General features: G+C 42.3%; 1 protein-coding gene across 5 annotated transcripts; it reads right to left on the bottom strand.

Moving 5' to 3' along the window:
• Window positions 1-22,250: 22,250 nt before the first annotated feature.
• Window positions 22,251-70,905, bottom strand: MKX (mohawk homeobox). Of its 5 annotated transcripts, XM_079299641.1 has the most exons (7): window positions 70,761-70,905; window positions 70,282-70,528; window positions 68,116-68,275; window positions 59,867-60,020; window positions 58,303-58,638; window positions 24,963-24,996; window positions 22,251-24,853 (listed from the first exon to the last, which is right to left on the bottom strand). In XM_079299641.1, the coding sequence occupies exons 2-7, from the start codon at window positions 70,461-70,463 to the stop codon at window positions 24,667-24,669; spliced, it is 1,053 nt and encodes a 350-aa protein (XP_079155767.1). In that variant the 5' UTR covers window positions 70,464-70,528; window positions 70,761-70,905; the 3' UTR covers window positions 22,251-24,666. The 5 variants fall into 5 exon arrangements, with proteins under 5 accessions (XP_079155767.1, XP_079155771.1, XP_079155768.1 ...); XM_079299645.1 differs by lacking the exon at window positions 70,761-70,905 and having other exon boundaries at window positions 70,282-70,635; XM_079299642.1 differs by lacking the exon at window positions 70,761-70,905 and having other exon boundaries at window positions 24,714-24,848; window positions 70,282-70,606.
• Between the last annotated feature and the right edge of the window lie 1,184 nt (window positions 70,906-72,089).

Here is a 72,089-nt window from a genome sequence, read left to right as displayed (position 1 = left end):
GGTTTTTGGATAAGCTGTTTAACTCACAACAAGAATCATGCCCTAAACCAAGTCAAAGCCCCTAGGTTTAGCTTGATTCTCCCCATAAACTGATCCCACAGTCACACATCTTCCAGCCTGGGTAGCAGCACAGTTTTCTGGGTTTCCTGCTGCAGCTGGAGCCCAACAGCAGTGCCAGAGGGAGCTGGGGCAGGCAGACCTGCTGCATTCACACAGCAGCTGATTTATGATCTGCTGGGCACACACGGATGAATTCCACTGCAAATAGACACTGCTGGCACAATGAGGGAAAATAGGCTCCCAAAACCACTGCTGACATTTGCTTACCCACTGATCACTGTACCCCATGCACCTCTCTAGGTCTCCATCATACTCTGCTTAAGCACTTTGCAGTCATTATGAGCTTGATTCTCCACTGCCTCTCACATTGTGCAGTCATTTTCACCTGTGTAAAGTGAGTGCAAAGTGAGTTTACATCTCCTTTGCACAGGTGTAAAGGATTACACATCCCTGGAAGGTACAACTCTGTATTGAAGCTGCTATGGCCAGAAGTGGCATCTCTGTTAACCATAAAAAATCTGTAGGGGGCAGGTGATACACTTAGCAGGGAGAATAATCCCTACTGGCCTAACCATGTAACCATGGGATTATAACCATGGGATATGCCATATAGGGAGAGTCCTTTTGTTTTAGCATGAGCTTGCCACATTCTATAGCACACAGCCATCGTTCTCAGAGGCACAAAGATAAATTGGATTTTTTAAAAGCAACTCTGACACTTGGTGTTTTACTACAGGGGCAGGGAGGTGAAGCTGGAAGAATTATTGAAAGAATTTCAGTTGCTTGAAAGAGTTTCTAGATAACACAATTACTGTTAGCACACAGATGCACTCCACCTCATTTTGGAGAACAACAGGTTCCTGCCTTGCCTCTGTTAATGCTATAGAAAACAGGGCTTGACTGTTTTTTTAAATGGGGAGAAAAAGTGAGTGGTAGTTCTATCAGCAACCAGTTAATTTTATAACAGAGATTGATTGATTGGTTTGAGGGAGTTTGAGTAATGTAGCTGCAGAAGATTTTAAAGACAATGTTGTAAATAAGTCTGCTGAATACTTGCATGCAAACTTCGTATGTGAACTTTAATGACACTAAGAATGTTTAAGAAAAATAATATTATTCCTTTTCAACCTGAATGGTTGCAACTTAGAGCCTTGAAGGTGGGATCCCACCTGCAGGTGGGATTTTCTGTTAGGAAGAGAAATTGCTCACTAAATAATATGGTATTTATGTTAGCCTCTTTATTCAGTGATCACTCAAAGTTTTTTCTCCTCAAAAGAGGAGAAATTAAACAGCAAGTGGTCAGCATTCTGCTCATTATCCCTTTTCCTTTTTGCGGGACACTTGGCCAAAGAATCTTTTTTTTTTTTGAGCTTTACACTTAGTTTCTTGGGTCAAGATATTTCTTTTCTTGTTCCTCTGCTACATGCTGTCCTGACTAACACCCAAGTTTTGCAAAATAAGACCAAGAGAAATTTGTCTTTCCACAGATGCCTGTGAAGTATTTTCCCTGGTTCATAGGGAGGCTGTTGAGGTTGAGTTAAAAAAAAAAAAACTTCTGAAAGAGAGTAGCTACATTTAATCCATTAAAAGCACCTTTGAATCATTCCCACCAGTGTCATGAGTCTATAATGGTGGTAGTCTAAAGAGTATGTTCTAGACAAACAGAAATACATTATCTATCACAATCATATTTGAAGCAGTTAAATAACACTTATTACATAACTATGCAATGCCTTCTTGTCAGAGTATTTTCATTGTTATTCCATAGTTATTTCATTTCCATTCAATCAGTCTTGAAAATATACAAATAAGTCTTTTATTATTTCAGTAATACAAAAAATTGACTCGGAGGCCTGAAACTTTTGCTGCAATGAGGACACTTTCAAATCCTTTATGTTACTGTAGTAGTATTGCCTCTAAACTAGAAGTTCAGTATCTCTTAATATCTGTTTCATATGTGAAAGGCATTTTAAATTCAACAAAACCAACTGTGAATGGTGACAAGAGCCTTAGTAACTCCACAAATACTAAATTATGTTCTGGTGATTATTGCAATTAATTTCTGCCACAAACTCACACAAACTAGCTGATGTGCAATATCCTCAAGCTTAGAACTAAACTTCTTGTTAGGAACCAAAGTTCTCCTTGATCCTGCACATCCAGGAGGAGTGGCTATGTCAGGACCTTTCCACTGTCATTCTGTCAGCAGAAACTTCTCCTTCACTCCTCATCTGCCCAAAGCAAACTGCTCTTTCAAAGGAAATGCTTCCTTTCTTTGGAGTTTTATTGCAGCCTGATGGCTTTAAGCTTGTCTCAGACATCTCTACAGCCCCTAGGTAGAGACCATGGGTTTTGATGTGTGCAGCTGAACCTCCCTGCTGAGGAGCCAGGGGAGGCAAATCCCCAGGGCACCCCACCACAGGATGGGTGTGCCAGTGCCATGTGGAGGTGCTTAAAAGAAGTTTGGTTGTGTTTCTGCAGGGGGAAGAAGCCACATCCAGTGGCCACTGAGAGAGTTGTTCTGCTGCTGTATAACAGATTTTTCTGCTGAGGTCCACAGCTATTTGTGAGATCCAGAGTAGAAAACAGGGCTGCAGTGGTCCAGACTGAACAGGATGTGGGGCTACCTTCCTCTGAACAACCAGTGATACCCAAGGTGATGTCAGACCTCAGCCTCACCTTTCAGAAATTCCCAGCTGCCCGGAATATCTCCTGTAGTTGGCTTTAGCTGAGCAGTGAAGCTCTGTGGCCACATTACAGTATTACAGTCCTGTGCTGCTTTGGCAACAAGAAGGAGGACAACTCCAGAAGTCTCAGCAGCAGAGGCTTGTAGGCATCCTCAGCACTGAACACCAAGATCCCAGCATTTGTCTTTCCCTGCTAGTTTTCTTCTTCATATTTGCTACATCTGTTTACTTTATTGTGCTTTCTGGCACTTATTCTCTTTTTTCCTCTTTTATTTGCTCATCATCAGAAATGTCTAGCACACAAGGAGGAACATATTTCTGCTTTCCATATACCAACATCTGAGCAGCTAAAATCCCTTTGAGGTGTTAGTATCAAAACCAGTTTCAGCCTCTGGAAAGTGATTTATTTGCCAGAAAAGCCCCCATGGCATGTCACTTATAAAGGTGCCATTCTCTGTGCAAAACAGTTGTCTACATGTAATTTTACTTGCCTGTGATCTGTATTTTAGAAGAATTTTTGCAAGGAGGCTTTGTAAGACATGGTTCCCTGGCACTTACACAGGTATGAGGCATAATGAAATCCAAACTGTTTATTAGCTCATCCACTATCTTGATTATCCAGAAATAAAGCTCAAATTCCAGATGTCTAATTTTCAAACCCAGTTTTCCCAACTGTTGGACAAGTGCACGTTTCTCTGTCACTGTCTCCATTCGAGACCAATTAGTTGGCTCACTTTTGGGCAGTCTACCCCTTGCTGTTTTTAGCATGTGTGCTCTATTAATGGTTATCCTTGAGGCAATGTCCACTTTTTCCATGCATTTCACAGATACCAGCAGATGATTTGTAACCAGCCTCCTCCGTCTGTTCTTCAACAGTGAGGATCTAAACAAAAACCTGGGATCTCATTTGTGTACCTCTGGATTCAGCAACATAATGTGGTGTCCTTGCAATCCTCAGACTAAGAAAGAGGATTTTTACTAGGCTCTTGTGATGTTTTGTTCTGGCCCAGACTCCTATTATAACAAGCTAATGTTTTATAGCAAACTTTTTTACTGTACCAGCACTTAACTGCTTTTTGCATTATTGCCAATTTCTCTTGTTTTACAAACCAAATCTATCACTATTTTTAATTGTTCCAAAATGCCACAGACCAGACTAGAGTCACCTTTTCCATTTGACATATCTGTGCTTATGGGGTTCGTGACAATTAATGTCCATTTCGCTAGCAGCTCCTTCCTTTGCTGATTGGCTGCTGCAAAGAAAAACTCAAATGATGGGGCAAATTTCCCGAGCCCTTGAGGTATCTGATTTCCTTTCACTGATCTGGACCTGCAAGCTGAAGTCCAGCTAAATATAAATTGTAGAAATTGTTCCACTGCCCATTTATCCTGGGAGTCCTTGTTTGCACCAGATTATGCCAAGAACAGGTCTTGTCTGGTCCTCAGCCAGGCTGGAGGATTCAGCTTTCCCCTTGCTGCTAATTTTCTGATCTGGCTCTTTTTTCCTTGTGGCTGCCTGTGCACCACATCTCAGCAACTCCTGCAAACTTGGAGGCTCCTGCCTGCCGTGGGCTGGCGTGCACAGGCTGCCTGCTGGAACCTCTCCTGTTCCTCCTCCTGGCCACGCGCTGGGGCGAGATGCTCAGCAGAGCCAAGCAGCCTGTCAAGGAGCTTTCTCTCAAAGAAATCCAGTTTTGCATTATTTGAACTGGACAATCTCTCCCTGATTGGCCTCTGAGGGTTACAAATGAAGTAGAAAATAGTTTTACTGAGGCCATTTGGCTAACCCGCTTGTGGAGCCAGGTGGCTGAGTGAGGTCTGCTCTGACCTCTGCCCCTTTCATTGCTTTCTCAACACATTTTTTGAGATCTGTCATTCCTTGCTGCTGCTCATGTCTGTTAGCAGATTTTGTGTTGTCAGGACACCTTTGAGTCTCCTGGCTTTATGGAAATTCTCCTTGTTCACAGCAGACAGGTCTCTGCTTCCAGCTATGGGGCTTCCCAGTCTGGCTAGACACTGTGTGCAGCATGTGCAGATGTTGCCTCAGAAGCAGTTCCATCTCCACTGCAAATTATCTCTTCACTGTTATCAAGAGACTTCTTGAGGATTCTTCCTTCTTTAATTGATGATTTCTGCTTTAACCATGCCTCATACTGCTGGCTCTAGGGAGGCCTTTTTCCTGGGAGAGTTGAACGAGTTCAAATGTGCTGAGGCTTGTCCTAGTCTCCTTTTCCAGCACCACTCTGGAAGTACAGGTAACATTGACAGACACATTGGCAGCAGAGATGGAGGTGATGATAGACTCAGACTTCTTTTATTATGCTCCTCTGTTTACAAGGAGTGTGCAGTGACCTCAGACACAAAAGGAATTAGGAGCTGTTTTTTTTCAGGTTACAATTTACTTTTAATCAGCTTAGACAAATTTTCTCTCCTCCCCCACTCTGGCTCTGTTCTTGGAGCCATAATCCTGATGTTTGTTTAGGCCAAGTCCTTGCCTTCTCTGATCTGCTCTGTCTTCTTTCCATAAACACACAAACCCAATAGCTAGTGAGATATGAGACACCAGTAACTAGAGGTAATTTCTCTAAATAATTTTTGCAGGAATGTATGTGTCTCTGTGGAGGCCAATTAGCTTTTTCTGGTTACACAAAACATCTTGAAGGCTTTTGTCTCTTGTATTTATCCCAAAGTCATGGTGGCTGTTACAGGCCTCCTTGACTCCCTTGAGGACAATCTCAGTGCTCACTCATCTGACTGCACAACTGGCATCTCACTTTGAAGAAAAGGCATAGTTGTGTTTCTGTAGGTTACAGCCATTCAGGTCACTGCTGCTAATTTGCTTTAACACTAATTAAAATTGCATGAGATTAGTACACAGTCAGGTACCTTCATGCTGGCCTTAGTCTAGGGTGGTGAGTTTGATGTCTGCAGACAAATTGCTCTTCTGGCTGATGCTGTCTTGGGACCATTAACAGAAAGTCACAGTGACATGTGGGTCTTGGAGAAGGAGTATCCTCCTCCACCTGTCTGAGATGGATTAGCACATCACCATCCAAAAGGCATCTCAGAGGCTTCTTGTACCTGCTGTGGCCACCAAATGAAGCATTCAGCCTCAAGAGCAATCTATCAAGGTACTTCTGCCAATTGTATTTTCAACCATTAGGTAAAATTTACTCATTGGAGACCTGTTCAAGTGTGATGCAAAGAAGCATGGGTGGGAAAGAGAGGTAGGGAATCAAAGAGTGGCTGGATCAAAGCTCTGGCTTTGTAATTCAAATGGAATGAGCTCAAGTCCTTTGAAAGTTGTCCATTTAAAAACATTTCTGCTAACTTTTTTTCCTCACATCAATTTGCTTATAGATTAATTTTCATAAGCTTTCCATAGGGGGAAAATTGATAATGTGACCCAAAATATTTCTTTTCCAAAAATGTCCAAGTTACAGTGGAAAAAACCAGTTCAGCCACATAAAGATGTGATAGCTATAAAAGCAATGTGAGGGACTTGCACGGCTCTCCACCTGCAGCAGCTAATTAAGAAGCAGAGGCTGAAGCCAGGACTCTCCCCTTGCTCAGAAAGAACTGCTTCCTGTCCTCCAGCACGGCAAGAATTGGGATGTGCTTCTGTGATTATCCACTGCCTCCAGCAGACAGTCAGCATGGGGGAGCCCTAAAACTCCTTTCACAACAATGACTATGCTCTCCTGGAGACAGCAAATAGTAGCAGAATTAAGTTCTTATTCTGTTTTTCCTAGATGGTTGGAGCTAAGTGAGTGATTAAAACAGCAGAGTCTTAGGAAAGGGTTAGATATTTATACAGTCAAACAAACTGCATAAGGAATCCACACCAGTTCTTCCATGTTAGCTCTTCTATGTGGAGGGACAAAGACAGAGGAACTTGTCCTTGCCTCTCTTGTGGTTCAGTTCTTCCATCACAGCTGCTCTGTCCAGGGTATCACAGAACCGTAGAATAGTTTGGGTTGGAAAGGACCTTAAAGTTCATCCATCTCCAAACCCATTGCCATAGGCAGGGAACCTTCCACTAGACCAGATTACTCAGAGCTCCATCTAATCTGGAATTTAGAACACTTTCAGGGATGGGGTATCCACATCTTCACTGGGGCAACCCGTTCAGTGTCTCACCACCCTCACAGAAAAGAATTTCTTCTTATCATGTAATCTAAACTTACCCTCCCATGTTGCCCTCTTTAACTTTCCACTAACTGCACCTCTGTAGGCACATGCTGGTCCCTCACATTTGTTTCACAAATCTTTAAGATCAACGCTGAAACAGGTCTGCACATCTTTCCCCTTTCCCTCTGTGCAACATACCTCAAGCTCTAAACTAAACAAAGTCTCCTGGTACAACCACTGAATATGGAGAATGGTATGGCCCAGCTCATTTTTCACCCAGGTTGACCTGAAATAGGATAACTTTACAGCTCTGAACACTAAAATTTTGGAAGGTTTTCTAGTTCCAGGAGGAAGGTTGTCTGCTTCTTCTTGCCTTGCCCTGGGTGTTGATATCCCATGTTTCTGCAGCCAGCAGTGATCAGAGGGCTCTTTTCTTTGTTGGATAGAGCTGGGTGGTTTTGGTGGTGATTTTCTGCCATTCAGAGGATGGACATGTCCCACCCAAGGGACAGCACAGATCACAGAGGTGCTGGAATGGCCTGCTGCTGCTGTGCAGTCCCTGCTATGCAATCTCTAAGAGCAGGGTTCCCCTGGTGCCTGACACCTAACTGGGGGTTCCTCATGGTAGATGCCCACAGGTGTCTGAGCCACAGGGCAGGTGTAGGCAGTTTAGCAAGAGAGCTGTGCTTTAGAGGGACAGAATCTCTCTTCATCCTTCCATGGTAATTTTGGTGAGATTTCCATCATGTTGATGGAGTTTAGCTGCCTGGTTCACATTGAGAGCTACATCTTGACTTAAAGATTTGAAGTGTGCAACTGAATCACATCTTTGGGGTTTGTCAGGATCTGCTCTCAGAAGGAGATTCTCATCCATCTTTGAGCTGCCTCATGGAGCCAGAAGCCATTCCCAGGAGTGCTGTGAAGGCCAGATTGTTATCTGCAGTTTGCAGACAGCCTGCCTTCCTGCCTTTATAGCTTGGGTTAGGGATATTTGTAGTGCTAGCTTCTTCTGGGCATGTTCCTAGGAAAATCCTGATGGAGCATGCTTGGTTGGTGATCCAAGCACTCAGTAAATGCCCTGTAAAACATTTGTGTGTTCCTGTGAGTAAGCAACATGGGAAGGCATCAGATCTGGGCTGACTGTTCTATGCAGGTTGCTCTACATGGCAGACTAGTGCAGCCAACCCAAAATCTGAGTTCATTTTGCCTGAATCAAGACATTCATTTGAACCTTTTACCTCCCAATTATCCCCTGCAGGCCTTAAACATTAGCATTCATTACATATGTCCTCATCCCAATGACATTCAGTTGTCTTCAGACAGAGTCTCAAGAGAAAGATGCTACATGGTTGGTTGAAATATTAGGCTGAACCTAAGTTATGTCCCATGGAGACAGCTTCAGCTGCTGGTCCTGGGGTAGTGTCAGGTCTGTGTCCAACATCTACCTGGCAGCAGGAGAAAGCACTGTGAGCTTCCTCATTCCCTCCTTGAGGCTGAGCCTGAAGTTCACCCACCACATGCCCCTGAACTTAGAGAACATATTTCTTGAAAGCTCCAACTGAGCTGCTATGGCTGTGCATGGAAGAGTTGTCCTTGCTGATTCCTGTGGTCCCAGTGTGCAGCACCAGTGTGGGTTTGTTCTTTGCTGTCTACAGGCACTGTCCCTGTGCCTCCTGGTGCCTTGCACAAAACCAGGCATGACCTCTGCCCAAAGGAATTCCACCAGGCAGTGAGATGTCTAGCTGCTAGAAAATCACCTGCAATTATTCACACCCTCAAAATTGCAGGAGCAAAATGAGAGCCTGCTTTTCAAAATCAGGTCCATTATGTGTCTGCAAAGTATATAATCTCCACATAATTCATCAACACCATTAATCTAAACTCCTAGGTACTGAGCTCAATAGAGCATGTGTTTTCCATGTGTGTGTAATATCAAACAAACCTGTGTTTAACTTGTCAGAATATAATCAACTTCCATTAATTACTTCAGTATGAAGTCTCCAGTACCAATGGTCCTTCATACAATCACTCAAAAAGCTTTTATTGGGGAGCTAAACAGCTCAATAACACTAATTAATTGTGTTTCTTGGACAACTGAGATTGTATAAGTGGAAAGGTGGTTTTGGTACATTTCCCACTACATTGATTTTCACATTTCTGGAACGCATTTCCCCATAATACTCATTAGAGCACAGAGAGAAGAGTTGGAAAGGTGTGGTAGAAGCACGGCATTCCTGAAATATGATTTGAGATTTGTACTGGATCTGCACTGTTTGCCAGAAATTCAAACTCTGGCAAATAACTTAGCCTTTCTAGGCTGTTTGCCCAATAGGCTGAGTGAAAAAAGCAGCAAACCTAAAAATCTGCCAATATTTATGTACCAGCATGTGATTCAATTGTTTTATTGCAGAGTAAAAGTGACACAAGAAAAAGAGGAGGACAGAAACTCTGCAAGTCCAGGGGAAAAATATGAAGTACTTGAATGCTAGTGTTAAAGAATTTTAAGACTTTAATTAAACCACCCCAAAATTCACAAGTTCAACAAAACCAAAAAAATAAAAATGAAAGGAAAGAGAAAAAGCACAATTGCTCTCCTGGGGTTTTCAGGGCTTTACTCCTACACATATTTTTCTAATTCCACGTAGGGGAACAAAGAATGTGTTTTTCCCACCTGAGAAGTGTTGTTTGGTGATTCATGAAGCTTTCTCCCTGTCTGAAGCCGAGGTTTCTCAGTTTCGTACCCCAGGGCTGCGCTGCTGCAGCGGAAGGGAACTGGCTGGGAGGGGGATTGCCAGTGGGGAGGGTGTGAGGCCAGGGGAGCATTTCACATCAGCAGGATATTACTTGGTGTCGTGTGTGTGTGTGTGTGTTCATATATAAGGAGTAAATGAATTGTTGCTCTCCATGGCATGGAAAGGTAAATAAAAAGCCTCTCTCAGCAGGATTGTGAATGCTGGCTGTGGCCTTGGATTCATGTTTCAAGGCTCCATTCACAACTGGGTTTTATGTTTTCAGGCCCTCTCTGCAGCTCCAGTGTTACCTCAAAAGCACCATCTTTTTGTCTTCACAAATAGCAGCACTCAAAATGCAAATCTACTTATTCAGCAGTTACAGTATCCAGTTCATAGCTTTTTGCCTTAAAAAAGTGTTGGCTCCCCCCAGCATGACAAAATACAGATTCCACTCAATGGAAATGGATGTCACAGCCAGTGCCTTCATAAATCAAAATCAAAATATGCTTAACCCTACAAGACCATTCTTATTCAAGACTATTCTTATTCAGTAACTGCTTCTTCTTTAGTAGTAAACATTGTCAAAAAGAAGCCATAACTTAGTCCTGTGCCCTATTCAGCTAAGTCCTGTAAGGTCAACTCATCCCTGAAAATCTTCACCTCCTAGGTGGTAAGGATGCACTGGGAAGTGGAAGGAGGGAGAAAATTTGCAGCCAAAGCTATTGTGATGCTTTAGGACTTCACATTTTCCCTTAATCTAAAGGGCAGAGTTAATTCCAACCTGAAGAAATGAGGAATGAAGTTTGCATTTTAATTCAGTTCAAAGAAAAGAATTAAACTATTAATAATAGTTATAGTTTGGAACTGGAACATTTACTGATGTGTTGGTTATGCTGGCAATTTGAAAAATACCCGGTCTGGCAATTCTAAGAAATAGAGAAAAATTACTGTCTTTACATACAATCAGATTGTAATTTCTGAAAAGACATGTTCTAATTCTTAACGTTTCACACCCTTATTCAGACTATGGAGCTAATACTATATTCTCCATGCAGACTTCTCAAAAGCCATTTGATAAAAAGTTGGTGTCAAGAGACAGACAACAGTATCAGTATTATGCATTGCTCCTGCAAGGATCTCATGAGACATTTCTGTCATTTCCTTAAGTAAGTATGTTTTCACAAGCCACTTTTTGCAACTCTTGTTAAAGGAGCAGAATCATATAAGAAAATAGATGTTGGTCTAAAAAAAGAACCAGACTTACAGTCTTACTGAAATACTGGCAAGTGACAATCACAGTCTCTTTAATCCCTGGCACCAGGTGAGGTAAAGGGAGGAATTCATGTTCTGTCACTAACAGTTAATTTATTATGTTGGTCAGGTCTTTCAGATTTAGGATATTTGACTGGTTTCCATCCTCCAGTGATCAGTAGTTCAGTTTAATAATCAGTTCCCATTAACGGTATCTCTGATATTCTTTCCTACCTTGAGAGCCAAAGCCTGTTTCTATTATGCTGTACTTGGATCTGTTTCAGGTTTCATCATCCTCCTGAACATTTCTGTCCATATATGTGAGTTCTTTGCATCCAGGATAGCTTATTCGGCACAGACAGCAGGACTGTCAGTCTTTTTAGTGAACACCTTGTGAATCATATAGCTGGCAGAGAAAGGGGATTGAATTTTCTGTATTCACTGGATTTGATACAATGGTAATAAAATTCTTGTCTCTCTTGTATTAAAAGTGACTGTGTATCTCTTTGGCTAATGGAATTTCTGGTGCTTGCAAAAACGCCCCCATATCATAATGAATGTATGCAAGACTTCTAACTTCTGATTTACTTTTCCCTTTTTACTTCTGGCTCATTCTCCATCTTTACATATAGCTTGACTATTCTGTCTCCTACTCCTGTCACCCTATCCCCCCCTTCCTTTTCCCTGCCCCTAGTTTCCTTCTGAAGAGAGCTGCTAATACCCAGGAACCATCCAGTGTCCCCCCTTGAGTCAATAAACAGGATCTTTACATTCCAACTAGTCTTCCTTCCGAATGATCCATCTTGTCACCTAAGGAACATTCCTGATGTTTTCTCACACATCCTGCCACCCTACGTGCACTCACTGAGCAGCTCTGAGGATTCTCCAGCAGCAATTTCCTTGGCTTTGTGCTGCAGAGTGTGAATCCTTGCTCGGACTACAGGCATTTGTTTTCCTGTTCGTTAGCAGCAGTGACCACAAACCAGCCTGTCCAAAAGTGTGTTGGTTAACATGTTCAGCAACTCCTTTTGAAGCTTGAAGCAAACTGTGAAATAATTTCTTCCCCTGTTGGCATCTTTTGTGAAACTAGAATTTCTCAGCATTCACCAGATGCTCTGGAGCAAGTGTTATTTGAAGCGGCTTATAGGATCTGTTCCTGTGTTTTTCTTTGTGGTCTGTCTGCCTGTGTCAGGCTCCAGAAAACAGTGAAAACATTCAGTCTCCCATGACATTGAGTGGAGAGAATATGGGCTAATCCTGCAGCACAGCCTTCAGAGAGCTCTGTGCAGGAACTCCAGATTCTGCTCAAAACAAACATACCTTCTGGAGGGTTTCTGCCCAAGTATTTTCAATGGAGGCCAAAAGCACTTACAGATCCTTCAGGAGCTGTTCCATTGCACCTAGTTGGAAATTTCCTTGCTTCCTTCTTCTGGCAATTTGAACTTACATGTTAAATGTACATCCCTCTCTGTCAACTTTCATGTTTTTCAAGTCTGCTGTCTTCCATCTGGGAGCCACCTCTGTCCTCTGAAAGGCTGTGAAAGCTAAACAGCCTCCGATGGATGGCTGCCCAGTCTCCTCTGCTGCCTGGCTGGTGGGATCAGGACTTGCTGTCCTTCCCCTCCACTCTTACGCCTGGAATGTAAACACACCTCACAAAAACAGAGGGATAAACCAGCTGCTATTCACTCTTTTAACCATCTATTGAGCAACAGACCATGCCATGTTTATAAGGCAGATTGCTGAAATGGAAAGTAAGGGTGGAGACGTGACCTCAGAGGCCATCCTGTCTCCAAGTACCATCAATGATACCTATTTAATTCCTGATTAATATGTCTCTAACTTGTTCTTTTAAAATGCTTAGTCGATGGAAAGTCTGCTACCCACATAGAATATGTATTCCAGTGCTTCCCTATCTGATCCCCTTTCAGTTGACATGTCCTACTCAGGAACTCACCTACCATCTCCTTTGCTGCGATTAAAACCCAAAATTACTCAAGTGTACTGCTGTACAAAGAAGGGATTATTCTCATGTCTCTGCTGACCACATAACACCATATCAATTAGATTTCCCTTTCAGAACTGGTTCACTCCTAGTATGGTTAATTGGGTGCCTCCAGTTGGTACTTTTCTAAGTGCAGCCCCAACAGAGCAGAAGACATTGAATTACACATTATATAGTCCAACACCTACATACACAACTTGGTGTGGTATTTGTTCTTTCACAAGAGAGTAGTTTGGATCATCTTCACCTTGTGATCAGCCTTCATTTTCTACAGAACTCTTGTCATGGTTTTAAGGAAACCAGGACACTACCTCACCATGCTCTATGCAGTTCATCACTTTTGTTCATACGTCCTTGCAATACAATTGATGAATTCTGTTATTTTTCAAGCCATTTCTGCAATGTATTGAGGTAATTCAGAATTCTAACCTTGGCCTCTGATATACTTGCAAGGAATACCAAACTGACAACAAAAAAAGTGTATCAGGATTCTGCATTGCAAGAGTTCCACTTTTTTTCTGCTCCAGACCACCGTGAAGAGCAGTGGAGGCAGTGGGAGCACGCCCCAGCAGCAGCAGCCAGGCGTCTTTTCTGGGCTATATGTCCCCTAGGAACAGGTTGTATAAAGCTAATAGCACATATTGTACAGCTGGGGAACCTTTCCTTTATTTCTTTAGGCAAGCTATTGATGAAAATACTGAACACAAACTGCCAAGGACAGACCCCAGTGGAAGTCCTTGATGGATACTTTCACTTTGACAATGAGTCCCTAATAACTTCCTTGAGTTTTCCATTTGTTTCATACACTCTGGATGGTAATTTAAGCTCCATATTTCCTCTGCTTATTTGTAAGACTGTTATATGGGAGGTTGCCAGAAGTCCAACTAGGATCCCAATGTCTGTCTGATCTATTGTGTATCCTCCATACATGCAGTTTGCTCTACTGTCATGGGAGGAAGTCAAATTGGTTTATGTGATATGTTTATAAGAAGCTCATGCTGACTATTACTTTCAGTACCTTCCTGCCTTGTGCACAGCTTGACTGGCTGCTCCTGCAGATCCCTGAGATGTCAGCCAACTGTCTAGAATTCCACAATCTGTCCCTTACATGGCTGAGCAGCACATGCTTTGGTGGATCAGTTGACACCCTTGTACAGTGCAAATAGCCAGAAATGGAGCTGCTTATGCTGCCCTATGGGATCATGTGCCTCTTACTGCCCCACTATTGTGAAGAATGTGTGGCCAGGATCAGGGCACAGGTGAGCCTCAAGTGTTTGTTTTGGTGGTTTTCTGGTTGATCTACAGGCCCTGGAGAAGAGGGTAGATTACACATGAAGGTAACTTGATTGCCTCTTAGAACACTGCCCTTTTTTCTGGGTTGGTGCAGCAGTGCCTCAGGCTAGAGCAGTGCTGAATCACCAGCACAGAGCTGTGGTGTCTCTGGGCTATGGTTTCTCTGAAATTTACTTCCCACTTGAGCAATAGGAGCCATCAGAACAAACTACTGAAGTAAGACATGGGAGTACATTGCCAGGATTCTCAGTAAAAGGTGAAAAAGGAGTCTCTGGGATTTTTCAATATCAAGTGGAAACCAGTATCAAAGATCCATTGGTTTTGATGAAAGCAGAGTTCAGCCCAGGGTCTGTGACATTTAAGATTTCACAGATGAAAAAGTAATGACTCCTCCCAATACATGGGACAGGTTTTCTTTTCATTCTCACAGAACAAGCTAAAAATCACACTTGGCCTTTGATTTCCATGCTACTATTTTGTTGCTGTTGAGGGAATGCAGCAAGAAGAAGCTTAGTATTAGTTTACATAATAATGTTTCCACATGCCTGTATTTAATTTCAAGTTGTAAATCCAGGTACCACCAAATCCTACTCTCATGCTGGTACAGGTCCTTGTGAAACAGATATGGGGAATATTTCATTTTATAAATTGTGTATATATTCCCACCACAGCTACCCACAAGGAAATCTCAGAAAGATTGCAACCTTCTTGTATTTTTGTTCCTGAAGGGAAATCTGATTGATGCTCCTTGGATGTTTGATATTGACTGGATTATACAGCAATGCCTATATTGTTTTCACAATAAACACTTGTTGCAGGTAGCCTTGTTTGAGATAGCAGTAAGGGACATGTGGTTTTCCAGGAACTCAGTTCATAAAGGAAAGGCTTTTAAATAAAAAGGTAAAAGAGGGTGGATAAATATAACTTGTAACTATATAACACTTCACATACTTTAAAGTGACAAAAGCACCAGACTTTCCAGCCGAGTCTCTTCCAATTTGGCACTGGGCATGGCCTGATGGGGTTACACCAGTCTGGGCAGGCTGCTCTGGAGAAGACCTTTCTGCTGCCCACCTACAGACATCCTGCTTAGCAGACATCAGCCTCAGGACTGCAGTCAAGGGTTTAAAAGACTGGAAATTACTAAGATTTCTTTGTTCTACGTCTTGAAGCATGGTGAGACGCTCTTGGCTGTTTGCTGGGCTTTTTCCTCACTTTTTTTTGCATGTGGTTTCACTGCCAGTAAAAGGTTGGTGCAAAACTTGGAGCACTCTCAGTTTTCTGGTTGCCATTACACTGCTCACTGAGAAATATATTTATTATTGGTGTTGCAGTCTCTTTAAGTGATGGAGATGCCTTCTTCAATCTGATGATCTCCTTGCTTTGTTTAGCTTCCTCTATTATTTGTAATCAACATACATGAATGAACACCACACAGATTCTTCCATTACTGTAGTCAGTGTCTGCTCTCCCAAGGATGAGAAGTACTAGCAAATGCTATGCACACTATCTTCATTTTCTATCTGAAGGCAAATTCCTTTTAATATCCCAGACAGCAGAAAAAGCCTCAGAGTTTTTTTTAAACTTAAACCCTGTTTTTTTTTGAAGGTAACAGGACACTGATACAAAGGTGACCTACAGCAAAAGCAGCATTGTACTGGCTGAAATGGTTAATCATAAAAAACCAGTACTCTCAAAGTACAGAAATAAAGACTTTTATATCCACAGCTCCCCATGCAAAAGTGCTCTTGTTTTCAAGACAATGAACATTAAAAGTTCTTCAGTGCAACTATGGAGAATGTATTTTCCCTGCCTGTAGATACTTCCGAGATGGAAAAACTTTTATTTTTCTGTATTATAAAATGGGTTAGAAACTGTAAATATATAAACAAATGAAGACAAATAGCCCAAAGAACATTTTTTAAAAATCAGTAAACATAATTTGGAAACCTCAATATTTTTGTAAGTTTCAATTATTTCTATTTTGGCATTGATTTAAATCCTTTTTACTATAACGATCTTACATTTCAAGACAGCTAAAGTAAATCTAAAAAACTAGACTTATTAATTTAAAAAATATAAATTGGGGACTGATCATCTCCAAGCTTTCTTAAAAGAAATCCAAAGAAATTAAACACAGTTGTCCTGTTCCACAAAAGGTTTCCGATTTGCTGACCTGGCATTTAATTCACAAAGATTTAGCTGAAATACTGCTGACCATTTTTCATGACTACACTGGCTGCCACTGAGTACTTGGAACATTTTAAAATCCGGCCACATATTTTGTGGCCATTTCACAAGATTCCCAAAGTTAAGATTAACATTTTAAGTGCTGCCCAAAGCATTTAGCCATGTACTTCAGTTATAAACTCTCTCACTTCCCTGTGAATAGAGTTTTTTCTCTGTATGTGAAGGCAACAAACATGAATAGAGAATTTACTATTGAAAAGAAACCTATTTGTGCAGTGCAGTGACAGCACTGAAGACCCCAGTGTGGTGTCTATGGGTCTGCTGTCCTTTCCCAAAAATGACAGCAGGGTTATCCTGTGCTGTCTGGCTTCTGGATTTCTTCTGATTCTTATGGGCACATTCTCCAGTTCTCAGACCCAGGAGGAAAATTCTTTAAAGGGTGCAAAAACAGAGCTTTAAACCCTTTAGAGTGAGGATTCTCCTCCCTGCACCAGTTGATATGAGGAAAATCAGACTGCTCTGTTGAACATTCCCAAGTCACAGGGACTGTCCTAAATAAAACATCTTATCTTACACCTGAACTTGTACATCCACAAGTTCCTAGGCAGCAAGAAGTCTTTCTTACAGACAGGTTTCACACTTCCTAGGATGAGGTTATTCACATGTTTCAGTGTGCTCCTCAGCTGATACTGCAAAGGGAGTTGTGGCCTGGGCACAATAGGAGTCTTCATGGTGTGGGTCCCAATGGTTTCTTGAGAGTGTGGTTTGTCTTCCCCAGTCTTAGCTGTATCAGATTTGGGCATCTGTAGCTCAGTCTCATGCTGCAGTCAGTGAAGAGATGGAAGTGCTGCAGAAGGTAATGCCTGCACTGGGACATGCGACTGAGATGAAATTTTAAATTACACTTAACATCAGAAACCCACAGTTCCTTAAATGCATGGAACCGAGTGTTCCACTCAAGAAACAGCACTGCTGTCTCCTACCACTGCTGTGAAGGACATCTCAAGACATTCCCTGCTGTTTAGAGCATCCCCAGGGAAGAGTCAGCTTGTCTGCAATGGGCCAAATTCAAGATAAGCCTTACCTGGACTCACATAGGAAGCCTGTGGCAAAAAAGGGTCTGCACTCCAGTTCTTTATCATCAAACTATCCTTCTTATGCTCAAGATAATGTGCCTTTACTGTAAAGAAAGAAATGTCCCTAATTTGTGGTTATTTACAGCACTGTAAATCAGGCACATGCCACGAAGTACCAATAAAAATTGTTTAAAATCAGCCTTAAATAGCTAAACTCTCAAAAGCAGCTCATAAAATGAGACTTGGCAGTTCTTAGGTAGTTATGGTTAAATTGACAGTCCTTTTGGGAATTAAGATAGCCAAAAGCAGTAGTAGTTAGGAGTGAAGTGATAGATGGTGAGCTGGTTGGTTGAAGAGCCTCTATTGGACACTCCTGAGGCTTCATATGTTCATTGGCCCCAGACTGAGAGAAGGGAGATACCAAATTTTTTCATTGAACACCAGCTTGTTGAATCATACATCGTTTGCCTACATGGCCTGGAAACTGCAAAGCCAGAAGAATGAGCTTTGGCAAGAAGGATCCCATTGCTGTCAGTATGAAACAGGAGAGTTTTAAGGCAGAAGGAAAGATAGAATGACAATTAAGTCCAAAGCAGCCTGAAAGGAAAGTTAAGGAAATCTGGAGAAAGGACCAATATCATGAACAAAAAAAAACCCCTTCTATAAAGAAACCAGATCTCTGCTCCTTTTAAAAAGTCAGGTGCACAAGTTATATTAGCCTTGAGCCAGGTCTAACTTCCGCTGCCAATAACCACTTCCACTGCCAATAACCCAAGCTGACATAACAGCAACATTAAGGAGTTTTGGGCCTTTTTTTTTCTGTTGCATTAGGCATTCATGTCTCTTTTCCATGTCTTTTTTTTTCTTCTCTTAATTTTTTCCCCCCTCAAGGTTCTTGTGTTTTAGCCAGCCACCTCCCTTCTTGTTAAACAAGAGGAGTTTCAAGATGGGGCCCAAACCTAAACACTGGCTCCATAACCCAGCACTGTGAAAGCTGTGGGTTTGGGTCTCAATTCTGCTGCTAATGAGAATCAAGCACACCCAGGCACTTGCAAATCAGCTCGTAAAACATGAACTGGCATCAAGGCTGGATTCCTGTTGCCTCCCTTGCAGTGTGTCAGTGCAGTGCTCTCAGGCAATTCAGCCCTTTGCATCATGCTTCACCTTTCTTTCCTGCCCTACATAACTAGGCTGGGCAGGGATGCCACCAGAGCAGCTTCCAGCTACCAACATCCTCCTACAAACATCAGCTCAGCCACACAAAGGAGTATTATTGTCTTCTTTGGAATACTGCACCAAAGCATGGAGAAACTTGTGAATAAGACAGAGAACAGTCAACGACCGAAAGCTGCACAGACAAATTCACACCATTCCAAGCCCAGTTCGTGCTCTTTGGTGGACCTTGGTAAAGCAGCTCAGGCTTGTTGCCAAACTTGGTTACCCAAGCTTCTGTCCAACTGGCTCAAAGTAGGCATGCAAACGCCTGCTCTTGGCCATGGAAACATGACTTGGCCCTCAGACCTTCAGAAATGTTTTGATTTGTTAGGTTAGGAGCCTGAAACCTTTGAGGTTCTTCCTAATTCTCCAAGAGTCTCAAGGATCATTCATAGTAGCACAGGAATGAGAATAAGGGGCTGTCATGCTTGAAGCTGCCACTGTGACCACTGAATTTATGCCAACTGGACTTCAGAGCTGGTAGTGGAACACTGGAGGATCTGGTATTCTCCGTCTGTGCTAAGTCCAGACTCTATTTTACTGCAAGTACCAGGCTGAGGTTTAAGAAAGTGTGGTCACACCAAAGACTGAATGGAAATACACTTGCATGGAAGGTTTCATAGCAGAACATGGAGTCTCATAGTAAAAAAAGTTTGTTTGTGTGAGAAAATAATTGAAATTTGCCAGAAATGCAGGGGGTGCTAAAACGTTCTTTTACAAATATATTAATGGTAATAGGCAGCACAAAACCAACTTTGGCCCATTGTAGGATGAAGATGTTCACCTCACAAACAGGAAGGGACATGGACACAATAGAGGTGTTTAATGCATTCTTTGCCTCTATCTTCAACATGGGTGATGAACCTTCAGCTCAGTGCTTTGAGCTGAAGGACTCTAAATGGTCAGTTTGAATGAATTGCAAGAATTATCAGTTTCCATTCAACTCTGAAATTATGCAGGATTTGCTTCCCCAGCTGTATCCTTACAAATCTATGATATGTGATGGGAATCATTCAAGAATCCTCAAAGAGATGGCTGGTGTCATTGCAAAACATCTTTTTATGATTTTCGAGCAGTCCTGAGAATCTATAGAATTATCCCAGTTTTCAAGAAGAGAAAGAAGGAGGACCCCAGAAACTACAGGCCTATCAGCCTCACTTTAGTGCCTGATAAAGTTATTTAGATTATTCTGGAGATTATTCTGGGAGGTATTGCAAAACACTTGAAAGACAACACAGATGTGGTCAGAGCATGAAGTCTTACAGAGTTCCAGAAGTGTTTGGACAATGCTTTTGGGCACATGGTGTGGTTCTTGAGAATGGTGTTGTGCAGGGATGGGATCTGGACTCAGCCCTTGTGGGTCCCTTCCCTTAGCTTATTCCATGGTCCTTAGATTCTGTGAAAGTCAAACATGATAGAAGCAGCTGCACCCTTCCCTTTGCCACACAGCAATAGGACATCTGAAGCAATGCCAGGAGCAGTGGCAACCTTTACTGTTCTGTTTTTCTCTCCTGGCAGTACCGGGATCATAGCTCTGCCAGGGCTGCTCTGAGGTCCTCAGTGTTCTTCTGAATGCAGAAATTATGAATAACAATTGTATAGCCCTGGTGGAGCTCAGTTTATAGAAGTTTTTCTGCAGCTTTGGAAAGCTGGATGATGAAACACTCATCATTTACTCATCTTCAACCCCACACAAGGGATTCACTAGCAGATAAAGCCATATTCTCCAGTCCCTAGAATCCATATGAGGAATATGGCCCAGGATTTCCACAAGACTGAAAGATACAGAGGCATGATGGATGGAGCCTGAAAGCCTCTGGAAAGATTCCTGAAGGAGGATCCAAGCTTGGTGGCTGCAGTCCCACTACTTGGCAGTGCCTTAGCAGGCAGGGTGAATTGTGCCCCAATGGCACGCTCCCTGACTGGCCTGAGTGATTTCACATGCCAGTGATTCCTCATTCACCATTCACTGTGAGAAGGCACTTCCCTGGCATTTCAGAACATCCCCCAGGGCAGCCACCAAGGCCTTTCCCTGGTGCAGGTCCCCTTTTCACTAATGCAGAACAATTCCTACACTGTCTCCTGTTGCTGGGGATGACACACAGGGTAACAAGAAGGACTTTCTGAGCAGTAAAAGTACAGCAAATTCCAGAAGCTCATGATTATTTTTATAATCAAAGCTGCCTCCTGTAATAGCATCTCACATTTGGTGTTGCTCATCTTCACTGATGGATAATTTAGGTAGATAAAAAACATAATTCATCAAAGCCAGGGAACATAATGAAAACCTATCTGAGTAAGGAAATCATGAAGAAATGGGTTTAAGCCTGCACAGCCTTTCCCATACCAAAGCTAAATCCATTCTTCTTTTCACAGAACAGACATGTTACCAATGTCCTTCTCTCCCATTTTCTCTTTCTAGCTCATAGTACAGTGGCTATTTCACACACTTGTGTGTGGGTATCCAAGTCTAGCTGCCATCCTGTGCCAAACCCCAAGTTAAAACTTAAGCTACCAGGTTATTAAATGTCTTCAAAATAGCCTATGTGTTGTCCTGGGACTTGCCCTCAGTCTCCCTGATGCAATGCCTCACCTGGCATGCATATTTGTGCATTAGTGGAGGATATAAGGCTACAAAGTGAGAACTATAGCTCAGTGGTTGCAGCAGTTGTGTGGTGCCAGGAGAGGAGTCTGCAATCCTGAACCCAATATATATTCTAACTACTGAATTGAAAATTGGAGCTCCTCTTACTCAGTGGTTTATAAGAGTTTGGAGTGCTCAGCTCTGGCAAATGATGTGACAGAGTAGGTGGGAGCAGATTGAGTTGGTGTCTTCATGTCAGACTCAGGTACAAAGTAGGTGCCAAGTAGCTCAGGATCATTAAGATGTGGGTGTTTTTACACATTCCCAGCAGCAAAAGTCAGGCTGTACACACTCCCTCAGCTGAATATCCACATCTCCACTGACATGTTGGAAACCCAGAGGTGCTGCAGCAGTACTTGTTTATCACAGATCAAATATATAATCCAGGTTTTATATTATGATATAAAACCTGGAAGTGCTGATTGCCCACCAAATCCTAGCTATCACCCCTCCATGCAAGTGGAGCAGCTTTGCTGAGGCACAAAAGTTGAGATCACTTGCACTGGGCTCTCTACTATGAGCACTGAGTTTCTGGATGGGCTGACTGCATCTCCTTCTCCACCAAGGCTCCACAGCCAAACATCCACACAGTGTAACATAGGCAAATGTAGCCTGTGCTCCCAAAAAACCCTAAACCACCAAAGTCTTTCCCAGCTGATGGACCTTCTCCAGTGACTCAGGTCAGTGAGTCTATGGCTTCCTCCTGGTTTCCTCTAATGTGGAGGATTTATTAGCATCATGCCACGTTGCCATTACTCAAACCTTGCTGCAGTCATTCTCATCAGGGATGAGCTAAACTACTTCCCACAGCTACACAGCACAAGGTGTATTGACCAGACTGACTCTTCTGTTTCTTGCCTATCACATGCTTGTGTCCCAGTACAGGGAAACCCTGGCTATTACAGGAAACCAGAAAAGCAAATGCCTAAGGACAGATAAATGAATATTTAATTCAAACCAGCAAGATGTTGTTTGCAGTTATTTATTTTACTAAAATGGTTACATATGTTGAAACAAAGAAGAGCAATAGTAATAATGTTTGTTTTTCCAATATCATAAATAATTACTGAGTTTTCATTAGCTGTTGGCTCAGCACTGATCATGACTTTCGTTATTTAAAAAAGACACACACATAATTCATCAGAATTCGTGTTTTCAGAAAACTCTAAAGCAGCAGTAGAAAAAAAATAAATTAAAGGAAACAGTAACAAGAAATTAGGCCAAGTATTTCTTAAATTTAAAACCCACTTGATGTGTTTTACAGATTATTCTTGTGCTTTGATCATTGGAAAAGAGAACCATTAACAAGTTGTTTATACAATGGCTTGCCTTCTCCAGTTTTACTTCAGAGGAGTCCCCAAAAGTACCCTTTTTACATGAAAAATTTTGTTGTTTATACAGACAAAAACACTGAATATTCCTAACAGAAGAGTTTGTCAAAACCATGAATTTATTGTCACAAAATATTTAATACCAGAATAACTTATAATAGTATGAACAAAAGTGAAGTATTAACTCTCTGCTATTAGTTATAAACTCACATAATTATGCCAAAATCCAGTAAAGTATTAAAAATTAATGTCATGGAATCTTAGACACATAATGATGCAAGTCAGTAAAACATACTTCAACTGTTCATACAGTCACAACATACATTTCTTGCTTGGCACTTTAAGTCAATGCAAATCAGCAATTTAGAAAACAAAGTAAAAATATATATGTACAAAATATTTTCATATCAAATAATTTTCATTGTACACTAAATAAAACCAACAACGTTATGTTACATCAAGAAGTTTCCTAAGAAGTCACACCAAGGCTGATATTTGCAATGTGTCTTGACTATTTTAGTGCAACTGAAACAGCCTCTATTTGCAAGTTAGTTACATCATTAGCATAGTCCTGCTTCCATTGATGTGGGAGTTCTGCCATTAAACTCAGCAGGAGCAGAACTAAAGTCTTGTCTTGTTCATAGATGGCTCACCAGAAAGAGAAGCAAGGAAAGGGATAAGTAGGAAAAAACCTGACAGAATACCCACAGGAAAAAAATCCAAATCCTAGCAACAATCAGCTCTTTTCCAGTTTTCTGTAATGGATTATGTATAAATTGGTTTTGGCTTTGCCACTGTTTATTCAAGCACTGTAAACCTCATTAGACTATTGTTATATGACTTAAGAATAACTTGTACACCTCCAGATACAATTTAAAAATAACCCTGGTTTTATGATAGTTATTACACTCAATAGCATAGTCAATTTTAGAGACATGAAATTTAATTCATGATTGAGTATTTTTGTAAAACCCTCCTGCCTTAAATGCTGAGATTTTTCAATGTTTCAGTTCCTTTTGTGATTCTTGTTTGGGCTTTGATAGTTTATGTTATGGGCTTTTCTTACTGAAATGTGAAATGTCAATCAAATGCCCTCCTTTATGCAGTACATACAAAATAAAAGTGTTTAAATCACAATAAAGTAATAAGTTCCACCATGGAAACATTTCTGAATGGCACAATAGTTTTAATTTTGTACAAGAAGAAACCAATTTTACTTCTATCAAAACTTCAGTAAGTCACTAGTAAAGCTTTAAAATTATAGAAATTCAACTTGAATTTACAACTAGTCTGACTAAAACCTTTTCAACTAGAAATCTTTAATGAGCAACACAGCTGAGAGCATATGTATAAGTTCAAAATAATCTGAACAATTAACTTATTTCCTAAATTTGTGTGTTCTAGAGTATTGCACTTTTCAAAGGAATGATTTTGGTATTTTAATATACTGCATATACAGGTAAGAAACATGCATAACAACCTTATTGTCACTTTGACAAAACATACTGTACAATTTTTATAACACTGTTGATTAAAAAAAAAAGAGAGTGAGAATGATGTAACAATTTCATTAAGACTCGTCAATTTGTACAAGTCAAATAAGCACAACTCTCCAGGGCCTTCAGCAGTAATGTGTTTAGCCCTCGGCTGCTTAAGCCCACTTGGAATAATATACAAAGTTTAAGCATTATGGCATTGTCATTTTGAGGCATAACACTGTTGTACTATGCCCACGTTATAGCTTATTTTTTCAAAGCAAGGCACTTACTGTAATAGCAATGCAAACATCTTATGCGCACTTTGATTAACATAAAATAAGTTAATGCTTTGATAAAAACAGGGGTTTTATAATTTACATGCCTTTTATAGAAGCAGTTGAACACTTCATTTAATACAATGAAAACATCTGAGTCAGAAGGGACCTTAATTTTTTTAGCTGACCATTCTGTAAATGGGGACTTATTTTCCACATTTTCCTCCTGTCTGTGAATCTGATTTTACTAAAAACCAATCCAGTGAGGAAAATGTCTGTTTGATGTGAAAGAGAACCCTTAAAACTGCTGAACTAATGGCACTTTAACAGTCTTTACTTCTGATATATGTGATGATTTCTGAATGATGCAGCTGGTAGTTCCCTGCAGTTTATCCTTCCCCTGGGCAAGGTTCGTTAGGGCCATAGCTGCGTTGATCTCCTTCCAGTACGTCTCATCTTTGCTGGCTCCTTTTCTGTTAGCTGCACTAGATTCAAGCAATAACAAATATTTACACACACATCTCACACAGCTACATGCTATCAGGAAAACTGCAATTACAACGGTTTTGTAAAACTGTGAAGTCCCTTACTCACCTTTCACACTTATTTGGTCCACTCTCCAGATTTTCTGAAAACAGGAAAAAGAGAAGTCTATTTTATTTTAATAGTTTTAAAAACAAACATGTTCAGGGAATAGGCATACTGAAAAATAACCCAAGATTTATACCAAAATTGATATTCATTTAAAATAAAATCTTTGCTTTGACACACATAAAGGACCAGCTTCATGCAGGCATCTTCCTGGAGAAAGCTATACTGAAGGTGTAGCTGTTCTTGAAGGTTCACTACATTTTGAAGGGTAATAGAGAAGTTCTTCAAAATATATTTATGTTTTGAATACCAAGGCCATAAGGAATTGCAAAACCTAAAAATAAAAATCAGCTTCACTGCCTTTCAGTGAATGCCTTCTAGTATGCACTAAAAATAGGACTCTCATCCATGCACACAAAATGTGAGTGGGTTTTAATGTGCCCCTTGCCCAGGCAGTGCCTCAGTCACAGAGGAGGCTGAGGGGGACACAGGTAACAAGCACCCTGGGTTAACAGTCCTCAGAGATGAAATTGCATCACAGGCATAAACTACACTTCCTCATCAAGAGTCATATTTGTTCATTCACTAAGTCCTCACATCCCAGAGAAGCCAGAAATATTTACCAGGCAGAAATGTAAAAGCTTCATTCAGTGAGTTTGCTGTCCTGACACAGAAATACATTATAGAGAAACAAGAATCCAATGCCCAACTGCAGCACCTATGGAGAACAGTTCAAACCAAAGAAACAGCAAATGGCATGGGCAGGAAAGGCTACAAGACCCAAAAACCTCTAAACACAACATAAATCTCATAAAGTACTGTTCGCCTTTGCGAGGCCAGATTCCCAAATACAAATCAACCTTACTGCTAGATTTCCATCAGATTATTAATTAAAAGTTAATCTTGTCTTTAAACACAGATTCCAGTGGAATAACCCTTGGTAGCCCTCTCCTTAGGAGTAACCTCAGCCAGCAGCCCATTATCTCCTACAGCCAATAATTCAGCTTGGCTGCACAGCCCAGTACTTGGAGGTGACTGGAGACCACAGTCCTACTAAAGAACCACAGGGAGACCAGCTGCAGTTTCAGAGATCAGCTGTTTGCCAAACTGTTCCATCTAGCAGACCTCCATCCTTTTGCAAAACAGCTTTATAAATAAATGTTCACAGGTGACCAAGATTTATGTTTTGTTCCAAAAGTGCACTGCTTAAATCAGTATCTCTTAAGATCTCCAAGAACAACGCTTGAATGGGATTCAAGAGGGGAAAGACCAGCTTATGCAGTGGGCAAGGAACCAAGGAAAAAAAGAAACATTTGATCCAGAAAGAGGCACTGGGTGGCAATGACTTCTTCATGCTGTACTTGGCTATGAAGAATTCTTCAGTCCTGCTTCATTGTTTATTTTTTAATTAGAGACAAATTTCAAGACGAGGTTTAGAATGAATAGGTCAGTAGGTATAGAAATGGAAATGACAAGTAATAGAGAACATCACTGCCAGAGCAAACCTGGATATAAATACAGCTCTCTTAAGCATCTGTCACTTTCTTTTGCTGTTGGAAAATATTTCCTATGAACAAAAAAATTGCTTGTACAAACCTCTGAGGGAAGTAGGTGTGAATGGTGACACACATTCCAGTTCCAGCGTTTATTTGGAGGAGTATTTGCAAATATTTTTTACTGGTGTTAAGCCAGTTCTAAAAGCATCTTGCCCATGGTATATAAAAGCAGTAGCAAAACTAAAAAATAAAATCCATTAGAAAAATAGATGCCCATTCTTTCACTTTAGTGAAGATTTTTCCTATATCACACATATTTTATTATTCTGTTGGGATTTCATACTTTTTTCAAATCATTTATGTCAAAGAAACTCAAAACTGGGTTAAAATAAAATCATCACTGCTAATTTGCAAAGCTCTGGCTAATAACTGCTCTCAAAGCATGTTAGTACAATAGAGTTGAAAATACATCATTTCAAAGAACAGACCCTGTTTTTCTTGCCAAAAATCCTTTTCTGCTATATCAAACCTCTGACAGCATATACCAGTTTGCACTACCACAGCATCCAAGCAGCTCCCTTGTGTCTGAACAGCCCTTAGCAAAGGAAATAAGTATTACCATCTTTTTTTTTTAGTTGGGGATAACCACAGTGAGACAGCCAAAGACCTTTCCTTACGCTCGCCTTGACATCTTGCCAGTCAAACCAACTTGATGTGACTCAAAGCAAAAGTGGGGTTCACTTCACATGCCATGAAACTGTCATTTAAGTCATGTATCTTTGTAACGTTACTTGCCCCGACTCCATTCATAAAAAACAGACGTCCTCCAAGAAATGAGTTCAGCTGTTCTATTTAACACTGCAGCCCAATGTCCCTGAGTGCTGCTGCAAAGCCAAATCCCTAAATCCTGGTCTGTGGCCCCTTCCTCACACTTCTGTCCTTTGGACAGCATTATCATCCATGTGGATATGCTGAGAGCTGGATGGGGGAAGGGCCATATCTCTCCTTTGGCTATTCAGTATATCAATGATTCATATCTATTTTTATATAGAGACATTAGAACACTGCTAGTATAACTGCAGCCTTAATGGCTTAGCTCAGCCTGGAAGAAATGCAGGCTGGTCATGTCTGGCTCTTCACCGACCAGAGAAAGAACAGAGATGACAAAATGTTATCAAATGTATTAAAAAACCGCAAAATGGTGAGTCTTACCCAATATTTTACTTTTTCTTCATCTTTTGTAATCTATCTGCTCTGCCTCCAACTACAAATTAAAAATTTTCATAATTGAAGCTTTTGATATTTGCACAAGAATTGGAAAGTATATTTCCACTGTAAAACCAACATTTTGGTGAGATTGCTCCATGAAAATAATTAAAGAACTGCATTCTCAAAACAGAAAGTGTTCATTTTCTTGACCATCACATAACATGTTCCTAGATTTCATCTCTGAGGCAATGATGAAAAGGCAGTGGGGCTGGATAACCTCTCTGGAAATGGTGATGAAAGGAATGGAAAAATGATGGAGCATCCTGAATTCTAGGAAGTAGCTGAGGGCTCACCCCTGAGCAGGTGCTGATGGGCACTCCACTCACGACCCTCCCTCTACCACATGAGAAGCAGCACTTGAGGTACCAAGGCTGCACCAGAGCTGTTCTCTTCAAGCACTGTGGTTACCTTTAGTCTCAAACACCTTCAGTGGCAGCACCCTGGTCTCTGCCTAAAGTGTGGCTCTCTCACTAGTCAGATCAAGGCAAGCTGTCACACAAATTTTAATCCCTACAGATTTAGATCTGTGTGTCCAGTGACTCCTGGGAAAGCCAGCACTGAGGAATTATTTTATCTCACACTGTTCCCAAGACTCATTTGATAGCTTAAAAATGACATTTACCCTACTCCACACAGACAGGAATATATTTTAACAGCATGCAGCTGGCCAGCACAAATAATTTTCCTAAACAAACAACAGCAGCACTCAATAGCATATTTAGTAATTGAAACCAGAAGAAGCTGCCGCTGATGGTGTTTTGTAGTGTCTCAAAAAGGATCATGCTTCTTGTCAAAGGATGGTGGTAGACTTTCACCACATATTGAGATCCTATAATTAATCTATTTAATATTAAACATCAGAAATACCTTTTTGCTACAGGTTTGGAAATCACTTAAAACAGTGGTCATTTGCTTTGTAGCCAGAAAGTTTTAAACACTGTGAAAATGGAAACTCAATCATTTAAAATTAGGGGTTGTCATTTACACCTTACTTTCTGGTGCTTCATTCTGCTCCCAGTTGTAAGCATCCAGAGAATCAGCTTTTGCCTGGCCAAGAATGTCTCATTCTGCTCTCAACATCCACCCAAAAAACCCAGCAAGGCGGGATATTTGTTCCCTCTTGTTTATAATAGGAAGTCACTATAAATCACCTACCAATGGAATTCTGTATACCTTTCCATTAGTACGAGTTTTCAGTATACAGTTTACTGTAGGGCATAGTGCCAAGAGTGTAGACACCAGACAATACCAGCTTTGTGATACAGCATGGTATTTTTCAGGACTCACATCATTACTAATAATATACATGGCATCATTTTTTTTCACCATGAAATTTCTTCATAAATACTAACTGACTGATCCTGACAACTCTCTTGCAAGGCAGCCTCCTGTCCCATTTTAGCTGAGATGGAAATGAGTCTCAGAAGTCCAAAGTCAAAATACTGCCTATGTAGTATTTCGACTATTTCAAAAGCACTTAAGAACAGGATTTTCCAGGATTTCTCTTGTATTTCAAATATTTTCCTTTGTTCTTCTGCTATCAGAAAGGACCAGCCAAAGAAAATAAAGCCCAGTGTTCTTGCAGGCAAACCATCCTTAAACTGCACAATAGCATCTCTGGTGACATGGAGCTTGCAGCACATTCAAATATTTCAGAATAACTCAGACACTTCCTGTTTGCTGCACCCAGACTAATAACTCCTATATACTTGGACAACTTCAGGGGTATGCTAAATGTTAATTACAGTTACATTTTACAATTTGGATTTGAGAATTCTAACCTAAGAATAGGTGTGTGTGGTGGTATCTGCACCTAAGGCTGTGCTGGGAACAGGAAAAGCAGGACTGACCCTTCTTGTGGCACCATGCAGCCTCCACTGCTCCTGTGCTGTCCAGCTCAAGTGAGCCACAACAACTGGCTTAAGCCCTGCTTTGTGTTATATCAGGTAACACTGACAAAGCAAAGATGGCTTGAAACCAACAGGGGAAAGAATGTGTGAATGAGGGAGTGAGACAGAGAGGGAAGGGTACAGAACATTATGTAGTGGGGAAAAAATGGACATAGAAGTCAAGACACAGTAGGTGAGTCTCATATGACCGTCATATTTCTTGAAGCTACTTAAACATGTACAGATTCCTGATGAATTACATGTCTTCTATTCTTGCTTAAAATAGAGGGGGGAAAAAAAGAACTGCTGGCCTCAAACGGTGAACACTATAAAACATTTGTTGGTTCAATAAAAGGTCCTGTATAACTTATCTTCATTTTAAAATTGGCAACATTATTCAGTTGTTTCTCTCAGTGCCTCTCCTGAACTTTCTTTTGTTGGTTTTGGAGACTCTGGCTTAACATGTGTTGACCAGCATTTTCAAAACAAGCAAGAAGAGGAAAAAGGAGAAACAGGAAATAAACTGGAGCAGCTGAAAGAAAAATGAACATTACATGTGTGAGTAAATTAGTGGGGAGATAAAATATTTCTGTAGGTCATATATATACACCTTGACTCCTGTATTTTCCAAACCACACTTTCAGGGTGCATAAGACTTTCAGATCTCTGCTTCTCCAAGAACAGTTAGGTTAATTTGAGTTAATACTCCCGTGTTCTTCTGCATTGACACAGCTCCTTTACCCCTGAAGGATCCCAAAGTAAACCATGAATCACACACCACCACTAATATTCACCCACATCTGGGGAGGGAACGTGGCTCAGGCTGCCCAGCAGTGCAAGGGAGAGGAAACTGTAGCCCAAAGGAGCAGACCAGGGCTTTTGCTCTTATTAAAATGTCATTTAATCTTGGTGCAAAAACTGTAGCACCTTTTGAAAACAAGAAAACCTCAACTTCTCTGGCTTAAATTGGAGGAAGAAGGAGCTGGCCATCCCATATTTATATTTGCAGTCTCCCATTTTGAGCCTAATGTAACCAGACAAATGAGTTTGTAAACACGGGTAACTGCTCAGCCAGTGACCCACACTACCACAGGCTTTCCACACCCAGACAGGACTCATCCCACCCAGCAATGAAACTCCTAAAACCCTTTTCTTTTTGCACCATCCTCCCAGTTTCCTCAGGGACAGCAGACCTATTAAGGATGAATTATGGAGAAGTGCAGACAGGAAAGCTCATGCTGAAGAGACTCTAAACCGCAGAGTCTCCTACAGAAACATCCCCCAAACACGCCCTGGTGGCTGATCTCCTGCAGACTCCAGGCCATCTCCACATGGGACCCCTTCAGTGCTGTTCCCTGTGAGTCCACTCCTGCCCAAAGCAGCCCCTGGGCTGGGAAGGTCTGTGTGAAACCATCTGCTTGGGGCTGGCAGTGCTGCTGCAGCAGAACCTCTGGTGGAGGAATGAAGGTCCCAGCTGGAGTTTCAGGTGACCTGTGGCTGCAGACACAGCATGGCAGTGTGACCTGGGAGAGCACACAATGCCAATCACTGCTGGGCTGATCTCAGGGGCGTACTGGATTTCTGCTGACAAAGATTTATTACCATGTCCTTTAGTTGGGTGGGAGGAGGAAAGCTGTCAGAAGCTTGCAGGAATGAGCTCTGGGCCCAGGCTCTAGAGAAAGCTCCTTTTCAGCAAAGCTTTATTTTACTGTTGCTCTTTCTTCCAGGAGGAGGTTACAGAGCAGCTTGTAATGAAGTCACCCCCACAACCCTGTTACCTCACTCCTTTGGCTTCAGAGGGACACCAAGTATAATAACTGACCTGTCATCAGCTGTTACGTCCTTTCAGATGAACAAACTGCATAATGACAATTTATGTTCACAGTAACTACTAGAGTGAATATTTTTCCCTATTCACCCAGTGAGTTTTTTCTCAGGAACAGCTATAGCCCTGGTCTGACATCTTCTGTTAAGATCCATATGGTGGGTCTTGCCAATGCTAGAAACATTTCTTTTCCATCATGCCCTAGACCAAACCTTTTCTGTGAAAATATTTCATTGCAATTTGTTTCTTGCATCAAGCTTCACATACAAGTTTTAACTGTGAAGGACTGCTAACACTCAAGTTTTTTCCTGAATACCTGAGCATCCAGAGACTTTTTTATGTTGTGCAGCCTGGAGCCTGCTGCAGTGGGAGTAGGCATCTAATTACAGTTTAATACATGTGATTTTTATAAAATGAGTGTACAGGCCCACAGAGACTGAGATAGGTGTATTTTATAAATCATAAGAGAACTGAGCTTGCAAGTCTATATTAATATTTGCATTAGTAAGTGCACTGAAAGCCCCACATAATAGTAGGCATGGTGCAAATGGTCTTAGAATCTTGAATTATGCACATGAATGTAGGAATTTATAAATTAGCAAAATAGATAAAAACCTGGTGTAAATCACTTCATTGTTCAGGCTGTGACAGCTGACTCCAGATTTCCCCTGACCAGTGACAGTGTGTTCTCCTTGGCGAGATTCAGGACACTGTGTGATTCTTGTATTCTTAGCCAGACCTTAGCAGAGCCTATAATGGGAGCTGTGAGTGTTGAGGTGAACTGTTAACAAACTGATGGCTACATGGTTTTATTTTCTTTACAAGTTTGCTGCAAAGCTGACTGAAATAACTTTTTTCTCATTGAGCTGGCATGTTTCTCATTGAGTCGTGCAATGTTGTCAGATTCCTTGGTGACAGTCTCCCACATGCATTTCACAATGCATAAAGAACATCTGATTTAGGCTTCTTGTGTGTGTGTGTGTGTGTTATTTGGGAAGGGATTTACAGCACAGGCTGTGCTGACTCATCAGATGAAGTGGTTTGTCCTTCTGTTGCAAACCATTAGGGGTTAACTTTGAAAACCACGATAGGCAGCAGGTAAGGAGGAGGATGAAATAAAGAAAAGAGGAAAAAGGACAGGATGAAGATAAAAAAGAAATAAAGGAAAGACTGTGGGAGATGTTACAAAAAAAGAAAGCGACAAAATGGCAAATGAAGATTTACCAAGAAAAGGAAGAGTAAGGAATATAAAGGGAGAAAACTTGCCACTATGTCAACTTTCTTTATTTTTATTACAATATTATCCTTCTCCCACCCAGGAAAGTTGCTGTTGTGCAGGCAGGCACGTTCAGTCTTTCACTCTGGATCTAAAGATTTTAATTGGGAGCTCTTAAAGACTAAAATAAGGCTTTAAAAATAAAAGCTAAAGTCAAATGCAGCCAGGGTAAGCACTATTACACTCCAGCACGATTGTTTTTCATTAAAAAAGCAAGGTGAAAGGGAGGGTTTCAAAGCCATATTTCAACCCTAGGCTGACACGACAGCAGTAAAATCTGATTTTGTTATGCTAGTTGGCTGTGGGTTTGGGAGCAGACCCTATATATGTGGTGTAATGTTATGATATGAATGCATGCACACAGGATATTTTCAGAAGCTCCTTGCAGAATTTAGAGAAACGTGCCACCCGTTCCTGCAGCCCCGTTTGCAGGAGCCAGCTCCTCTCCTGTCCTGGGAGCCAAGCAGGCTCAGACACGGCCCATGCTGTACAAAGACAATTTAAATTACAAGTGCTGTATTTTCAGCAGTGGAGAAACTTCTCAGTGAATGCCAGAAGTGATTTCCATGCTGTGTTTAGCCAGAAGCATGGAGTAAAGAATGGGTAAGTCTGAGAGACCAAATTCGGTTTCTTTCACTTACCTGTAAGATAAAGAACTGACAAATATGGTCTCTTTAAACACAGCTTCTTCTTCAATACTGCATGGGGTACTGAAATGTGCACAATATTTACAAAAGAATCATAGAATATCTGGAGATGGACCCACAAAGATCACTGAAGTCCAACTTCTGCCCCTGAACAGGACAGCCCCAAGTGTCACACACTGTCCAATCATTTCTACAAATTCAGCAGGCTTGGAGCTGTGACTGCTTCCCTGGAGAGCCTGTTGCAGTGCCCACCCATCTGGGTGAAGAACTTTTTCCTAATATCCACATAAACCACCTCTGACACATGTACAAATACCAAATCCCAGATACCTAAGTAGTGTCCCAAACTTCCTGCGATCTGAGATCATAAGCACTCAAATTCAAGCAGCTTGTAAGAAAAGTGCATCAGCAGGGCTCCAGCCATCACACAGCCATAAAAATGACTGTAAGCTGCAAAAAAGCCTCATGGTAACCCAGACAACTGTTGCACAACAGATCCTGCAAATCCAGGGACTATATATGAAATTTAAAAGATTGTTTGTATCTCCAAGGAGATATAGATATTTTCAATATATACCTACCTGTATCTGCTTCTACATTATGTTTGCATAAAATTGGGAATGGCTAAGCAATCTGTCTTCACACTAAGTACACTATGAGATCCAGCAGCACAATCACACATGGCATTTTCTGTGATCACTAGTTCCTGAAGGCACATGATGGAGTTGTGCCAGGGCTGGACCTGGAGCAGTCGGTGCCACCTTTCCCTGCCCAGCCTCAGTGCCATGACACAGCAGCTCCAAGGCTGCTGCAGGAAGAGAAAAGACAGTCAGGTGGACTTACCACAGTAAGTAATCATGTTAGTGACTGACAGTCTCTCTGCTTGTGCTACAGGTTTACAAGTCATTCTAAGCTTTTCACAGGTGTTAGCCTGGGTTTTCAACTTCAGCATGGCTGAGCACTCACAAGTGCAAATGAAGTTAACAAGAGTGTTGCTTTGCATGCATAAAAAGCCATGAAACCAGAAGCATCCACAAGGTCTTATGTATCAAAAATCATGTTAAATTGTTATTGTTTGGTGCCTTACTTATCCATTTGTCAAATCCAACAGATATCTTATGAAAACACCTTAATTAAACTTTGAAAAGGCCCAGACAGAATGTATCAATTGGCACTGAACAGCACATCGTGAAATCATCCTCAGAGGGGCTCAGCTGTGCTCATGCTATGGATTCAGTGGTACATAACCAGCAGGGAGAACCCAATGAGGATACAAGATAGGTTTTGAGGCATCTTTCAAACTAGGCCAGGTCATGTATGTCAGAAAAGCATCTCTTTCCTCATCTAGCTCAAAATGTGAACCCCTTTATTCAGCATCCTGAGGAATGAACACAACATGCAAAGCTGTAGTCACACACCTCCTGACCTTATAAAGAATAATCAGCAGAAAGAAACTGCTGAGTGAGATGCAGGGGAAGTAGCTGCCTGTGGATTATTCTCATCTCCAGTTACACAAAAGTGATTTTAGTGTTTGATAGCATTATTTTTGAATCAACTCTTCAGTTTGTTTCCTTTGCTTTCCCTTGTGAATCTATTGCAGTCTCCATACTCCTGCTCACCACAAATTACACTACTATAATTTCCATTACAGGATATCTTTCCAAACCCAATATTCCCAGGCACCTTTTAAACAGCCCCTCAGAGATTCTAGTAAATTGAGAGGCATATCAAGAAAGGCTATGTATTCACTGAGAGATGAGAGGCAGTGCACCAAAAGGTGGAAGGCTCTTGGATCAGAATAGCATGTCCAGAGTCATTCAGGAAGATGTGCCTATTTGCCAAGAGCTTTTGAGTCAGAAATATCTTCTATACTCCAAACACCACCTTGTGTTTAAAATGGTTTGAGTCCTAATGCAGTCCAATTCCAGTAACCCTGCAGAAGAATCATACTTAGAAGACCTCAAAGCCTCTCTGGGCTATCATGGAGATTGGTGCAGTGTAACAAATCAGCCACACTGGGCTTCAATTCTCAAGGAGCAGCTAAACCTTAACACTGCAGATGCTCACTAATTGAAAGATGTAAGCGCCCTTCACAGCTGAGCCTTTGCCTAAGACAGATGAGGCTCCTGCACTCGAAGGAGCATGTGTGGGAGGTCCTGAAACAGTAGTAGCCCAGTACTTAACATTGCAAAGGCCTTGGATGTGAACAGCTTTGTGGAAGAAGATGAAATTGCTTCTCTGGCAAAATGTATGAAACCGTCTGTGATAACAGGAATGAGAACAGGGATGATTGAACAAATATTTGCACTGAATGCCTTGTCAGGACAGGGGAATTGCTACTGATATGATCTTCACTTTCAGTGTTACTGTTTCTGACAGTCTTACAGACCTTGCAGATGTTTATTGGCCACTAAATCATTCTTCAAGAATGTTGGCTCTGTTCCCAAACCTGAAGAGCCTGAATGTGAAGAGGTTTGTTATTCAACGCACACTGCTGCTTTTGGAGACAGTGATTTTCAAGAAACCAGCGGGAAGCATCGTCAACTGATAACAAGACAGGGACTGGATTCAGATTGCCCTGCTCTCCAGGGCTCAGTTGCTAAGGCAGGCTGAGTAAATGAGCCCCATGGAGCAGGTCATTGAGAATCCACGGGCAGAGAGCTCTGCCCGAGCCCTGACAGCAACAATGATGGACCTCAGATTGCTGCTGAGAGACAGGGCTCACCAGCTCATCCTGACCTTGGTGTACTGCCTGCTGCTCGTGGTGGGGCACAGTGGCATGAATTTGAGAGCCCTGTAAGGGTCACTCCGTGGTGCTGCCGAGAGCAGCTCTGCTCCTCTCACTGCAGGACACACCGCGAGGCTCATTCAGACATTCGCCATCCATCCCAGGAAGAGCAGCTCCCAAAGACACAAATGCTGAGCTGGGGAGGGCCCTGAGCCACAGTACCTCAAGGCAAACAGATTTGCTTTCAAACAGAGAGTTTCTGAACTGTGGGCAATGTGCTCAGGCTGTTCCTCTGAGTGAAGAAGCCAATTTTCTGAGATCATTGCAAACAGTTCTCACCTGAAAAAGCTACACTAGCTACTGGAAACTGTACCTAAATAGAGACTGGACTAATAATAATAATTGTGACAGTAATAATATATCTCTTTCAAACAATGAGTGATAAAAAATAATCAATTTCCTTTGAACTATAAAATTATTTTGTAATAAATTTACTAATAAAATTTTGTAATGAAATTATTAATTATGGATGGATAATGTATTATTATCACAGGAAAAATACACTATCCATAGATATTGAACATATTTCTCCCAAAAGGCACCACCACATTGATCAGTGGATGTGATCCAAAAGCAGTTAAAGCCAATAGCCTCCTCTAGAACCTAAATGAATTGCTGGCTATCAGTTTCCAAGATTAAAGACAATGCTACCTAAAGTAGCCCTTGTAACATTTTCCCCCGAAATAAAGTGAATACTGTTTAAAAATATCAGGTTAGCACAGACATAAAGAGCTTCAAAAATATGTAAGACAGCTGCAGAAAGTGATAATGTCATATTTACTACAGATTTGTTTTACATTAGCTCCTACGTGTTTTCCTGGAAGTCAGGAGATTTCTGACAAGGAATTCTCTCCTGCCCTATCACACTTAAAACACACATACATATTTATGGTAAAGCCCTATGGTACTTATGGTTAAATCAACGGACATATTTCAAAAATATGAATTTTAGTTCATTTGGAAGCTCTGTAGATCAAAATCAGCTCCGAAGCTTAATTAGCATTATAAATAATTGGTCTTTCCTCATGTTCCCATTAAAAAAATTTAAAAAATCTTCACCCAACATGGTTTGTAATGGGAAATTGAGAAACAGATATGTGAATAAAAATTTAGAAAATACCTACATTCATAGAACACAATTCCTTACACAGATGCAGTTGGAAATCACTATGAACTCCTTATTCAAGGAGCAATTAAATTATCTCAGAGGAATTCACACTTATAGATTTTTTTAATGTGCCTTCCCTGATCTACTTAGATGTTTTCCTAACAGTAAGCAGCATCTGCAACAATCACATATTTGTACAGATAGCCTTGCATTCTCACCTGCCTTCTAAGAATTAAAATCCTGAATTTCCACTTCTATAGAGAAAATCAACAAGACACAAAGTCACGGCTGAGACACAAAGAACATTTATACTTTTGTGGAAATAACTATGGTGAAAGGAAGTGAGATCCTTTGATCCCTTCAACATAGTTAAACTCGAGGTTTTAGGCTTTTGGACAGAGGATAAGAGGAGGACTCTCAGCAGACATGCAAGCCAGGCAGCTACAACACAAACTCTTTAAGCTCTCTGAACTGTTTCATGTTTTTTAATTAACTTGCTGCTATTCTTAGTAGTACTTCTGTTTCCACTTTTATAACAACAAAGGCTTTTTCTTTCTTTCTGCAAGAGCTTTTTATTTTTGCCCATGAGCCAAAGTATTCCCATAGAACAACTGCCTATACATCACAGTCTGTGAAGTTTATGGGGCTCTGCAAAGGCCCTGCAAAGCAGACACATCAAATCCCATGTGCCTGAATTCCTGCCCACTGTCCTTCTCCAACAATGGGCAAACAGACCTTGCACCAGCAGCAAATCTGTATTTGATAGTACAGATTCATCAGGATGCACAAAAAGACTATAGTGTTACTACAGTAAGTTATAACTATAGTTATATATATATATATATATATATATATATATATATATAGTGTAACTATACTGTTACTATAGTAAGGTGTTGGCAAAACCAGCCCCTCTGAGACCAGGTGGAGTGGCTCACTCACCCAGCTCATAGGCAGGTCTTGGCTAGCACTGGCAGACACCATCAACCCCAACTGCAACTCCAGGTTCAGCAAGTCTTTTAAAAATTCTTTCTGGACAGCACTTCCTAGAAAACTGCAGTCTCAGGTAGGAGCATCCTGAGAACTGCTCAAGGTTAGCATCCTGAAGGCTGCTTACCACCCACAGCCCCATCTGCAGTGACAGTGTCCCTTCCTCTCACACCTCAGACTGGCTGGCTGCCTCCAGCTGTTACAGCACAGGGTGAGTTCTGCATGAATGGTCCTAAGCTCTGCAATTACTATTTGCCTTGCCACCCTCAAACACCCAGAGACTCACTTTGGGGGCTTAGGTGATACCTGCCCCATTCCTTTATTTTTGTTTTTATAAAACTCATTAGCCTTTGTTGTGAAGCAGAGATTCCAGAATACAAACCAGGACACTGACACTGGGAGTATCTGTGAGTACCCTTAGATCCCAAGGAGGAGCTACCTCAGAAGAAACATCAAAGTGGCTAAAAACCTGGCATCAAGGACTTTTCCATATTATGTTGGATGATGTTAAGATGCCACATTGCTCAGACAGACCTGACAGGGAGCAGCACCCTCTTCTGAATTCTGCATTTCAGTAGATATCCAGTTCAGCCATATCCAGCAATTGCAATTCTCAATCAAAATTGCTTCAAAATTGTGTTGTCTTTTTATCTATCACATCGACCTTTTTCCACTTCCTCACCATTTCCAATTGGATCCTCATTTTTCATTCTCTGCTCTGACAGGGGAAGAGAAAACTGAAGCAAGAAGAGTTCTTTCAAAAAAAAGCTGAGACTACCTGGTGGGATGACACCTGGCTTGCAAAGCCCAAGTCACACTGTGACAATCCATCAAATACAAGGTGCTGTGCATGTCCAGCTGCTGGCATTAAACCCTTGCTCTGTAAGAACTGAGTAGAAACTGGTTATTGCTGCCCCTCAAAGAGGCAGACTGGGAAGCACAAAGACTTAGGGAAAGTTTCCTCTGGCCACAACTCTGTGCACACTTCCTACTCCTGAGTTTGGTATGTAAGCTGGTTTCTATAGAGCACTTAAAATGGAAAAAAAAATCCCTTTGAAAGAAGCGCCTTGAAACAGACACTGGCAATGGATGACACTCGCTGCAATTACTGAAAGACAAATTTTTGATCAGGACTCCTCTCTGAATTCTCTCCAAAGCCTCTCTGAGCTCCAAATGCTGTGACCTTTAAAATCAAGGGAGCAAAATGTTCTCTGTTCTAATGACTGGCACCGTAAAAGCAAAAATCCACACGTTAAAACTAAGATTTAAATTGTACTGTTTGGCAATAAAATCAGACTTGTTTCTTTTTGGGTATCAGAGGAAAACAGGGTCTGTATGAAAAGTTTAGAAGGATACTGTGCTTTAGAAAAATGGGAAAAAGTTATTAATAGGAGTCCTATGTTTTCAAGGATGATGAAAACAGTATCTAAATATGTACTGACATAAAATCTGCTGCCTACATTCTCCACTTACTCACATAAAACATAAAAAAGTGCATTTATGTTTTAAGCAAACAATAGAAAATTTTCTCTGATTATATGATGAAGTTTCAGATGAGTTTACAGCTCTGTTGTTCTTGTTCTCATAGATACATGCAAGAAACACTTCTGTACAAAACGTCCCTACTTTCCAAGCAGCAGAAAGGATGCCCTCCTTTGGACAAATACACACTTTTTATTTATTTGGAAAAAAATATTAAAATTAAACAGAACAAATTTTCAATCAACACTTGTTAATTTGAAACACTAAAAATTCTCCCATATTGAAAGCAGATTGCTCTAAAAAAACATTCATTTTCAAGGTCATAACAGTGCTGGCAGAACTCAAAAACTTGTAGTCCAACTTGCTTGTGTTCAGCTGTGTTTACTTAGTCTCAATTTGACAAAAGTCTGCCTCTGATTATACATTGCAGTCATCTGCCCACAGATAAATAGATATTACAAAATGCTTGGAGGGAATGACATTTGGCTACCATTATTTTTGGAATAATTTACCCAGCATCCTGAACTTAAAACACCAAAATGATTCATAACAGTTTCTGGACCCAAGTATTTCCATTTAATAAATAAATTTACCTCTATGACCTTTGTGGACTTTATATTGTATGTGTTATTAAGATTAAAAAAAAAAAAAAAAAGAAAAAAGAAAAAAAAAAGCAGCAGTAATTTATTGTTAAATATTCTGTATGCTTGGGAAAGGTGGATTTACCAGAATTCAGACCAGAGGCAAACTTGGTTCACTCTCTCACAGCTCAGAGCCTGCTGTAGTGGGGACTCTGACCCAGCCCTACAGGACACCCCACTCCATCCCACCTGCAAGCACAGGGGCATTGCCCAGCTCTCTGCAGAGCATGCAGTGGGAGCTCTCACCAGCAGAAACCATAACAGCACTGCCTGAGATAGAAATGGGTTTTCTATTCCAAACGCACCCACCTCAAATGTAAACTTAATAGTTCCCTGCCTAGTATTTTTAGGAGGGAAAATTAATACATATTGGATGCCAAAATGAAATTTTGTGTTATCTGAGGGAAATAGTTGTTTCATTACATCTATGGAATATCTTATATTTTAAAGGACACCTGCAGTGTTTCTCTGATGTGGAAAGAAATTTTGTCCACGTAAAGATACTACTTGGTCTGGGCATTTTGTGTTATAAATTATCCATGAATAAGGCGAAAAAACTTATGAATAAATTATAGTCCCTACTCTCATTCCTTCCCTGATGCCTCTTCCTAATTCTCTCCCCTCCAATTAATCACCTCTCAGTTCCCCAACTTCAACTACCCCAAGCCATGTTTATAGATCACACACTGGAAGTATTGAGGGCAATTCAAAGTCCATGAGTTATATTGTTACTGCAGCACATTTAAAGTGGAAAATGTTTGCAGAGCGTGGTGATGGATGGAGGAATAAAGCTAGACCCAACAGAGTCAGATTAGTTTCTGTAAAGTTAGTATGCTTTCAAAAACGTCTCTTCAATTAGAACACCAAAATTAAGAAAGCCCTTGATGCAATAGGAACCATATGTGTTTCATATACCCAGCTTCTCTAACATAACATCTAAATATTCAGTTTAAAGAACATTAAGAGACTTGTTTACAAAGAACTAGTTTATGTGTTTACAAAACTAGGCTGAATATTTTTAGATGGAACAATTACATACAAGTTATTTCCCCTCATTTTCCCTTGTTTCATGAAGGAATATTACTGTGAAAAAGGAATGTGTTTTCAGTGTGGACAGCTGGAGGTACAGAACACAGATTTCTGTCACGTGGAACAAATGCAGCAAATTCCTTCTTTACAGGGTGTTTCCTTACAGAGATTAAGTATTAGTGTTCATTACACTATGATGCAAAGCCCCACTCATTCAGAAGTGTGCTAATGACCGTGACCCAAAGAAGAGTTAATTCAGATGGAATCCAGGAAAATGAGGCAACACAGAAAGCTCATCAGCAGTCCAATCACATGACAAAATGCGAAGCATCTCCAAAGCCACTTTCTGCCAAAAAAAGAAAGGCTGCTGCAAGAAAAATACTTTCACAGCTTGATATCTGGGTCTTGTGACTGCTATCCAAACAAGGAGTAAAAGTGGTACTATATAATATGGCAGGGTAAACAGAACCACCCACTCACCATCACCAACCATGTTTTTAATTCAGATAAATTTTGTTTCTTTAAAAAATGACGGGGGAAAAAGAAATAAAACCTTTTGCTGAACTTGAAAATTATATGTGTAATTATCAGATCTGGCATGACATATTTTAGGTTCATATATACCATGAACTGTATAGGAATGCATGTTTTGACATGCAGGCTCAAGCAACCAATCCATTCCAGGTGAAGTCCTTTCTACTCTACTGACAGATGCTTGTCTTGGAGGAGCACAGAGACACTGCCCCCAGCCAACTATACATTAGGTTAAGAAGATTTCTCTCTGTAACTTACAGATGATGACTTGAAAAATTTTCAGAGAGAATATCTGATTTGAAAAATTTACAGAAAGACCAGACTTAAAAGAAGTTAAAACTTCCAGGAACACTGGGCCAAGGAAGCCTCCACACTTGGCCAAATTGTCTCACAGTAGCCTGAAAACTACTTACAGTTTTCAAAACAGGTCTTGGTGGAATCCGCCAAAGTCTGGATTGGGTATGATTAAGCCAAAGTATGGGAAGTATTCTATACTTGTGTGTCCAGCTCAGTCAGGGATTGCAGATGCACCAAGAGACTGGGAAATTAATAACCACACACCTCACACAAATAGATGCCTCCATTGCTACCACCACTGCCACCAGCACTGGAGTATTTCCCAGTCCCAGACTAAGCTGTGGTTTTGCCTTAAGTTGTGGAATAACAGTTTGGATTAATTTGCTTTGTATCCCAAGCAAGATCATACCCTTTTCTGGAACTGTATTTGCTCTTAGTCTGTGCAACATAGAAAAAAATGCCAAGACACCACAACTGGATTCAAAGGTTCCTTCCAAGAATGGTGCCAATTACTTGGATGCTTATCTACCCTTGTTTTTCAAACACGTTGAAAAGGAAAATATCAAACTTCTAAATTTGGACGGTTAAAAATGCTGCTATCTCCTACACTTCTCTAATTTATTTTAGAACTCTTCCCTGTTACACTCCAGATTCCTACCATTATTTTCATACCTGCTTCCTCAGTATTTTATCTTCTTGTCTTCATCCCTTTGATCCCTTTTCTTTCCTTTTCCTTGTTGATCTTGTCCTTAATCTTGCATTCCCCTTTCCGCGTCTCCCAGAATTATCTTCTCTTTACAATCTTCCAAAACTTTCTGCTCTTTATTTTCCTACCTGTATTTATTTCCTGGCTCTGAGTTTTTCTTTTCCCCTTCATTCCCTATCCTTTCTTCTATCTGTTCCCTCCTAGAGCTAAAATGATACTCCAGCCATGACCTACCTGAAAAGAGAGTTACATCTTTTAAGTCCATTGTCAGTACTAAAGGGATGGAAAATATCTCAAAATGAGCTAAACGACTATTCCAGTCACTGTCCTGGACAAACAAGTGTAACTCCCATCAACAGCTGGAGAAGTTCAGCACCTGAGTCAAGTTATTTCCCATTTGCCACCATGACTCTTTGGCGTGGGAGTCCTGCTATAGCAATCTGTCCTCACACTAGGGCACGGAGACACAGACAGAATTTCATGCAGTGGCTACAGGCTGCTGGTGATGAGAAAAACAACTCTGATAATGTAAATCCTTTCTTCGCTCTTAACTGAGAACAGAACCTAACTGAAGTGAAAAATTTGTTGAAACTTTAAAAGTAAGGAAGAGACCTGTATAAACATGGACATAGCTATGCACCACTTCACCCTGGTATTCCTCTGGATCTCTAACAGAACATCAAAACATCACAAGAAAAGTTCCTTGTATAGCATGCATTGTGTAATCAATATCATGAGTAATGAAAGTCTTACTCTTGGCTTCGGTTAAAGTGGTGTAACATCCTGTGAAAGAACAGAATTACCACACAATTAGGTCAAGAGGATAAAAAGACTAAGAAGCATTCTCTCCCTGAACTTCTTGAGATCTGCCCATCAAAACAGCAATGTTTGCTTTTCAAGACAAAACAAGCTAACAGAAACATGCACTAGAAATCATCTTTATGGCCAACACTACAGACAAAATACCAGGGAACACTTTTGCTTTTCATGGTGAATAAATTGCCCCTGTAACACTTCCCAGTCGAAAGCCCAGTTTCCCCTCCAGCTGGTGCTGCCTGGACAAGCTGGAGCTGTCTTGTGCATGGCTCAATCCAACTTGCACACCAAATCTTACAAAATTTTCTGTTTTCTTTGTCTCACTCTTTTTATATTGCTCTGGTGGTTTTCTCTGTGTGTTTTTGTTGCTGCTTGCTTCCCACCCTTACCACTCTCCAACTGCTTGCTGGGCAGGCACAGCAATTCCATGTAAGGAACGCAGGAAAGAGAAGCATTCCTTGATTTTTCTGTGCGCAGTAACTTGCACGACATTTGATCATAGACAGAGATTAAGTCATTCATGAATAGGGCCCAAAGGGAGGAACAACTCCAGAAAAACAACCCTTCACTGTTAGCGAAGCATCCAGGACTCCACAATCATTACTGCCACACTTACAGTTCATAGCCTATCTGGCAAAGCAAGGAATCCAACTGCAGGCTCTGTGGTTTAAATAAAATGTATCTACAGCAGCTTGGATCAATGTTTAAAAATGTTCCATGTTGTTTTAGTCCAAGGACAAGCTTTTAAAATTAAAAGAGAACTTTGGCTTTAATTACAGATTAAAAGTGAAAGTTGTTTTAAAAGAATGCATATTCTAAGAACAGTAATAGAAGTTATTTAAAATTAAAAACTCATTTTTCTCTCTCCCAGAGTGTGACAAGTCTTCTTGCAAATATTTAAAACACAAGTTTGAAAGCTATTAATTTGTGGACGATATTTAGGGTGCTTCTGCCTTGCTGTTGTGAATCTTTGGCAGAGCCCAACTTTTTCCTACATTTATACTTTCAATCTAAAGTAAGTGTCAGATTTTGACACATGTTACAATGGCCAAAAAATAACCACAACTGTAACTTGTACCTCCTTTTCCCCTAAATTTTGTCACCACATATGTGTGATGCAGCAAATGTCTCCACCCTATACATAAATGCAAAGGGTTTATTCCAGAGCAGCTACAAGCAATGTGATCCCACAGTGGTTAGGTGCTACAATGGAGAAGCTGCTGCTCTTGGGATGATTTTCAGCAACAATTGCCCATCTGAAAATCATTAGTGCATAGCAGTGGATTTTCCACATGTTCATATGCTGGACAAGCAGGTTGCCCTTGAAGTATGGTTCCCCAGGGGAAGAAGGAAAACCCAGAGAAAAGTATTCTATTGTCAGATCATGGTTTCACTAGAGCCAGACAAAAATATGGTCAAGCATTCACTTGGCTGCTCTGCTGGCAAAACGATAGGGTACTGAAATGGAGACAGCTAATGAGGAAGGCAAAGAATGAATCTCAGGAAGAAGACCTTAAAGGAGTGCAGATTTTTTTTTTTTTAATTTAAAAATAGGGGTAAGTATGCAATGTAATGACTTTCAGATAATTGACCTTTACTTTTATAAGGTCAAAAAGGTTTAGAAAGGGTAGTATTTTCCCAATAAAATATCTCATCTTTTAATTCAGCTGTGTTTGAAGCACCAATAAGAAAGTACTGAAAGAACCCAAGTAAAAAAGTCTATGATTCTAACTAGGCAGTATTTGTTATTTAATGCCCCATTAATCGATAATTTGGCTTGAAGGAGGAAAAAAAGTTGGCAAAAGGGAATGGAATTCTTTAGCTCCTTGTTTTACTTAAGAAAAATTCCCAACGGGCTTCACTTAAACAAAGAACTTTAGTTTTCCACTGGAAAGACAAAGAGAAAATCTTGGTCTAGCATGTCCTGCCACATGCTTTAACTACACAGTAAAAGAGTATGTACTTGGATCCCAGGCACATTTCAAAAGTGTAGTATTTATTAGCTGCTCTGTTGCCAAGTTCCACTATTATCATTTTATTATAACTAAGGTATATTTTTACTAACTATATTATATTTAGGTTTTTAGTTTAAGCATTTGAAGGTCTTGGAGTGTCACGTACGGATGACATACAATATATCAAAGCTCTCTGTTGATTTTCTCCCTCCTTTCCTCTCCAAACAGTTATCCTCTATTTGTGAACTCAGGGGTCTGATTTACCTAAACCCATATTCCAGCTGTAAAGATATGCAGGGGCCAAGGGAGCAAAAGCCTTGGATGAAGAAGAGCTCTCCAAGATGAAGGTGAGCCCTGGGATAACTCACTGCACTCATGTCCCTCACACCCTGAGGGGCAGGACAAACCAGCTCTCCCCAACACCTCCTTCACACACCTTGCTCCAACACTCGTGTCTCACCCTTTGCCAGCTCACCTGGACCTGGTTTTTGCTGAGAGCTCCTGTTCCCAGCTGTGCCATGGGCTGGAAGTGTTACATGGTGGGACACGAGCTCCCCACAGGTAAGGGGGGGCAGGGGCCAGCAGCATATGGGGAGTTTACCTCAGAAGACTCCATGCCTTCTGTAAAATGATTTTTGGTCCTGCGGGGGTTTGGTGCCACTGTCTGGGGGCTGTCCAGACACAATGGAAAGATGGCACTGCCACGAGGCAGGAGAGGGTTTTGGTGGGCTCACATCAGGCTGAGTGCTGCCACTGCTCTGGACAGGGAAGGGGTGTTTCTGAGCAGCCATAAAGCCCAAAGAGAGATGTCAGAGCTCCCCAAACCTCAGCAAATGCAGCAGTACCACAGCACTGAATACAGCCTTTATTTTCCCTACTTTGTACAAGGAATGAAGGATGAGGAGTACCCAAATAGGAGCACTAACATTCTCTGAGGTTCACAGTCTTTGATGTGTGAGCAAAGATCCCAATGAAAGCAGCAGGAGCTCACAAAATGAAGTTTGGAAAGCTTTGCAAACACATGAACACTGTGTGTCAAGTCATGTAGTATGCTTTGGGGCCAAAACACTCAAAACCCAGATCAGATCTTGGCAAATTGGATTTTTGCACTTCCAAAGTGTTGGTTTTAAAACATCTGAGTTTCTGTGCCTCAATTATCAAGTGAAGATAAAGGCCCTTTGAGTTGGGTATATATATAATTATTGGCCTCTTCTGAAATAAAAGGGAAGAGAATCAAGGGTGTGAATCTGTATGTTGAATGAGGTATAGAAGAATGACAAATATTAAGGACATTTTCCCTATAAAGATTCACAGCAAATGTAATAAACACAAATTAATGCTTATGTGCACTTATAGCAAGGAGAAATTATCACTCACAGTCTTGTTAGACAATGAGTGAAAACAGCAGTAGAAAGGCTGGGACAAAATACTAAAAGGAAAACAGGTTTATAAAGACACCTGCCATTTTTATTCATTTAAATGTTTAAACAAACATTCCTTCTCATTGGTTTAGACAGCAAAAGAAAAAAAAATCCTTTGCATATAACAAAGGGTTACTGGGATCAATACCTGTAGGTCAGCCTTGTCTTCCCTGCTGACTTCTGTGAAAAGGATTTTCAGCTTTGCAGGGGCAATCTGCAGTAAGCAACTCAGTGAGGTATGGGATTTGAAAGCAAGATATATCATTGTTTGAGGACAATACAGTTGGGAGCCTCTTTTCCTCTGTCTTTGTAAAATTCACTGCCATGGTAAACTTGTGCACAGCAAACAGGAGGAGAATGTGCTTGAATTCCACAGATATCATCACTGTAATAGAGCACTAAGGAAATATGTGTGCATCTCTGTGTATGTATACATATGAAAGATTTTATGTCTTACACACTTGAATCTCAAGTTCTGGCCAGAGCAAGACAGCTTTTTTGGCTTCTCTTCACTTCAAAAAGTGCCACTAAATATCCAGCACTACTGAAACTCAACAAGTAGGAAGCCCAGAACTATTGTAATTATGATGTCACAAAGTGCTCCAGGCTTCACCCAGCACCCCTGCTCCCCCAGCAGACATAAATTTCACAGGCTGCATGTAGCTCTCTCTGACACTGCTGGCACAAACAGTGCTGCAGACACCCAGAGCTTCCCTTGATAAAGGAACAAAGGCTGCTGTCTTCTGGAGGAAGCTCCCATTTGAAGATGATCCCAGGGAAATGAATTTGATGCAGAAATCAACAGCTATGCCAGCTAAACAGCACGAGAGGGAGAAAAGCAGGACAATGAATTTTAGTGTGCCTGTGTAATGGACCATCCACCAGCACAGTGCAAAGCTGCCATAAATAATCACTGGATTTGCACACCAACTCTGGAACCTGCTCCCTGAGCAGCCACCAGTCCAGACTGTATGGGACAAAGGCAGATCCTGCTCCTTGGGGTAGAAAGAGCAATTAGACAAACAGGGACCTGGGAGAAAAACCTCCCTGAAGTCAGGGGCCGAGACAAATCCTCCAGCACACCAAGACCTCATTAAAACTGCCCGCAGTGTCTAGCCCACAAAGTACATCCAGTGCAAGGAGTGCAATCCTGCTGCTGTTTTGCAATGCATTACAAAATACCTTGGCTAGCAGAAAGAATTTGAGGCAATTTGCTCCTGAAGAGCCAGGTCGTGAAGAGCCTGCATTTTTCCAGCAAACTGGATTTAAGTTGACAAATAGTAACAGAATAAAAAACAAAAAAGCCTGACAAAGTAAGGGGAGATGGAGAAACCGACAAGGTTTAACTTGATCTTCGAGGGTGTAAATCTGTCAATACCCACAAATGACCACAAGGCCACATGCCAGTTTTCACTCTGAGATACCGTAACTAAGACATTTGGCTGGTACCTCACATTGGAAAGAAAGTTTTTACATTTAGAAATGTAAAACATTGTAACATTTAAGGAATTTTGGCTACAGCCCACTAGCCAGCCTTCCCCCAGCCTCAGCTAAGGGATTATTTTGAATGTTGCTTTGCTTTTCGTGCATCTGTTGCCTAAATCAATGTGGAGGCATGAGGGAGGGACTGAAAATTGGCTCTAGGAATAGTGGTATATTTTAGTGTCATAACTGAGAGTCTTGGCAATCCCTTTTAACTTGAAATGTCAGTGCCATACCAAATGATCTGGTCATCATAACCTCAATTTCTGGCCATCACTAAAAGAAGAGAGATAGTCTCTGACATCGGGTTTCGAGGCCACTGTGAAAAACTAAGGAAAACAGATTTCATGGCTTATTGGAATTTTGCTTTACCTATTTTTGTGTTTCTTTTCAGCTGTTCCAGCTTCAAATGTTTATCTGATCTCTTTCTGTTTGAATTGTTTTCCATTTTTCCATATTTTCTACAATGCAGTTTACCTCTCCAAATCTCTTCCCTGCTTTAAACTCCTGGTCTTTTTTTTTTTTTTTTTTAGCTCACATAAAACTCACTTATACAAGCCTTTTGCATGCTTTTACTGTTAGGACATATTTCTCCCTTAGCAGATCTAAAGTGGTGATTTGATGCCAATTTAATGCCATAAAGCATAAAAGACCTTAACAGGTCTTTAGTAATCACTGGCAATTTCCACATCTGCCTCTTTATCTCATACCCAAATTTTTAAGTCTGTAGTAAAGTGGATTTAATATTGCTGAATCCAACTCTGGTTTTCTGGATAATTAGAAATTGAACTCTACAGGTGAACATCAGACGAGGTTTTGCAGAACAAGTGTTTTAAAAGTGCTCCCCTTTCTCCTTCAAGCTGACAAAACTCATTCACAAACAATACCTACAGGTTCCTGGCATTTTCAGAAACACATGTACAAACTCATCCACAGCCCAGCATTATTCCATGCAGATATTCCTTCACTCCACTTCTCAAATTGTGTCAAAACCCTCCCAAGAGCTTCTCTGTGAGTACGCATGGAATATCAAAAGTCTGGTCTCACTAAACTGCTTTCATCATTATGTTTCTGGTATTCACATTATGGACAAATGACCTAAAAAATTTCAGTTAAACACATAAAGGAGAGGGGTTTCTTTTTCATATTACAGAATTACTTTTAAAAACCACAAACTTGCAAAAGGAAATAGGATTTGCTGGATCAGATAAGATCATTAGTTTATCTGGTCAGGCACATTCAGTGTGTAGCTTTTTAGAAAAGAAAATTAAAATGGGAGGAAGCAATAGTGAATAAAACTAATTTTGCAGTTCAATACTATATAATTTTCTACATTATTTTAAAAAGAATTTAAAAAAATCTCACCCAAAAGAAAACAATCCAGTTTTCTTATTTCCCTATTTTTTTCTATTATGATCAATAGATAAATTCTACCATTTGCACCAGCATGAATAAAATTTCTTAACCTACTTGAGAATCATCAAACACTGCTTTGGTGCATGAGCCTGGAGGGTTTCAAGTATTTGCCACTCGTATCAAAATCTTGCCATGGTAAGGAAAATGCATGTGTTTGTGCATGTAAGCAAACTCAGAAAGACCCAAACCATTTTCTTTATTTACAGCTATATGACTGAATACAAACACGCTGTTTTTCACCAGTTTCACCACAGGCATAAAATATTTCAGACTCCAAGACTACTGAGAAGCTCACAGGTTTTTTTTTCACCAGTCATCATGGTCCAAATTTACAAGCCTAACTCAGATGGTTATTACTGGGATGTACCTGCTTAAATCCCTTCCACAGATGGGAGAGTGAACACTGCTCATGCCAAGTTTCAGTCTGGATTCAATTTTTACAGCTGGGTCATAAATTTGCAGATTAAAAGGGTTCTAATGGAAACACAGGTACAACCTTAACTACAGCAACATGAACAGCAGCAATGTAACACTGCACGAGGGACAGTCTGCACCACAAGCAGAATCTACAGGAGTTACCCAAAGTCACATTATTTCTCCCCAGCAGCGGCGGAAGGAGGCTGGGACATGCAGAAAACTCATGCCAGGTGTGAAGTTTCAATTCAGATGTTTTTCCAGAAAGAAGTGAAACTTTTATGGGCTTGTCATTCCTTTAAGTTTACTGCTCCAGCCAGAATGTGAAAAGTCCAGCCCTTTTTTCCCTTCTGCTACTATCCCGTCTCGCCTGTGCCTGCCTTGTCTGCACCCTGTCCCCTCCTGGTCACACTTGCTGGCTCTGCACACACATCAGTATGTTAGTAAGAATCATCGAAGGCAGTGGTTACTTGTGATGAAGATTATAGATTTCATATGTAAAAGTGATCCACTGGGCAATAAAGAAGAGGTTTGTCCCTGTAATTTCTCTTTCTTCATGCAGGTGCCATGGGCAGATGTCTTGGTGCAGGAGCAGAGTCAGCTGCAGTCCCACAAGAGCCCTGAGGAGCAGAACAGGCACATTTCAGTGTTGGAGCCAGCACAAGCCTTGCTCTCAACCCAGTGATCTGCCTCCAGCCATGGCTTTGTCTGCTCAAAAGTGCTTCCCCATCACAGATATATAAAGTTGTGTGTGACTTCTAAGCCACTTCTGATGAGGTGACAGCACACATCTCTGTCTTTGTGTTTTGTTCCTCTTTTATGCTATTCCATCTATAAATTTTTTCAAGTTCTTTGGCCTACATCTACCCTTTGGCACAAAGGGCTGACACCCACATTTTGGTGCTGGGTTTCCTGGGTAAGGGACAGAGCAGATACAGCCTCCTTTGTACCTTCAGAAGCATGCTGGGGCCAGCTGCAGAGCCAGAGCCTCTCTGCACACACACCAGGGCAGTGTGAGGCAGCCAGGCTATGGAGCATCCCACAGGATGCAAACCACTGCTCCTGCCTGGTGCTGCCCTGCTCTGTCCCTGGCTCTTGCACCAGGGCTGCAGCACCCAGGGCTTTCTGCTTTGCTTGAGCTCATTTACCTTGTCTCTTTATCTCCCCTGAGCCCCACTCTGCTCTCCTCTCTGAGCAGTGTTTCTTTTCACAGCAATGCCTATGAAAAGAAAAAGGCTTTTTTTGCAATGTTTGCAATTGGAGGGAGCCCTGAATCAGGGCAGAAGACATGGCAGGGCAGCACGTGAGCCTGGTGTTTCTGCTGCAAGAGATCTGCACACAAATTTGGCTACTGGGGAAAATCCTGCTCAGGCAGTGGAAGGGGAGAAGGAATCACATCCATTTCACTAAATGAGTTTTCCCAAGCTGTAGTTTCACACACCCTTTAAATATCCTTAAATTAACTGCTAATTTTCTAACTAATTTCCCTATTATGTTCATTACTAACCATGCAGTCTAGAGCTAAAACTGGAAAACAGTCTGATTTATGACTATGTGCTTTTCCATGCACATAATTTCCTGAAACATTCAGATTTTGGCTGGCCCCAGGTTTTAAAACCAAGCATAATTCTGAAGACATTCAGAACAATGGGGAAACGGGGATAAATAATTTTTTCTCTTTGAAAACACTTTCACTAAATGAGTGAAGCCTAAGGCTTGCCAGAGAACAGCCCTTGCTGAGGCCTGGAGCATTGACTAACTTTAAAATGGAATATTAAAATATATAGTTGCTAGAGATTGGTGACAGTACCACACATTTTTCCTGCTATGTCTGAGAAAGGTCTTGGGCAAGCACAGGGGTCTGATGCTTTTTGGCCACTGCTGTGAATATTTGCATTGGGAAAATTTTAATGATCTTGGAGAGACAAAGGCGGGTTTGCTGCACCAGTGACAACCTGTGGCCATGGAAACATGGCTGATGCCCTGATTTTTTTTGGTGTCTCCTCTGATTTTTTGGTCAAATGTTGTAATCTTTTCCATTTCAAATCATTCATGCAAGAACATCTCATTCTCTACAATGATAAAGATGTCAGGAGTCCTGACACGTGCTGCTCTGAAGCAAGCTGACTTGGAGAAAATCCTCTGCAGCCAAACAACTGGCTCAAGCATGTGGAAAAACTGCCAATGACATCAAAAGAAGCAAAATCAGAAGACGTGCCCACAGTCCCCCCTCTACTTTGTGGGGTCTCCACAGCAATTATACCAGGATTATAGAACAGGCACAAATATGCTGCTATTTGAAGCACATCTTGTCTTCATAGAGGTGGAATCTTTAATATTCTGGCTTTAAACAAGAAAAAAAGCCTTAAACATTCATAACCTTTTGCACCTGAAAAGAAACAGATAAAACAAGAATGCACAATTTTTGCATCCAGCACCTGTGAGAAAACAAATACTCTCTTTTCCAATAAAAGGATGGATGGAGAGAAGTGGCACAGGAAAACTGCACTGCTGGGAGTGCTGCTTTCCCCTCTCAGCAGGGCTGGCTCCAGGCAAAGCTCTCCCCTGCTGGCTGGCACTCCCTGGGTGCCCAGGCTTTTGGGACAGTGCTCTGCCCCAGCTACTGCTGTTCCCAACCCACCCAGGGCTTTCTTCCTCCATTCTCCTACCTGAGAGGTTGGAATTGCTACCTTCCCAGACTCAGTTTTGATGAAGCACTGTGTTTTGGGGTCATGTGGAGAAAATTCTGACCCATTCCCCCTTTCAGGTCAGGTACTGAGAAATGAAGAAACTAAAGAGAACTAAAAAAACAGCTTATTTGATTTTTGGTGTTTGAGCTGAAAGAAATGCAAAAAGTGAACCAAATTAGCAGGGTATGGGTGAGATTTTAAAGTTCTCAGGTCTGAGCTATCACATCTGGTATATTAAACCTGACGCTTCCCATGTAGTAAAGACATTTCTTTTTATTCTTACTTTAGAAAAAACAACAGAACAGTAAATTAAACACAATCTTCTCCTCAGTTCTCAATTCCATGCTGTTTTAGTTGACGAGTCAGATCACGTAATAATAAAACTCCTGCAGAAATATGATCTTAACTGTGTAACCTTCAAATTGCAGTTATGCTGCTGTGTGCATTTAATACTGTACTTGACATTCACCTTTTACATTTCACTTCTGGATGACATTAGAATCTGCAAAAAAGACCTCCTTCAGCTCTCCCAGGTTACCATTTATTTCAAAGTATCCCCAAGGTCTCCAGCACCATTTAGATCCAACTTGCAAAAGTCACTGCTGTGAGCAGTTTTTGTGGGTCCCTTGAGCTGTTTCTGAAAACAGGTTCCATTGTGTTCGTATTATGCTTTCAAGTTTTATGGCTTATTTTTAAATTACATGTTAATTTCTAAAAATTTTAAATTGTGAGGAAAAGTTGGCAAGGACCACACAAAATCACAGCACTGTTCTGCAGTTCGTGTCTCTATAGTACTGTGTGCATGGCTACAGCCTTAAATTTAAGTGCTCTGCAGGAATGTGGGCCTGATCCTGCAGAGTGTGAGAGTCTCATCAGAGGTGCTCAGTGTGCTGCAATAAATGATCCAGGATCGTGCTTTATAAATTACCAACATTGCAGGATCCAAAGGAAAGAAAGAAAGGAAGGTGAGAGGAAAGAAAAAGTCAGTAGTAATGTAAAACATCAGAAACAGAGTGCACTTCTGAGTATAAATGTCTAAAAATAGAGATCAAACATCTTCAAAAATCAGCCAGTCATTCAAGCGCTTGTTTAAAACCACCCTCTTTTCCAGGCCTGAAAGTCTTGAGTTTTCTCACTGTTTTTATTTGTTCTGGCTTTTCTGCTGTGCTAAGTAACATATAAAGTGAAATCAATGAAAAATCTGCCTACAGAAAAAGGACTCCCTATCCTGCCATTTAATCTCCTTTTCTCTTGTTTAAATTTTTGCTTTCCTTCACTAGATAACAATATCCCAGAAAGCTGGGAATTTTTTCATTTCCTTGTGCTACAACAAGGCAGAACATTTTGTTTCTGCAGGTGACTGACAATAGGGTACTCATGGAGCACTGCAGCATGATTACAGAAAAGTCAGCATTTTAGTGATCCGTAAACCAAAGACTGACATTGCCTCTTTAGATTTATACTCAGCTTCACGACAAACATTAGATCTTTTCCTTGTCGATTTCTAGAGGGCTTGTTGCAGTCAAGGCTGTTATTTCTGCATGCATTTGTACAACAAATACAGGTAGACAAGTCTGGTTTCACTTATTCCTGTCACACAGAGATCCCGCTGTGAGTGACTGCATGCCAAGCAGTTAGTGAAAACCAGTTCTCCAACACGGCTTTTTAACTAAATAAAAACACTGGACCAAGCCTTTAAATCTTCAGTTAAGGAAGCGTATTTGACCAATTATCTACACTTATGTATTATACCTGCACCAGGACTGATCTGAATTGAAATTTTCTGCTTTAAATGAACACACACACTTGTGTATGCCCTGTTACATCCATAGGAATATCAGTTTAGGACAGAAAGACTTACAGAAGCCTGTGACACACCTGGGAGGGCTGCACTCTTCCCTGGCTGCTGGGCTCTGCCTGCACTGTCCCCCTCAGCACTCCCTGGCTCCCCAGCGTGGGCACTGCACCTGCCAGGGCTCCCACCTGGGCTTGCTGCTCCTGCTCCAGCTCTGAAGCTGCTTCCCACGAGCTCACAGTAATTGCATGGGAGTATGAAACGAGGCTGCTCTGCCGACAGCCAGTTACACAGCCTGTCCTTGATCTTTATGTGGGATTTCCCAGTTGCATGAAGCTGGAGTAGCATATGGTCCCGTGTTTATAAGCATGTTAATGACTGAAATGGGAACCTCTACAACTCGTTTTCCTTATAAACTTTAGGCTGCAATTTCTTGTTTTTGTTACTGGACACTGCGCTCGCTCGCTGTTAATTTGGCGCAGGCGGTTGGGACGCGCGGCCACAGTGACCCCGGGCGCTGGGCAGACACAGCAGCTCCAGACACACTGATGGACCTGAATCAGGCTCCAGCCCCTAATCACAACCAGACAGGCCGAGTAAGCTTTCTTACTCATCATCTGCTACAAAAAGTTACCTTCCCATGGAAGCACAATAAAGAATTTGTTTAAACTCCAGTGACTGCCTGTCCTTATAGGCGACGACATTGCCAATCATTTCTCAAAAATAAAACATCAACCAGTTTTCACTCTGTGCTTTTTGAAATGCTGTTTACAATGTCTTCATAAATTAAAACATCTACTAGGGACTTGACAATCCTGTAACAGCTCCTTTGTATTAAAAATTAGCTGTTTTGCTCCACAAAAAGTTGCAGCAGGGAGCTCCTTGTAAGTGGCGATATCTCACTTAAAAATAGACTAGCCACTTTCAAGAGGGTAAGAGTGGTCAGCCTTACCCTGTTATTTGCTTAACCAATATGTACTACACAGAAAAACACACTGTGAAACTTTGTTGAAAACACACATATAGTTCTGGTACACTACTGCACTGAGAACTGCCAACCCAGGTATTCAAATTACAAAGAAAAAACAGTAAAAAAAGTAAATCATCCTTGTTTATCTCTTCCTACCTAACAATATGTGGATAATTTAATCCATTTGAAGGTAAGTTTCATAAATGCACAGTAACTTGAAAATACCTACTTTCTTCATGAAAAGTTTAATTCCTGCACGTACATCATGAGAAAATCATTAATGGGACTGTAATCTTGTAACTGAAAAAAAAAGCTTATTTGTACCTAGATTTCCCGAATGTTCACACATATACAGCAACAATACAACAAAAAAATAATGTATGTACATACATCATATATATATCAAATGTGTGTATATATATATATATATATATATATATGATCTTTTTTCTTTTTATATACTGCTTGTCTGCTTTTGAAGTGCAAAAAGAATAAAACTACATCATAAGAGCTGCTAGTCTGTTCTCAAAAAATGTGGAAATGCTAAGGAAAATATTTGGGAGCTGACTTAAATACAATCTCAAGAGGAGTTCCAGGAATGTCACTTACTAGTGACAAATATACTAGTTTTTAGTCATTCCAGCACAGCTGGGGAATTTACACAGTTACAGCGTGCCTCCCTCAGCCTTCACATTAATGACCATATTTTTCAGGGCAGCTTGAAATTTGTCAAAAAGAACTTAACCCAGTAGCAAATTTATTATAAATTTTAAAAAGTCATGCATTCATTTTTAGGTTATGGTATAAAGTACAGAAAAACAGAAGTTTACATATCTGAGCTTTTGCATCTGTTCTTGAGTAACTTTTCACTTAAAAATAAAACTTGGCAGACAATATACTTGTAATGCAGACCAAATGCATTTGGTATGTTCAGAAAAAAAAATAAATGAACAGAGAGAGTTTATTTTGAAACTTATTAATTGAGCATGCACTATTCTTTCTCCCCAGGAGTTCCCATTTCTCTACAGGGCCCCCGCTCATTTTTTGGTCATTCCCAACAACCTGCACACACAAACATCCTCATAATCCCTACCAACAGAACTCAGCCTTGTGGCCCTACCACATGGACAAAAAACTCCACAGAAAATGTGCCAGAAAAGAGAGAGCAAAGGCTGCAAACTTGAGAGGCTGCAAAGGCACCTGAACCTGTCTGCCAAGGAAGCCAAGGGAAACCAAGTACAAAATCTAAATCTGCATTAACTTTACTGGAAAATCCTCCAGTACTTTTCAGCTATATCCATCCCTAAAGTGATGCTGCCCTCAGGGTGGTCCCTGGCAGAATAACTTGCCAAGAAAGGCTCAGGACAACTCAAGGGGCTGCTGCAGAGTTGAAACTCTGAGACACTGGTGGAGACCTTCAGAGACTGGGATGCAAAACTTCATATTTTTCAAAATTATTTTTTTCCCCCATGTTCCAAAGAAATACAGAAGAAGTTTCACAAGAGGAGCCTTCCAGCATTCCCTGCCTCACAGGGACTTGAGCAAGTCCTGATCTTGTCCTTATTTACAGCAATTTACTGGCATGAACCAGGCAGTCCCATGTGCCTTGCTCTGACTGGTAACACAGTGGAGGACATTACAACACGTTTGTATGTTCTTATTGATAAAATTAAAATAATAAACTATGTATAACCCTTCAAAAAACAATAAGACATGGTATTTAATGACCAAGTCTGTGGCCCCCTAACTCTGGAGAGTGATGCAGAAATTAGTCTACACTAATGCCTGTATTCCTAAGAGATGCATGAGCACCACAAGGTGACATACTGGACAAGGCACTCTGAGGACAGAAAAGGTGCTGTACAACAGGGGAAGGTGTTCACATGCACTCCACTGACAGGCATGTGACTCATGTAAGTGTCACAAACAGCTACCTTGAAATTGCCCTTCTCCTCCTCCCAGCTATAACCATGGAGAACTTCAGTCCTCCTCTAGTCCTCCCTTATTGTAATAGAATGCCCAAGAGGTTTCTCCTTCCTTAGGTTCATCTTAGTGATGAAAAAAAGTGGCCTGTAAGTGTCATTTCAAAAATTATCTCCATTGCTACGCTTGAAAAGCAAACCAGCTTCATTAGTGGCCAATAACAGCACTTCACTGTAATACTGCAGGTTTCTTCTTGTCCAGAGAATGAAAGAGTGGACAGGATTTATCCACTCTAATGTGAAAGGATGGGCAGGAGTAATCTACTCTCATGCAAGGAGATGGACAGGAATTATCCACTGTCATATGAGAGGATGGACAAAAGTCACCCAGTCTCACAAAAGCACAATCAGGTGACACCTATTCCAGGAGCCAGGGTCTACTGGAGATGTCTGTAATAGAAATCATGCAGTAAAATATCCCTTACCTGTCCGATAGACAAAATTGCCTTCTGTCTCTGATGATGATGGAGACACCAGCTCTTCCTCAAATTCATTGGAACTAAATGAACCAGAATGATTCCTTTGCCTTGTTTTTTCCATCATAGCTGCATTAGTAGCCATGACGTGTCTCAATGAGTCATTTAGGTAACGATTCAGTAAGCTGCTTTTGTATTTGGGGGGTGACACATAATCCTCATTGGCACTTGCTTCTGGTCTCACTCCTGTTTTTATTACTGAACTTTCAGTTTTAATCACAGTGTGATGAACTGGTTTGTTATATCCCCCTTCATTCATAAGGTTTCTTGGAGGATTTTCTCCGTCTGAAAACAAAAGAACAAAGATAGAGTAATACACCAAGTAATTAATATTTAACATGAAGCTTTCTCTACTTCTTTTGAATTGTGATAAATATAACTAAAACTAGACAGTAGCTTCCACATTAGACACTGATTTTCACTTCCTTCTGTTCACACATTGCTCATAGTAGTTCCCATGATCCTCAGATGTTCCAACTATTCAAAATTAATTAGCTATAGAAAACAGTCTTTGAATCTAATTTGTCCATGAGCAACACAACACAGGTACAAAAAAAAAAAAATGAGAAGCGCCCTAACTCAATGATAAGCATTTAAAAAGCTGTGTAAATAGGCTGAATTCTTACTATCATAACTTGAAATTTAGTTTGCCTCAATACCACAGCATATCTATGTGCATTTGCTTAAACTGTACTCTCTTTATTGTTCTGCAAGCAATCTTTTCAAGGGAAGGGAGTAGAAATGTGAGCACATTTTTCAAGAAATGTGAGTACAGACTAAAATTGGAACACAGATATTTGAAACTGAATACAGATTGAGACATACTCTTCTAAAAATTCACATACAGATTTCTGACAATGTTCTGTAGGATTTGCTCCTGTCATTGCATCTCCATGTCACAATTGTCTAAAAAAAGTACTCACAGACAGAATTAATACAAGAGTTCTATTAAAAATACAGGGTACTTAAAAAAAATCCTATATTTGTTAATTTGAGTAAGAAAGACTGCATCCTTTATGTAGAACAGTTGCTAGCAAAATACAACAAATAAATAGCAGCAATATTCAGTTTACCATCTAAGATGCCTCCCTAATCAGCTTCTTCCATTAATGATATATATTGCTATAGCCTTTTCATGAAGGAAAGTAACAGTCAAGTGATTTCCCCTTTCTTCATACCAACAAATGTAGTATTTTTTTTTCCTTTAATGCAGATTAAAGAAATAGGTTTGTGGAATGTAATGAACTAACAATTATCTTTCTAGCAACAATGAAATATAAATAATAACATGCAGCCAGATTGCCACCTTGAACAACTTACACAATCCAGCTTTGAAAAGCTGCATAGTAGCTGGGAGCCAAAAAAAGGCACCTTAATTTGCAAAAACCAGAAAATAAATAAAGGCAGATCCACTGAGGGTATTTATGATTAAAAATTAGAGCTAATTAGGGTATCTAACCCTTTCCAAATATATTTTAGCCAGTTTAAAACCGAAAATAGAGCACGAACAAACCTTCAGAGCAGGAGTCATCGCTGCTGACGCTGAGGCGCTCAGCATTTCCCTGAACATATTTGTTGTACAGTTTTATTCGCAAAGCCCAGCTCAGGTCTGGCTGCCTGACCGTGTTCTTCAGGCGGCGTCTTGCGTTGGCAAACCAGTTTGATACCTGCACACACACGTGGGGATTAGTAACCCTTGAAAATTACACAAATAAATAAATCCACAGAGCCCTCAAGAGTTTTAGGTGTGCTTCAAGGAGACAGCAAACAAGAGAAATATGAACAGAAGTCCTTGAAATTACCACTGAGCAGAGCAGGAAACTCACATAGGAAGGCTCAGGCTTCCCACCCTTCCCAAGAGTTAGCAAAACCACATTATCACAAGGTTTCAATTAAGGTGTCCCAAACACTCGTTTTATATTAATCTCCTTTTTTTTTTTTTTTTTAATTTTAAACATAAACCCCTGAACTTTCAATATGAACTTTCAATATATTACCAATGTCCTAAATTAAACTAACATCTAATATTCAGGAATTTCTTTTTGACATTTATATAGGCTACAATAAGGCTCATGAACAGAAAACATTCTAAATTTGTACACATAAAAGCCCAAATTCTCCCTTGAACTTTAACAGAACTCTTAGTCTGACAAGCCGTGGGCATCAGGAAAGTCTTACACAGAATACAATGTACTTTGACTCACTGCAGAAATCAACCATTTGCTCTACAGAGCAGCAGATTTTATAAACTCTTTTTGTTGTGGACAGCCTAGAAAATAGTAAAGATGCAATTCCTTATAAGGTGACTACTAAGCAGTAGTCTGGTTTGTCTTCCTTCCCAAATGCAGAGCATTTTCTAGAGTTTGACATAGTAAAATGGATGTGTCTTAGTATCCCTCTAGCATACAGGCTCATCACAAAGTCAGGTCAAACACAAATATTTCACAGTGTTTTAGGCACTGAATGAGCAAAAAGGTACAGTCTACCCTGCAGTGCCAGCAGTGCTAATTAAGCTTCCAAATGGGATGCATGTACTTGCAGTGATTTTGCATGGAAGCATACGTGAGAAAATGCTGGCCTTGATTCTACTGCAACTCAAAAAGTAGAAAATAGAAAATACTGACAACTCTATCTTTTTTATGAGCGAGAGCAGAGGCAAGTGACCTACATTCTAATGACATTTGCTTAATGATAAATAAGGTGTTTAAAATATTATTTTACTCTGGCAGGAATAAGTGCATTTTGACATGACCTCTGCAAGAAGGAGGCAGAGTAGCATCACTTGCAAAGGAGAAAGTAAAGAATGTTAGCAGCCTACAGCCCTGCTCACATATTTGTGTTGTGAACATACACACAGAGGAAGCCAGACTACTATCATCATATTCTGACCTAGGAACAATCCCACCATTCAATTTATATCAGCCTGCAAAGCAATTCCATACATTTTTTATCAGTACATGCTACCCCACCTAATAGAGAACCAAACTGTAGGCCTTAATGTTGGATTTTGGTCCTAGTTTTGCCCTCTGTCTGTTGTAGCTAAGGTTACTGTATAAGTCACACAGAAGTATCTGTCTAATTGTCCTGGATCATTATTCTCTTCTAAAGTGATTATGAGAAAAATAAATACTACATGCCAATAGAAAAAGCAAAGCTTCAGTTCAGAGTCCCAGCTAGAATTTAACAGTGTTGCCTTATGCCTGTCACTTTGATTTTATTTAAAATCACCTTTACATTAAACAGGGTTCCACTGAAAATACAGTGAGCCCTGGATCAGTGCCCAGATGGCAAACACATAACTTTACAAGCCATCTTGTCTACTATGACAGGTTAGAAAACCAAAACTGTAGCTGGCAGAGTATGTAATTTTCACTGTCTTCTGCGGCTACTTGCTTATAATCATCATATTTACCCAGTATTTTTTACAATAAATGAGTTAGGGTGGGCTGGAATCCATGCACTTTCTAATTCTGTTAACAAAGTCACTCCACTGCTCAGCTGAAGCAGCAGTCACCTGCTGCATGACAGTGTAATTCTGAAATCAAGTATTTAACAGTGGAGATGGATCAAACCAGGGACCCAATCAACAGGATTGCAGTTACTGCAGCATTTTACTGAACTGACAGCTTTCCAACCTCTCACAAGAAAGATTTCATTATGCTTCATTTTATTATATGCTGAAATTTTTCATCAGTGAAGTGCCATTTACAGCAGAGATAGGGTAGTATTCATGTGATTCATACATAAAAGCAATTAAATTTAGCAGGAGTGATTTCTGCATGGTACTCTTGGTTTATTTTTGGGCCCATTCTTCCCATGCCATTGCTTTGCTTTCTGCACATCAATATGAAAAGATGAGTCATATTTTAAGTCTTCTGCTATGAGAGAAGGGAATAGTAATATTTGATCATTATTTCATAATGAAATTAATATATTGCACCTTGTTCTCCTGCTCTTTTTGGAGCAGATGATTTTAAGTGCCATCACACAGCATATACAAGACAATCAGGGGATCAGGCCCAGCCAATAAGGATTTGTGAAAGGCAGATTCTGCTTGACCAACCTGATCTTCATCTCTGACAGTGTGCCCCACTCATCATATATGGGAAGGCTGTGGATGTGTCTACCTGGACATAAGCAAAACCTTTGAAACCATTTGCCACAGCATCTCCTGGAGAAACTACTGCTCATGGCTTGGATGGGTGTGCTCTTTGCTGGGTAAAACACATCTGGGTGGCTGAGCCCAGAGAGTGTTGGTGAATGGAGCTACATCTAGCTGGTCACCAGTGGTATTGCCCAGGGCTTGTTATTGGGGTCATTATATTTAATAGCTTTATCAATGATCTGGATGAGGGGATCGAGGGCACCCTCAGGCAATTTGCAGAAACACCAAATTGGGTGGGAGTGTTGATCTGCTGGAGGGCAGGAAGGCTCTGCAAGGGATCTGGACAGGCTGGATCCATGGGTCAAGGCCAGTGGAACAAGGTTCAACAAGGCCAAGTGCCTGCCCCTGGGTAACAACAGCCCCTGCAGTGCTACAGGCTGGGGGAAGTGGATGGGAAGATGCCTCCTGGAAAAGGATCAGAGGGTGCTGGTTGACATCAGCTGAACATGAGCCAGCAAGTGTCCAGGTGGCCAAGAAGGCCAATGGCTTCCTGGCCTGTATCAGCAACAGTGTGGTGTCACAGACTGGAATTCTTTGGCATATTGGTCTAGTTTGCATCTTAATTCAAGCAGAGGTGTTTCTAATAATTTTAAGGACCAGACCATAACATTTGGCTAGCAGGACCAGGACAGTGACTGCACCCTTGTGCTTAGCACTGGTGAGGCTGCAGCTTGAGTGCTGGGTCCAACTCAGGAAGAACACTGAGGTGCTGGATAGAGTCCAGGGAAGGATGACAGTGCTGGGGAAAGGTCTGGAGCACAAGTGTGATGAGGAGATGATGGGGGAGCTCAGCCTCGAGAAAAGGAGGCCCAGGGAATTCCTTACTGCTCTTTATAAATAGCTGAAAGGAGGTTGTAGGTGGGGGGTCAATCCGTTCTCCCAAGTGACAAATGATAGGACAAGAGGAAATGGCTTCAAATTGCATCAGGGGCAGTTTATTTACAGAAAAGATTGCCAGACATTGGAACAGGCTGCCCAGTGAAAGTTACCATGGTTGAGTCACTGTCCCTGGAAATATTTAGAAGAAATGTAGATGGGGTGCTTAGGGATATGGTTTAGCAGTGGACTTGGCAGTGTTGGGTTAATGGCTGGACTCAATGATCATAAAGGTCTTTTCCAACCTAAATAACTCTGTGATTCTGAAAGAACCTCAAGTCAGCTTTTAGAAGAGAAATCTTTTACTAAAGCATTAAGCAGCAAACTCACTCTAGAAACTTACCCCAATTGCAATTACAACAAGACCCATTAAAGCCTTGGAAGAAAGGAAAGTTAGTCAAAGCCATTTAAGAGATTTTTAGGCTTAATCTATGATGTGGTAATCTCTAGGTGCTTTCCATCTTGGGGCATTGGTGCATGTTGCTGGAAAATCCTGATTTCTAAGACATCATGAGATTCAACACCATTCTCACTCCACAGTCTTGGAGAACCTCCAGGCTGTGAACTGGGACAGGCTGCATGGCCACAGCCAGCACACTCACCCTCACCTCCAGCCACCACCTGCCTCCTTCAAAGACAACAACAATTCTACCACTCATTTCAACCAGCCCCAAATGTTACACTGTCCATCCAAGTGGTCTTTAAAAACCTGCCTGTCTACTGCTGTAGGTCCCACTCACAAAGAGTGCCAGTTTGCACCTAAACCACTACAAAAAGAAACAACCAGAGCTGCCAAAAACATCCAGCCTTTCCCATGGTCCCAAGCCGTGCTACTGTGATCTCCAAAAATAATAATAATAAAAAAAAAAACAACAAAAAATTATTTAGATAAAAGCCAGAGGGAAAAATCTTTGTCACATAAACCTCCCAAGAAGTATCTTAAAAAAAACACATGATGAAACTCACTATTCTTGTGAAGTAACGATCCTGTAGCTCTTTGAGAAGTAAAAAGACAAAACCCAAGGGGAATCATAATAGATGTTCTTGCCAGCATTCATTTTTTTATAGCAGTTCAGTTGTTCTCTAAGAGCATCAGGTACTTATATCAGCATCATGAAATATTGACCCTCTGGCTTTACTTCTGAAGACACATCTTCAATTTTATTGTAATTTGTTCTGCTTCAGTGCTTAAGAGTGGCCAAACTTTCAGAAACGGAACAGACATCAAGCAATTCTCCTCCTCCAGTAATCCAGATATGCCTTTATAAATCTGAATACTATTAAATCCATAGCAGCACATGACTGATATACAAATCCTTGTATTGAAAAAATCTTCTTTCCAACAATACACACATTAATATTTCTTTCTGGAAGAAATATACAGCCATTTTTCTTTTTTATTTCACAAGAACATCTAAACCAAAACTTAAAATTAGATAAATCAAGCATTGTGGTAATAATACAAATGAAAATGCAGCGTATTAATAGGACAAGTTATTGGATTCTGAATTGGAATCTAATTGGAGAAAAATATAAAATGCCTTTTCAAACTATATTGCTTTTTTGGTTTCCTGCTTTGGCAGTTGTGGAAGTAGAAAACTTTGGACTGTTGGACTGAAATCTGCAATAACATTTGCCTTGAGGACTCCCAAAGACCTTGTTGGCCTGCACAGGAGTAAGTCAGCCCAGAATTTGCCCCAGATTTTGCTACTACTAAAGAAACAAGATGATTTATGATTCCTGCAAAATCCTACCTCCTTGAAAGAGCCTGACTTTTCTCAGCAGTGCAGTCGGACATGCATCTGGAATATTCCTCTCGCTGTCCCACTGTACCCAAAACAGTGGGGTAGGCCAAAGTATTAGAAAAGTAGAACAAATTAATTTAAAATCAGCCAACTGGGTGATAGCAAAACTAATGAAAACAAAGTTGAGGAAGATTTGACACACAGATGCTAATAACAAAAATTATTAGTATCTGCATGTCATTAGTTTGTCCTAATAACAAAAGTAAAAAACAGGGCTGGATGTTCACCTCTTTGTCTGACAGAAGAATTGGTTTTATCTATGCCATGGTCCTGAAAAAAGCTCCTTTGGGTAGATGGTACATACTGGAATAAGGTTCCATAGAGGAGAGAGAAGCACAGGGAGGAGAGTTACATCTGTATTATCAATATTACTGTGACCACCATCATCTTCCAGACAGCTGCTGAAGACCTTTTCCAAGGTCGTCAGTTAGGTGAAAAACAAAAAACTCACAACCAGTCATTCCCTAAATGGTATTTTGTCAGAAACCCAAAGGGACATTCGACAGTATCTTTTGCCTTCCCTACAGCTTGTGACGACAAGGTGACAGCACATGAGGGATGCTGGGGAGAGGCAGCAGCTGCCAGCAGGCAGCAGCCTCCACAGGAGTGGAAAGCTGTGGGAGCAAACACCACGGGACAACACTGAGAAATGTAAAAAGAGTAGGAAATATGAGAGAGGTCAGCAAACGTGAAGGCATTTAAGCCAGAGGAAACATCAAACACTGATTCCTGTCTCTCCAACCATGTCCAACAATATCACTAGATTAGAAAAACAATATATAGGCAACCTGGTTGATGCTTTTGCAAAGTGCCCCTTCTGGGACAGAAGCAAAGCTTTCCAACAGACACCACAGCCCAGTCCCAACCCTGCTCTTGGTTACACCACTTGTCTGAAAGAGCACAGCCTTCAGGAAAGCTATTTCAGATGTAACCAGTATGACTGAGATCACACCCTGGCATGCTAGGTCTCACTCTTAGAAAACAAAAATTTTGAACTAAAATACAATCATCTTCTTTTTGAGCATCCAAAAAGTAGGTGTAGGGTGTGTGTTGTTTAGCTCTTTGTGGCTCAGGAGTTACTACTGGTGCCAGACATATGTATTTACATCTCATACAGATGCTATCAAATTCCTGGATTAAAAGAGCACTGCACAAAAACGATAGAAAAAACACCTGGGATTTCTCTTTGATGTTGTGCTTCTGTAAATGAAGATAGCTGTGCCTGTTTGCACAGTTCTTTCAAATATTACAGTTAATAGAAACAAAACTGGTCAAATTCCAGTTCAGTGTAAATCCACCAGAGCCACAGGAGTACAAAAGAGCTAAATGCAGCTCTCCCTGATTCTTTCAAATTCTATTCTACACCTTATGTAGAACATAAAACCCTGTGGAAAAGTGGCCATGGCTCACTTGGTGCTTTTGTAAAAGCTAACACATCCCCATCAGGATTCATCAAAGCTGCCACGAGAGAAATGCTGCAAAAACCCACCAGTTTTTTCCCCTTCTCTGTTCATTCCAAGGCATTTTAAAAAGAACAGCAGAACTCTTCAAGATGTCATTAATGTGAAAGTGTCCCAACACATATTCTAGATATATGTTTTAAATCTCATGTAAAAATACAGGGTGCAATAAAATACTCCTATTGAATTGTACCATTGAAGGGATTGTGTTTATGTAATCATAGTTTAAAGCTTTCACATATATTTTTAATAAGCAAGAGAAGTTGTTTTAACTGTATCTTCCAGTCATAACTGGCATTTTCTGAGACATTAATATTATTTTTGTCAAAGCTATAGTATTTTTCCTAGAGCAATAGTTTCATAGTGAGATACTGAAGTGTAAAAAATTCCCATTTTGCCATTACTAGAATTGAAGTTCATAGCACAGGTTTTTTTGAAGGGGCACTCAAAATAATAAAGCTGAATTACCACCTGTGTTTTTTTCTAATACTTCAGCTTACTTTGATCTCTTTGTGTCCTTTGCAAAGTTACACATGATGTGTTAGGCAGAGTGATGAGGACCCAATCCTGCAAACACATGGGTTTCATTTTACGCACCTAGCAGTAGCTTGCGGTAAGGAAATTAGATTATTCACAATGCATAAATCTTTGCAGCATCCAGACCTGAGATAGCATCACTCGGCAACTGATAGCATTTAACTACATATTTCAGTAGAGTGCCAGATGGCAAAGAGAACAAAGAAGTGAGATTTATAAACATTTGCAGCAAAATTTATGCCTCTTACGGCAAGACAACTGCCAGTCACTTCAGGGCAGAATTACCTGAGAGGAAAACAATTACTCCCCATGTCTAATTATATTACAAAGATAATTTCTGCAAGACTCTGTGTGCTGAGCCACTGCACACAGTGTGTATGGTAACACTCGTGTCTGTGCAACAGGTGATGACAATTATTATCAGAACAATAGAACAGTTTCCATCCTACCCCCTTTTCGAAAGGGAAGAGCAGCTCCCTGCAATTTCCTCAACAATTCCTATTCTGTGCTGAAACCTCCCATGACTGGTATTTTTTACTTGAGAAGTTTTAAAGACTAAGCAAAATTATTTCCATTGTGTTTATGAATGAGATGAAAGGATGAGGGCATCTATTCCCAGGAGGGCAAGCACACGCTTTTTGCAGATTGTCTTTAGCACTTCTCCAGCCACGATAGCTCAGATGTGATAATTCTTGTTTGAGAGAGAGTCCTACTGAGGTGGGGGAGCCCAGGGAAGAGTGGAAGAAGGATGTGCACAGGACCTCAGGTCTTGCTGGCTGCACTGATGCTCCCCGGTACCCAGCACTGTCCCTCGCTCAGCTCACAGAGGAGCTCTGGCAGATGCTGTCCCCATCTCTCCCGTCTGTGAAACGCCTCAGAGCGGTTTTTGCAGGTGGGGTTAAGCGGTTCCCTTCCTTACCTGCACCAGGGTCATCTGGGAGCCGAGGGCCAATAGAATCTTCTCCGTCTTGGTGGGGTATGGGTTGTCGCGGTGCTTGTAGAGCCACTGCTTGAGCGGCCGCGCCATGTCCTGCAGCGCCTGCCGCTTGTGCCGCACCTTCCCGCCGCTCTGCCGCGCCCTGCGCCGGAGAAAGGGCGCTGAGGACCGGGACGGCGGGACGGACACCTGCCCGCTCCCTGCCCGGCCCCCGACACCCGCCCAGCCCCGGACACCTGCCCGCTCCCTGCCCGGCCCCCGACACCCGCCCAGCCCCGGACACCTGCCCGCTCCCATGCCCGGCCCCGAGCTCCCCTCCGCGGCTGCGGCAGACGCGCCCCGTCCTAGAGGGTCCCGGCTCGGGGAGCGCCCACCCCGGAGTGCCTGCCCGCCGCAGCCGAGCCCGGTCCCTGCGGGGAGCTCGCCGTAGCCCTCGCCCTGGACAACTGCTCAGGAGAAGGTGATGCCACCAGCTCCCCGTGGATGGTCTGGGCGAGCGGACTCGGAGCTGGTGAACAGCCGCGGTAATGATGCGGACCCGGGCGGCGGCCCCGCGGGGATTTCAGCGGGGCCAGGGTGCGAGCGGCCCGATATTTTCGGTGCTCGGCAGCCGACAGGCGTGTGGCCGGTCTGTGCACAGAGGGGCTCCGCAGCGCGGCCAGGCCGCACCTCGCACGGCCGGCCGCGCATCCCGCAGCTGCGGTGCGCGCTGCCCGGGGCCCAGCGCAGCCTGATTCCCCCGCCCGGGCTTATTTCCCGCTGATACTCAAGAGATACCCGCGGCACCGAGCAGCTCCCGGATCATTTCCCCCCTCGGCGCCGGCGGTGCTCCTGTAGGAGCCGGTGTGCCGCTCCCAACGCCGCCGGCAGCGATGCGAAACAGCCGGCAAAGCCCCGCGCCGACCGAGGGAAACAGCCGGGGGAAAAGAACCCGGGTTGCATTAAAAAAAATGAAAAAGATAAAAAAAAGGGGGGGGGGGGGGAAGACGTCCCTTTGTAAATTAGAGCCTACAATAAAAAGTGAGTGAACAAAATAACAAAACCAGAGGAATGCCAAGGAAAGCCCAGAGGCGGGCTGGGGCCCGCGGCGGCGGCAGGGGGCGCCCCGGGGCCGGGCCGGCGCTGCCTCCCGGGGCTCCGCGGCCGCCCCGCTCCGCGACCGGAGCGACAGCGCTCCGGCGACACGCACCTGCGTCCTCCCTCTCGGCCAGCACCGCCGCTAAAACTGCCAGCTGATGCAATCGCTAAGGTGGAAATTCGTCCGTACAAGCAGCTCCCCGGGACTCCTCGGTTTCGCAGCCACCTGACCATGCTCCTCGATATTTACTTTGTAACACTGACCCGAAATGTCTGGTCAGCGCTCGCCAGTTCAACCCTCCGAGCTACGGCTGTCAACACGCCAGAGCTCGCACGTCCTCTCATCACCTTCTATTTCACCTGTTCCAGCATCATTAAAAACCCCTAACCCCCAAAAAATAACAATCAAAAAAAGTCCCCCCAAGAAACCGGCTTCGGGCGGCTTAGCCTCAGCTGCCGTTTTAGCGAACGCGATCCTAATATCACGTTACTCAGTCCCTGAGTGGCATCGCACTAGTCCGTTATAAATCCCATCGCTGGGAACGCACTGAGATCGCTGCTCCATCCCGCCCGTGCGCCCGGCGCGTTGCGGGGACGGGAACAAGTGCCGGGGCCGCGCCGTGCCCGCCGCCTCACCCCGCAGCCCCGGCACTGCCGGCGGGACCGGCCGCGCCGCCGCCCCGCTCCCCCGCTCTCACCCGTCCCGCCCGGCGTCTCCGAGCTGGAGACTTTAATTGCATTAAGCGCCCGAACAAGCCGGTGGAGCCGCGGTGTTCCCGGTTTGTTTTTGTTCAGAGGCAGAGGGGAGGTCAGGCACAGCAGGACAGGAGCGCTCTGTCTGGTACATTCCAGCCCAACCGGACGCCCCTGCATCACCTATTGCCGGAATTTCCCACCGCAGCTGTGGAATGACAATCCCAGAGAATACGAACCCGGGGCAGCGGGCACAGACCCAGTTAAAAACCCATCTCGCAACCCCAAATCGGCGACGCGGCGGCCGGGAGCGCCGGCAGCGCAGGCAGGGCCGCCCCCGAAGCCGGTGCGCGGCGCGGAGAGGAGCGCTCGGCATACCCCGTCCGCCGGTTGCGCAGGCTGAGGCTCTCCTTGATGGACGGGCTGTCGGGAAGCAGCACCTCGGCGTGGTGCGGCCCCTCCACCACCCCCACGTAGGACCGGCCGCTCCGCTCCCGCTCCTTGGCGTCCTCCTCGAAAAGCACCTGGCCGCTGAGCTTGCTGAAGACGATGGTGTTCATGGTGGGGGGCTGGGGGCCGCCGTCGTGCTGGCCGCCGGCTCCGAGGTGCGGGGGCTCGCTGTGCGCTGCGGGGAGGCGGCAGCGGTCACCGGGCAGCCGCGCCGAACCGCCGAGACCCGCCCGGCGCGACCGGCGGGGGGGCAGCGCGGAGGCACCGGGCGCCGCCTGCCCACCCACGGGGGGGGGAGCAGCCCGCCCCTCCCACGGCCCGGCCCGCTCTCACGGCCCCCCCACCCAGCCCCGGTCCGCTCCCTCGGCCCGGCCCGCTCCCATGGCCCGGCCCGCTCGCACTCGCACCTCAAAGCCGCCAGCCTTCGCCGCGCTCCTCGCTCCGTGTCGCAATAGTTCGGAGCGCGGGTTTTCTGTCGGCTTTGGTGCTTCTGTCTCTCTTGCTCTCTCTCTCTCACTCCTTTTTTCCCCCCCTTTTCCCTTCCCTTTCCCTCCCCTCCCCTCCCCCGGAATGATTTTCCCCTTCCCCCTCCCCAAACGGGGAGGGAAACAAATTGTTTTTAACGACCACCAAATGCGCAGAGCCGGCGCCCGGAGGCACAGCCGTCGCGCAGCCACTCAAACTGTCGGGACTGGCGCTCCCCATCCCCGGAGGGAGTCACCGCTGGCCAAGGGAGCCCAGCAGCCCCCACCAGGGCACGGGCCCCGCCTGGGCAAAGCGGCATCGAGGGGCGGGAGGAGTCCGGCCAGGGGCATCTGAGGGTACGGCAGGGCAGGGCTGGGCAGCTCACAGTGTGTATGGGGGATCTCCCGGGAAAGGCGGCTGAGGACAGCGGCTGGTGTCAGGCTGATGGCGGGAGAGACCCCCGTCGGGCGCGCGAGGCGCAGCCACAGCCCCGTGCCACTCATTAACACCGCTGTTTAATGATGCCGCGCTAGGAACCATCTCCCACTACGCTTCCTCATCTTCTCTTGTGTGTCATGTGTCCCCCCCATCCCCCGCCCAAGGGTTGTAAATTAGCCCCCGCTCCAAGCCGGGGGACAGCCCGCTGCCTTTAGCATCCCCGGCACGGCGGGCGCGCTCCCGCCGAGCCACGGTGCTCAGCTGCCGCCGGTGTCTCCAGGCGCCCCCGGCCCGCTCCCGCGGATGTGCCCCCGCTCCCGCGGCCCCGCCGCTCCGCACCCCCTGCACCCCCGCAGGCCGGCCCCGCCGGGCGCAACGTTCCGGTTTTTGTGCGCAGAGACGAAGAAGATGGCCACAGTCAATATTTACAAGGATGTAATTCAGACGTTGTTTGACCGCCGCGGGTGAACGGGAGCAGCCGTCTGCGCCTGCGGGCCCGGCGGGACGTGCGCGGCGCGGATCCCTCGTGCCGCCACTCCACGCTATCCATCGCGTCCCTCTGTCCCCGTCCTTGTCCCCGCAAGCGAGGTACCTGAGTCTGCATAGCGCTACCACTTGAATCCCCCCGCCCCCTACCATCACCCTGGCCTCGTTCCTTCCCGTTTTCATCGGCTGCGGAGGCCACCGCGGAGGGTACGCGGTTCTCCGCTGGCTTGGCGTGGAGCGGCGGGGACGGAGGGGGCAACACGCTGCGGCCCGAGGGGAAGCATGCTGCGTTCCGAGAACCCCCGCCCGCCGCCCCCAGGGCTCAGCCGCCGTGGGGCCCTTCTGGG

This window comes from Erithacus rubecula (genome assembly GCF_903797595.1).
Source record: "Erithacus rubecula genome assembly, chromosome: 3".
Classification (NCBI taxonomy): Eukaryota; Metazoa; Chordata; class Aves; order Passeriformes; family Muscicapidae; genus Erithacus; species Erithacus rubecula.
Note: the sequence above shows the minus strand (reverse complement) of the source record. Positions and strands in the feature narration are given on the sequence as shown.

Coding starts and splice junctions, on each gene's coding strand:
- MKX (XM_079299641.1), bottom strand. CDS start 70,463: ATGAACACCATCGTCTTCAGCAAGCTCAGCGGCCAGGTGCTTTTCGAG. Junction 68,276..70,281: donor CTGCGCAACCGGCGGACGGG/GTATGCCGAGCG, acceptor TCTCCGGCGCAG/GGCGCGGCAGAGCGGCGGGA. Junction 60,021..68,115: donor CCCAGATGACCCTGGTGCAG/GTAAGGAAGGGA, acceptor GTGTGTGTGCAG/GTATCAAACTGGTTTGCCAA.